Here is a 63,243-nt window from a genome sequence, read left to right as displayed (position 1 = left end):
TCACCTCGTCCATTTCCCCTCAGTCCTCCTGGCCTTCTACATTAGGCAGGAGTGATATTTCCCCCCTGTCCATTGTTCTCCTAATGTCTTACTCCTAATGAGTGGAAGGAACTGTATGTGTGAAATATACGAATCGGAAATTCACTATCACTCATAGTCAACAAATGGACTAAATTAAAGGAGTACTCCCCAGCAACAGGTTCACAATTGTCTGTAAAAACGTCACACTTGCACACTTATTACTTGTAGTTCATGGCAGCTGTAGATGGAATTTTGGAGGCAGGCTATATATATATATATATATATATATATATATATATATATATATATATATATATATATATATATATATATATATATATATATATATATATACACACACATATGCATTGCACAGTATACACTATCACTGAATTTCCCAGTGGCATAGCACTGTCAGGGCATATTTTCTGCACGTTTCTCCTGTGCCCAAACAAATAGGGCCACATCTTTACCCAGGATGACCTGTTTATTGTTTATCTCTAATATATTAACATGTCGTAAAGGTCCCTTTGGGTGACAGCTGCCATCCTTGAAATAAGCCCTGCCACCTCAACTGCCTTCTGACCTCAAACCACAGATCTCAGAGATCTCGAGAAACTATGAAGTATGTTATGTAATAATAATAATAATAATAATAATAATAATAATAATAATAATAATAATAATAATAATAAATTGTTCTCGTAAAGGGTCAGTGTGGATGTTTGTATAGAAATTAGCGGCATCTGCTTTTTTCAAGTAGAACTGCACCCTAGCTCCAGATAAAGAAGTCGAATAACCAGTGGGTCAAGTGACTCGTTCATTTTACGACCAGGTTTACGTAGGTTACAACGTTAATTACGGAGTGTGTCAGAAAACTCTCGTTAATTAAAGAATACGGAATAAGTAATTGTGCCCTGTGATGGATTGGCACCCTGTCCAGGGTGTACCCCGCCTTGTGCCCCTTGCTCCCTGGGATAGGCTCCAGGTTCCCGGTGACCCTGAAAAGGAGTAAGCGGTATAGAAGATGGATGGATGGATGGAATAAGTAATAAATTAATAATAAGCCCTTTTCAGATAACGAAGTAGCTATTTAGAGTTACTAACATTTCTGGAAACCCACCCGTATTGTGTTCAAAGATGTGCGCACGTACCATCCCTTTCTCAGAGAGGTTACAAGCCTTTTAGAGCAATTCTGGGCTGTGAGTTCACATAAGGCTAGCAGTATGGAGTACAGCTACATAGATTCAAGCTAAAAAACTGTTTGACAAAATCTTTAAAGCTAGCCTATATAGATGACAGTAGGCTTGTTCTGAAGGGAACTCACTGGTAAGATCATTGCTGAAGAAGTCGCATCTGACTCTAATGTCAGTTTATATAGGCCTACTGAATCTTCAATTTATTTCATAGTCCATATTTAATTTAATGATTTTATTTTAAATACTACATATTCATTAGAATTGACAAGAGAGATGTATCTAAACAGAAATATAGCTGATTAAAGATCGAAAACTAGCTAATATCTGATAATGAATATAAGAGACTTGTTTTTAAAAATGGAAGAAGTAATTAGACCTATCTGAAGTGAAGCCCGGAATTCGTTTCGGAAAAGGTTTGCTGCTAAATTTTGAAAGAGGCCAGTGATATGTCATGTACAGAAACACTCAGCTGCTCCGACACGACAAAGACACACTACACTACATTAACATTAGAATACAGTACATTAGAATAAACCTTTAATATTGTTAGAACGAATAACAATAGCATATAATAAGCCTGATGTGTTTTCAGATGTAATTGCAACCATTGTTAAGTGATTGTTTGTATCTTATCTACTAGGAATCTGGCGAACATTTTATTGAGAAGAGTTGTAGAAATCTATTAATAGACTAATTAAGCGTTTAGATATTTGGCGCTGGCGCCAGGGTTATCAGGGTACACTGATGACGCAATGAATCCCCAACTCAGTCCTTTCACGGCCTGTGTGTATGAAGCCTACTGAATGCATCACTGAAGTGTGTGCTCAGTGATGGAAAAGTTGGGCCAGGGTTAGGGTTAGTTCAACACCACAGTATCTCTCTACAGGCCATAAAACTTCCAAGGTGTCTCGGCACGAAGTCAGACAGGAGCGGTGGAGTCAGAGACTTCGGGTTAGTCTTAATGTTCACACAGACGGTCGCTGCACAGTCCAGACTTCCAGCAGCACAGGCTGTACAAAGGGCAAAACACGATTGTGCACTGTTGGAAATAAAGACGCGCGTGCAGCAGGAAGAACCTAGTAAAATCATGCTGAATTACCTGAAGTAGGAGCTCGGTCTGGCTTCGAGATCGGTCAGGATTTATAAACTGCAGCGCGAGACAAGAGAGACAGCGAAAGGTGGAACACAGGTGTGTGTGTGTGTGTGTGTGTGTGTGTGTGTGAAAGAGTGTGTGTGTGTGTGTGAGAGAGAGAGAGAGAAAGAGAGAGAGAGAGAGTGTGTGTGTGTGTGTGTGTGTGTGTGTGTGTGAGTGAGTGAGTGAGTGAGATAGAGAGCGCGTGAGAGAGCGAGAGAGAGAGGGCTGGGCATCTTTGAAGTCATGGAACTTAGTATGGAGAATATCGGGAACCTTCACAGGGTTTCACATTCTCATCAAACGGACAATTTGATGAACTCTCCTCACACGAGACAATCGGTGTCGCACCGGAACCTGGTGCACGGCCGATCATCCACCATGGTCTCTAGCATGGCCTCGATACTGGACGGGGCTGGGGAATATCGCAGTGACCACTCGCTGTCCGCTACTTTTCCCACAGCTATGACTATGTCCTGCGATTCTGGCATGGGCATCAGTAGCACGTACACCACCCTGTCACCGCTACAGCACTTACCTTCGATATCTACAGTATCGGAAAAATTCGCTCATCACCATCATCCACACCCGCATCACTCGCATCATCATCCCGCGCACCAGCGCCTGACCCATGGAAACGTCAGCGGCAGCTTCACGCTAATGCGCGACGACCGCGGCTTGGCCTCCATGGGCAACCTGTACGCGCATTATCCCAAAGACATTTCCTGCATGGCACAGCCGCTCTCACCGCTGTCCAACGGCTTAGGTTCTTTGCACAACGCGCAGCAGCCTCTTGGCGCCTACGGTCCTGGTGCTCACCTCTCCAACGACAAGATGATCTCTCCAGGAGGCTTCGAGACTCACGCGGCGATGTTAGGTCGGGGTGATTTTGGGGGCCATGGTACCGGAATCCTGTCCAGTCTGAACGGTCTGCACCACCCAGGTCACTCGCAGTTGCACTCTAGTGGATCTATGCTGTCGGAACGCGACAGGCACGAAGCCGGGGACACCCATGCAGGCGGATGCAGCCAAGCAGAGGAGATCAACACGAAAGAGGTGGCCCAGAGAATAACTGCCGAACTGAAAAGGTACAGCATTCCGCAGGCTATCTTCGCTCAGCGCATATTGTCTCGGTCCCAAGGCACACTCTCTGACCTCCTGCGGAATCCTAAACCGTGGAGTAAACTAAAATCAGGACGGGAGACGTTCAGGAGGATGTGGACGTGGCTGCAGGAGCCCGAGTTCCAGCGCATGTCCTCCCTTAGACTCGCAGGTGTGTAAAGGTGCTCGTGATGACACGTTCATATCTGTAAGGCGATGTAGGAGAAACACTGTAATACAGAAAATATGTAACCAATCGACACAAACCTGTATGCCCATTATACAAAATAGATTTATTTCATAATGGCGTTCCTTTATATTCAAGTCTGTATTCTGCTGTGTCGATTTAAAATGCTCTAGATTGATACAGTGTTACAGATACAGCCTATAAAAAGGAATGTATGAGCAAAATGATTTGGGAGACTGCTTGTTGCATTCTACTCACTAGAATAATGGGGGAGATGGCCCTGTAAATGGCACAGTCCTTCTCCCACTCCTTAAATCAATTTGAAATAGCTAGATTCATTTATTTCTTATTTACTGACACACACACACACACACACACACACACACACACACACACACACACACACACACACACACACTAACAACCAATGTGAGTTGCGTTTAAGAGCAATGCAATGGCCTATATGGTTGTGCAAATTAGGCTGTCAGGCTTTGATTTTTTTGCGCATTACAATATGCGCATGTGCGCAGGTCCTGAGTCTTCCATCAATCAATGCATTTAAATTAGATCACTATTCCAGATTCATCACAGTCACACAAACCAGTGGTGTTGTTTTGCTTCTTTAATGCAAAAGTGTGAAAGTCCAGTTTGTCGGTGCTGCAGCCAAAGCGTTTAATTATATTTTAAATTCGTTAACATTCTATTTATTAAAGAGTGAGAAAAAATTAATTATTTCATCCAGTCAAAGTTAGTGATGAATATCGAAAGTAAGTGATGAATATAACGTACCGATGCCAGTAATGTTTTGCCGTGGCATTAAATTCAACTCAATCACCTGGGTCTTTGATGCTCAAGACAACGAGAAATTAATGTATCCCAGAAATAGACAGCAGGACCAAGACCGACATTTAGAAATCTATTAACTCTGAAAAACAGATCGTATCAGCAGAACTCTACGCCTGTCCACGTGTATTTGCTCCGATCAATACAGCGATCGATAAAGATAGCCAGCCTATCTATCAATTATTCCAGTTCAGTACTCCCCCCATGGTGGCTCTCTCTGGATATAAATCTTTTAAATAAAAGAGGGCGAAATTGATTGTGTTGTGTGGCGTCTGTTCTAATAAAACCCATGGAAAAAATGCGTTGTAATTTGCCAAACGGGGAATTTAGGCTAAATGGAGCAGATGGAAAAAAATAAATAAATAAATATATATATATATATATATATATATATATATATATATATATATATATATATATATATATATATATATATATATATATATATATATTATATATATATATATATATATATATATATATATATATATATATATATATATATATATATATATATATATATAATGGTAACTGGTACAAGCTTCAACACTTGAATAAAATAAATTTAAAAAAAGAAATAGTACAGACATAGTGCCTATTTACCCAAAACTATACTTCCTCACCTTCCAGTCTGATTGATTTAAGAGTTAGAATCCAGATATGTTTCGTGAAGATAGCTTTAGGTAAGAGTTGAAAATGGTCAATATGTGTCTAAATAATTGATACATGATGTTATATATGGTAATGGTGTATTGGAAACGCAAGTGGATGCTGGCTGTAAGCAATAACACAAGCGTACACAGTAACATTTCCCTCAATTACAGTGTTTACTAAAACGCCTGGGGCTGTCCAGGATACAGGCGCATTCTTCTAGAATCTTTGTTGGTGTTGGGTTTTTTGTTGTTGTTGTTGTTGTTGTTGTTTGTGTGTGTGTGTGTGTGTGTGTGTGTGTGTGTGTGTGTGTGTGTGTGTGTGTGTTTTAATTATTATTATAGATTTAGTCGTGAACGAGATGCCAGGTAGGACTATTTTACACACACACACACACACACACACACACACACACACACACACACACACACACACACACCTAAAACAAATTTAGCATATTATGTTTTGTGCCTTATCATTTACACTGAATCCGACATGTCTGATTGATACAGTGCTGGAGATCTGTGGTTGGTACTCTGCGTCCTAAGCGCTGCGTATTTCAACGTCAACACAAACAAGATCCACGTGATAGGGTGGTTTAAAAAAAAAAAAAAAACATCTCCAAGGTCCAACGGTGATGCCTCTGCAAGCCTTAAAATACTGTCCGTTCGGGGTGGATGTGATCAATCCCTGCGCGCCATTCGCAGTTCGCGTGCCAAACCGATCGATAGGAGAGACTGACCTTTAAATATGATTGTAAAGAAGTCAGCCGGCAGCAAGCGGCGCATCAGAGGATTACATTGTACTTGTCATCTGCCTTCTAACAAAGGAAGATGTTATACAATATGTAATAATATATTAAAGTCGAATTTATGACTAATGACCCGACTCATAAGCTGTGTGTAACGACTTACAAACCTGAGATGAACTGAATTTCTCTTTGAAATCTTTCTTGCTCAGTACAGTCTTTGCACTGATTGATGTGTTGCACCATGATTAAAAAAAAATAATAATAAATAAAACAAATAAAAATTAAGCACTGACACTGATAAACAAAATAGTTGATCTTAAATGTCAAAAGCGTGATGAACATTTAGGTGGGAAACAATTTGTAATATTAGGCCACAAAATAGTCAACCTTTATAAAACAAAACAAAACAAAAAAAACAGGCCAATTATCTTCAGGTAGAGGGTTGGGTAATAACGAAAATATATCCACAGTACACAAAATGTATCCACATCACATTAATTATATCGATGATATGTAACACAAATATAGCCTGCAAACTAGGAGTGTTGCATTCAAAATCTGTGAAGTTTGATGATACATTTACTTAATGTCTACACAAATAAATACTTAAAATGTAAGGAGGCTATAAAGGAATGTTATATTATTCAATTGTAATTCCAAACTAATTCTTAGAAAAATAATAATTATTAAAACATAATAAATACTTTTAAAGTGATGAGTAATCATGCTAGCAAGGTGAATTGCTCATAACTCTGATAATTAAAATAGTCCTTCGCTATGTCGTCATCATTCATGAATTAACAACAGCCTAAGTTTACCCAAAGTTGGCCACATGTTAACTGAACGCTACTAAAGCGAACTGTATCACATCTTAGCAGATTCAGTGTCGTCAAATATTGAATCATTGCCTTAAAAATCAAAACAATTTCCTGTTTTGTGGAAGCCTGAGTACACCTACTAAGAAGGAAATTTGAAATGTATGTCCTGTAAAAACATGAAATATCATCCATGTTGTGAGTCAGGATGAGCACAAAGAACAGTTTCATGTAGTTCCTAACAGACAAAGAACAACTCTAATATACTCGAGTCAGGTAATCCAGTGGAAAAAAATCTGGACATGAAACCAATTAGAACTGCTATTAGGTGTTTCTACACATCAGGTAACTTGGAATCACAAATCACTCCTAAACTGTTCATTATCGATCTCCAAAATGTCAGCAAGTGCATCTGCAGTCGAACCCATATTTGGTGCTTTTTGTCCTTCATCAAACATGTGGTGAGTCAGTTCTGCATAGTATTTGTTGGGCAAGCTTTTATTTTGTGATCCTCTGGATCTCTGCACTTTCAGTTTGACAAAACTTGACAATGACATACAAATATATACATCATAAAACAGATACTATTTCCATATGCAGCGCAGAACACTGTTCGAGGGACTGTACCCGTGGTGGGATGGGGATCAGTTGGTAGAGCGGGTTGTCCACTAATCGTAGGGTTGGCAGTTCGATTCCCGGCCCACAGGACTCCACGTGCCGAAGTGTTCTTGGGCAAGACACTGAACCCCAAGTTACTCCTGATAGCTAGTTAGTGCCTTGCATGGCAGCTCTGCTACCATTGGTGTGTGAGTGTGTGTGTGAATGGGTGAATGAGACACAGTGTAAAGCGCTTTGGATTAAAACGCTATATAAGTACAGACCATTTGGTATCTGCCATTGTACTACAAAGATGATCTGCCTCATTTTAATGAGAGTTGCATTTTTTAATCTATTCAGCAATTGATGTTAAGGGTTTCAAGGCTTGATTGCTCATATGCCTGGGGAAAAGTCTTTGGTCTCTTTATGTTTGATGTGTGATAGTTCATTTTCAGGATTGCTTTGACTTCTTTGTCTGACATTGTTAGACACCTCCAGACATTCTGTTCCCCAAAGTTTGGTCCTGTATTTCTTGAAGATTTAGAAAAAGGCTGTTGAAAGTGCAAAAAGTGCTTCTCAAAAGAAATTTGTACCTAACTCTGACCTGCAGAAATGGATCACACGGTACACAGTCCAAATAAGATCTCCAGTTTCAAAATGACAATGTCACATGACAATGGAAATTAAGTTTTATTACGTCACTGAAACACCGTTCAGGTCTCAAATATAAGCTTGCCACAGTGGCTCTAATCCAGCAACTCCAGTTCAACAATATTCTACCTCGTATTTATTTGAGACAACTATCCGTTTCTTTACATCTTACTCTTTTATACAAATAAAAACATAGGCTATAATACTAGTTATTTGGCCAAAGGTGAATAAATCAAACATGTTGGCATTGCATCCTGAATAATAGTAATTCTCGCCCATCATAAGTAGCTTCTATTTATTTTGTATACTCATTGAAACTGAGCTTTGTATAGTAATCTTACTATTTCTTACAGTGGTTCACATTTAAGAATATTATGCCAAATTTACATTCTATTCTAGGTAAAAAAGATGTTTCATACAGCAGTTAATAATAATGTGCATCATTAGTGATGGGTGAAACAAAGCTTTCAAAGAGTAACACATTTGAAGCGAAAATAATTTGGAGTATCAATGCTCTGACAGTCAGCTTTATACTGACATCTGCTGGACAATAAGCGTTATTAAACCAATCTCAGTGTCAACTCAGGGTATCGTTGAGTCGATTCTATATCTATCTATCTATCTATCTATCTATCTATCTATCTATCTATCTATATATATATATATATATATATATATATATATATATATATATATATATATTCTAAAATGTTGACGCTACAGAACAATGAAAAAAGATAAAGAAAAGAAAAACAAAACACTGCTGGAAAGCTGCTTTATTTTGATTGGATCTCAAAATGTAATTATTAAAAATTTGCACATACTGTCTTTTAATTTTACTCGGTAATGCTGATCAAAAATACATGTAGCAAAAATTCATATTTTATTATTTTTAAAAAAATGAAGTAAAAGTGATTGAATTAATTGAACGATTTAATTGAATTAATTAGTGATATCATTAATTGAATTATAACTTAATTATACTCCAAAAATGTACCATTGCAGTGACCCATGTATTCAAGTACTGTAAGGAGAGTATATTTACTGTAGCTCATTACAACTGAATTAATTAATTCATTGATTTATTTGATTAATTAAATGATTTGTTTGTTTGTTTACCTGTTAAATTGCTAAAGATAATCGATATGCTAAATTTAGTGTAACCGAATATTTTTTACACTCGACCCAATTGATGAATTTCAGTGGGTTTACAGTGTACCATTAAAACATTAATGCTGTTAATCTTTCTGATTAATACTATATTGATCAGATCAGTCTTTTGCAACAGACCTGCACTTAGCCTATTATAAACAAAGAGGACGATGGTCTGTAATACAGTGTAAATATAGACTGAACAGTTCTGTTTATGAATTGCTGAACAGCTGCTTGCACATTTGCCTTTTAATTCTCTGCTCTAGCCCTGTCAGTGGACTAACCTTTCGATAATTAGAATTTCACTGATGACATACAATTAACTGAGACAGAAACCGAGTGATAAACAGAGTGTACATTATTAGTCAAAGTAAATGTAGGCCATCTATACTGTCAAAATACGGTTATAGTCTACAACAGTTTGAGCTAGTATTTAGGTAAAGTACTGTAGGCGGGATGCCAAAGAGGCATGTTTCCAAAAAGAAACATGATTTGGAAAATTAGGATCTCTGGGGAATAGAGGAAAGAGCTCATAATTACTCATTCATCTTTCTAATCAGGGTCACAGTTCACCCAGAAAGGCTGGAATTGGATTTGGATGCCAGCTCATCACAGAGTCAATCTTTCTCTCTCTCTCTCTCTCTCTCTCTCTCACACACACACACACACACACACACACACACACACACACATTTATCTTAGTATCCTTGTGAGGATCTTATGCTGATATAATTATTTATGTAGCTAATTGATGCTATGGTACGACTAAATATAACCTCACCCATGATCTCAGTAACCATAAAGAAACCTTGTGGTTCTTTTATTAGGTCTTTTGGCTCTTCTGGACAACTTCTGCTTAATGTTAGATAGCTAGGCCCATCTTTGTTTCATGGCAGACAACAAATTTTGGTTATACAGCTGTTTACAGAAACCTCAATATTTCAGCCCAGGATGGACCTAGTTCCTTGAAACAAAAACTGATCTCTAGAGCACGTTACAAGGTACTTGGGCATGTATAAACACTTTGCACAGAACTTAAGTCCAATGTAATGCTCAAGATTGCTCACAGTTTTACTTTTAGGGTCTATTTATAATGGGAAGGGAAGTCTCAGTCTTAATTTTTAGGGGGTACCTGAGTAAATATAGTGTGCATGCAGAACATTTCAGGTTTTAGACTTCTCTTTTCTTATGGAGGCGAGAAAGTGCAATTTTCCCTCAGTTTCTGGTTGAATACCTCTGGTGGGGGAGCAGATATGAAACTGAAATTTTCACAGAAATAAGTCTGCTGTTGTAAATATTGTAGGACAGATTGTAATCTGCAGGACAGTCGACCTTGAAGAACCAGCCTGATCTATCATGTTGGTACAGGTGTACGGTTGGTATGTGTGAATCGATTATATCCAAATATGGAAGTGCAGGGTTCAGTCGGGTGTTTTTACAAATGAACAGTGTTATAAACAGAGATGTGGTCTTGTTTCTCCTGAGATAAATGCGGTAAGTGTCTACAGCTCAGAAGTTACAAAACTTTGATATCTTTGCTATCCAGAAATTAACCTCAACTGAAAAAAAAAGTTTCAGGTTGATATTTGTCAGAGTGAATCACCATAAGGCAAAGAAAACCCTATATTTAATTCTTTCTATTTTATATTATATTAAGGTGTATTACACACAGTTCTATCCTTTCTTAATTATATTAAAATGTAATGAGTAGAGTACTTTGTGACAGATATTACAGAATAGCCTTCAAGCACATGGCTTCTAATGCAGTCATATTAGATGATTTCACACATTCATATGCTCATGAAGGCTGAATCATTGAATCAGGTATTCAGCTTTTTGTGCAGTGTAGGTATTGCCATACTGCACAACATCACTGGGCTACTCTCATTTGCTAGTGCAATTCATAAACATGTATTTGGTCACAATTTTCAATTAACTAACAAGACTGAACATTAGTTAAGGTCAGAAGTACATTATAACACTGATGATGAGACTGAATGTGGAGCACAGTGAGTTCATGGTGCTGTAGATGTTTTGGGTCAATGACAGACCCTCACTCATGATTCCATCTTCCTTTTCCTTTCATTCTGTTATTTCTGCAGCTTGTAAGCGAAAAGAGCAAGAGCAGCTGAAGGAACGCAGCACAGTCCCTAAAAAGCAACGTCTTGTGTTCACCGACCTGCAGCGACGCACACTTATTGCCATCTTCAAGGAGAACAAGCGGCCCAGCAAAGAAATGCAGCTGACCATTGCACAACAGCTGGGTCTAGAGCTCAGCACAGTGAGCAACTTCTTCATGAATGCCCGACGTCGTTGTCCTAACCGTTTGCATGATGAGCACCAGCAAGGCCATGGAAGCAGCCCTGGGCAGTCTGGCACCTCCACTGCCAATTTCTCCAAAGCCTGAGGAGAACGGTTTCCTCCCAGGTGTACTCAGCTGTGCTAATTCCTTCAGACATCATATACAATGTGCCATGCAATCCCACTTGCTACCAACAATCAGCAACACTTCTCATCAATGCAGTCTTTAAGCAGGACAACAAGCAAAAATCAGACACGTGTGCGCCTGAAGTCAGTTGGAGTCTTCAAAAGAGCCATTTGGACCCTCAGTATCCACCTTACAGCAGCAGTGGACCACAAGTAACACACGGGTGTGTACACAAACAGGCCAAAGTAAAACATGTAACAGGGCAGCAATACACACGTCAACAGTTGCCTCATTGTCTATCCAAGACTTCACTCTTCTTCTCCCATTTACTACTGCAGTTATGTAATGGCTGTTTAATGGCACTTCTCAGATCATACTCAGTACTAATGAAAGTGAGGAACTGAAGCAGATGTCTTGATCTCCACCAAAGGTGAAGCATACTTCATTTACCCTTCCCAGCAATGAAATTGCAGACATGCTATTTCGATTTATTATGCACAGAGATGGCAGCATGCTCAGGGGACTTTTAACCCCTCTTGTCAATAGCAAAAATAATTACTATCATGCCTGTGTAGTACAGGAAAGCACAGTCTCTGTAATTACAATCAGCACATGACAACCAAATCCTCCTGGCTTCACTGTCGTTATCCAGAATCTATAGGATTACACTGCCACCTACTGATGATAGCAGTGCATTGCTGTCAAAATCAGTAAATTACTACTGAAATCCTAGGAATAAAATGAAGCAATGTGCCAGCCATCAGCCTCCCTATTTGGTAGCTGTCTTTTGATAGAGGGAGCTGGCTGGTGGGTGGGAATTGCCAGGTGACCAAATTGTGGAGAAAATGGTGGAGGTAAAAACAACAGTGTAAAGTAGGAAGGCTGTAAAACCTATTGAAATCTTGGTAACAAAGCAAACCTCCAGTCGAGTTGACTATAAAAATATAATGAATGGTAAAGTACAACATCAAATGTTACAAAAATAGAGTGCCAATAATATTTGCCTTAATGTACACTGACTTGCTATGCCTACACAACAATAAATATATCTACTCCTATGATTGGCAAAAAATAAATAAAAATGCCAGAAGAAAACAAACAAAAAAACCCAATCAGACTTAGACTTTGCTATTTTTCCTTTAAAAACAACAAAATGAAAAAAATATAAATTTTAAGGCATTTGATACATAACCAAAGCAGAAAAACCTACTGATTCATTTTTGTTTTTGTACCTCACTTTTCATGCTCTATTCCACATAATCCACCTCTCTTTAACTTTGTAATACTGATGCGGGTAATTGAGACGTAACATTTCTATTTCTTCTTATTGTTGTGATATGGTATGCATACGTAAGAGACTTTGTCGATGAAGAGACTTTATGTAGGATAAAGTAAAATCAATTGACAACGCTATGAGGAATTTTTAAATTGTTTTAAAAGTGAACCTTTGGGAGAAAGTCCTCTCTAATGATTGGGCAGAAAAAGAAGAAGAGGAAGAAGGTCTTTTTCACACCCTCAGCTTTCATCTCCACTATGTGATTTCAGACAGTAACCGAAATCACCACACCCACAAGGTTCATAACTTGTGAAGAGGTACTGCACAGTTTCAAAACAAACAAGATGCAACTGTTTAGCATTTCTGAACTCATTGCTGGGTAAAGGTACAATAATGCAAAGGGATTCATTTTGTTCTAAGTTGCAAGCCTTAGAGGTGGCATTCATGACACAAATCAGGCGCAATTTCATGTGTACATAAAATAACTTTTCTTTGTGAGGGAACCTTCCTCACTGTTCTGGGTGGTTTATTAACCAGCCACTGATACCAAAGATTTTTCTGCTTGCCAGTCCAGTCCAGTGTTATCAAGGGAGGATTACAGCACACCACAGAACAACCATAGACACCAGAGTCAAAACTTTTCTTTGACACACACATTTACAGTCTGTGCAGTTAGACTGCAAAGTGCCACACTGCAAAGTGGGAGGTGGCAGCTATGCAGACAGCTGAGTGCCTTTTACCTTCAACTGCAGCTAGACCTTTTAGAATATTATTCTAATATTTCTCATTATGAGATGATGACAAGACTATTAAGCATAGTTCTAGACATGTTTACTAATTTCTAATAAGACATTTTCTTATTCTCTTGACAGATAATTTTGTGGATTTTAAGCATTTATTTCTAGAAAGAATTAAAAAAAAATATCACCAATACAACAAGACAATGTCAAAATAGAAATGGACTTAATTTTCATATATATGCTTCATATATATCTCAAGATCTCATAATGAGAAATATTCATTTTACTTCATTTTGTTCTGGACCTCATTTAAATGATGCTTCAACTAGTCCCAGAGGAAAGTGACCTGTCCTCCACACAGTAATATAACCATGATTTCATTTATAACCTTCCAATTAATTTAACTACAGTGGGGTCCAAAAATCTGAGACCACATAAAAATCTGGGACTTTTAAACTTTGGCTTAAAACTGAAAAATGATTTGTTTGAAAATTCAATAAATTGAATTTATTGAATTTGATAAACTGAAAATTATAAACTGAAAATATGAAAATGTTAGAAAATTCTAAAACAAAATGTGCAACATCTTGACTATTCAATACTATTTCTAGGTCACAATTTAAATGTGAGTAAATTTGTGATATGGACCATGGTCAAAATGTCAGTCTTAACCCTTCCATTGAAGCACATGTGCAGATGTCACGCCAACGTAGTTGATCTAACATGGATCGTCAGATCAAGTGCACACTGTCATTAAGGCGAAAAGTGGATTCTACTTTTCAGGCAAGTTATTACAGATAATATCATTTATAATGACAACATTTTCATTAAAAAAATGCAAATAAAATAAATAAATAAATAAACATTTAAACAGCCAAACAAAAGCCAAACAGAATAATTTTCACTAGTGGTCTCAGACTATTGGGTATATTCAGAATATTTTTGTTTTTAATAGAAGTTTTTTGCAGCGTATAGAACACACAGTACGCACTATATATGCAGACGCATGCACACGTGAGAAAACACAGAACCAGGATGAAGGAAGCATACGCAAAATGTATCAAAACCATCATTATCTAGTTTAAACCACTAGTTTAAACACAAAAATAATTAAGGGATGTGGACAAATCAGTATATTTGCTCATACTGATTTGTCCACATCCCTTAATTATTTTTATATAATATAGTTTGTTACAAGTTTGTGCAAAAATTGTGACTATAAGTAACTACATTATATCTCTAAAAATTGTCTTCTTAAGATAAAATATGAACAAACTGATACCTGAATCGCATAAATCAGAACATTAATTACCCCAATCTAACAAATAGCCCTTATTGTCATGACTTGATATTATTATTACAAAATCATAAAACATTTTAATAAACCAAGAAGACTTGATCTGGTTAGGTTTCAATAATATTGATGAATGGTGTAACTGACACTCTGTGGCCTTCAGAAGTTGGTTGAGAAGTCCATTTGTTTGCTGTCCCAAAACAAATGCACTGGTGAATGCAACAGTTGGGCGGCCTTGAGAGGAGAAATATGAAAAGACAGAGCTATGCGGCTGGGACTGGGTAGGTCTAATTTGTAAGTGACTTTGTTGTTTAGCCTGAGAACTTTAAATGGGTCTATATACCTGGGGCTGATTTTTTTTTTTGCAGGTGTGAGGCTGTCGTAGGTCCCTAGAGGCAAGCCATACCCGGTATCCTGGTTGGTAGCGGGGTTGGTCACTGTGTCGTGTGACAGCTTTGGCTTTGTAGGTTATGGCGGCCTGATCGAGTCATTGGTGGCTAGTATCCAAGACTTGTTCACGCCGACGAAATTTTGTCAATGGCTGGTGAATCTGTGGTGATAGCATTCCAGGGGTATCCCAACACACACTGAAAAGGGGTGAGTTAATTGTTGTGTTTCAGGGAGTTTTGGGGGTTTTGAGTTAATTGTTGTGTTTCAGGGAGTTTTGGGGCTAATAATAATGGTGATTCACTAACAGATGATACATAAAATTGACATTTTGCAGTAATTTTCAAAAAACAAAAAACAGATCAGTCACATGGAAAAAGTAAGTACACCCCTACATTTATCACACTTTCAAATCCATGTAATTAGAATCAAGTGTTCAAGATTGGGTGCCAATGATTAGAGCCTGCTTAGGGAGTGCAGGTGGAACCGGTCTTATTTACACCCCTCTCATATCTAGTGTCTGGTGTTCCCTTTGCTATTGAGGTGTGTGGTGTCATCATGTCAAGATCTAAAAAGTTCTGTAAGGCCTTCAAATACAAGATTGTGGATGCCTATGAGTCAGGCAAGGGATAAAAAAAGTTTAATTGATTAAAGATTAAAAGAAAATTGTTTGAAATACATTATTCCACTCTAAGGAAAATAATCTACAAATGGCGCATATTTCAAACGACTGCCAATTTGTTCAGGACTGGCCATACAGCAAATTCCGCCCAAGAGCAAAAATCTCCAAGAACCCCAAAATTTCATCACAGGAACTGCTAGTAAGTCTTGCAAATGTTGGTGTCAAAGTGCATGCTTCTACAATCAGAAAGAGATTGCACAAATTTGACCTGCATAGGGGGCGTGCCAGAAAAAAAATCCTTTGCAAGACTACAGTTTGCCATTGGAGGGTCATGGAACGGCCTAGACAAAGTCTGCATTTGAATCCCACTGAAATGTTGTGGGGGGATTTGAAATGGGCAGTACATGCAAGAAAACCTTCAAAGATCTTCCAACTGAAAGAATATTGTATGGAAGAGTGGTCAAAAACTCCAGCAAGCCGATGTCAGAGACTGGTGGACAATTATGCAAAACGCCTACAGGAAGTTATTCCTGCTAAAGGGGGCAATACTAGCTTCTGAGGCCAAGGGTGTACTTACTTTTTGCAGAGAAGAATATCACATCTATAGATTTTTCTGTTGAATAAATGATTGAAAAAGCTCATTTTACTTGTGGTTTTGTTCAAGTATATCAACTTCATTAATAGACACTGTTTCAAACATGATTAAATGTTGCTTGTCCAAATACTTCAAAAAAGCCAACAATTTCCATGGGGTGTACTTATTTTTTTCACACGACTGTATGCACTGTGATGGTCCAGCTTAGTGAAAAACTGAGCAGATCTGAGCTGTTCTAGGGCTGTAGAGACTAGTGGTAGAGGATATTGGTACTTCACAGTGCATTGGTTGTGATCTTGATACATAGCCTAAGACAGCTCCTGCTCGCGGCAGGACTGGTTTTGGGGGTTTGACCGGATATTGTCCTATGAGATGGTCAGGTTGCCCATAGTAGAAACACCTGTGTTCTTTGCGCCTTTTCTCTCGTTCCTCCTCACTCACTTGCGTATGCCCCAGCTGCATGGGTTCTGCAATGTCCCTGTACTTGGATGTACTCTGTATGGAGTGAACAATGGAGAACAATGAACAAAAATCAATAATAATATCAATAATAGATTTTCTAAAAGTAGATCATGTGTGAGAATTGTTGGTCCATGATTAGGCTATTTTCAATTTTAGGCTTCTACTTAAATAAGATACAGTAATAACCGCACTTTAACATTAAAAAACCTACAGCAGTACAAAAAAAATCAGTAAACATCAAACAGAATATTGTCAAACATTCCTACGGAGCACTTCTAATGATATCCCTATTTAAAAATATTTTTTTTAAATACATGGTCACGAGCTCATTAAATTGGGAGAGCAAAATAATGACGTCATGGCCATGACTGAGCAATGCAAAGAAATGAGAAAACTAAGTGCAACCGCATAAAACTGCAGCTCATCTGTTTTAATTAGGATATACAGGGAATAGTAGTTTACATGCACAATTTAGTATTAATTACGGTACATAATTAAATACTGTAAGTCATGGCCATGACTTAATTATCACGTTCCCATGCCTACTAAGTTGTGGACACACATTATTATTATTATTATTATTATTATTATTATTATTATTATTATTATTATTTTATTGTTAATTTTTTGTAGGAATGTCACCAGCAAGTCCATCCATACATTTTTCAACTGTATTAAGAAACTGATAGAAAGCAAAAATCATTTCGAATCATTTTCAGAATTAAACATTTTGATCATTTTAGTCTATTCACTTCATCTTGGTTTATTTATTCAGCTGGCATTGTGGAGGGAGAAAACATTTTTTTATGAATTAAAACTCAGTCCTGGATTAAAACCTGTTCACAAAACTAAGAATTAATTTAATATGGATTTGATATAAATATGCCTGATTATTGAATACATTTTTTAACTGTATTATCTATACATGTAAAAAAATATATATATTGGTCTATTTGTTCAGATGGCATTGTGTTTGGTTGCCTTCCACTACCTCTTTTGTACTAACACATTCACCAGCCCTTCACAGATTTGACACTCTTTTTCTTATACACATTCAGTTCTACTTTTACATTTCTCACCAATCACCAGTCCAGAATCTGATTATAAAATGAAATCAGAACTGTATATAATCTTTTGGCTATTTTAAACTGGACTTGTTTCAGATCCTTTCTTCACTTCTCATCAGTAAAATGTAGAGGAGTCCAAATGATGTAATGCACATGCTTTTTGCTTCTTATGTCCTACCCTATGGTAAACACAAGGACCTGGCAAGCTCGTGCTGACAATTAATTCTGAAATACCTCAATTTATTTTCCCAGTTTATGTAATCTAGGTGAAATTAACAATAATTATGATTAGTCCAGCAACTTGTGACTTTATAATGTTTTTTCATAGTCTATGTTCTTTTTTATCTTGTTTGTATGTGACGACGTTAACATTGCTTAACAACATGAAGACATTTTGAATGTTCCCGTGGAAGACATAAAGCAATGTTTGACCAGGTTAAAAACAGAGAAGGAAAACAATGGATCAATTTGACTGCATACTTTTTAGGATTGTTAACGTGAATATCAACCAAAGCAAGTTTGTTCTATGGATTTTAGCATTTAATCTTTTTTTTTTTTTTTTTTCATTTTAATGTCATTCAAGTGCCCTAAAGAATGTAAATGATGGCAGGCTGACGTATATCTGCATGAATGTAGTCGAGACTAAAGCAGGAACAGCTTGCATTTTAAACCAGGCTTACACTACCAGTTTGGAGTGACGTAGACAGCACAAAATTTAGGTCTCGACAACATCGCAAACACCTCATTTGCTAACTGGGAAGATGTTGGTACAAAGTCATCTGCCTTTTTTCTTTCATCAGTGCCTTAGCACCAGTTCTAAGTGATTCTCCGTTCTTGTGATTAACAATTTCACTTCTCACTTGCCTTTATGTAACTTTCCATCCAACATTAATCAACAAAACTAAATCATCAATTGACAGGCTAGATGGAATGTCTGATTAATCTGTCTAAAGCTATAAATGTAGAATATTAACTTTCAGTGATCACAGTAACAATGATGTAAAACAATATTGGCTGACATTTTCCCATTTAGCAAACAAGCTGAGTGACATAATTTGCACACAGAGCAATCTTTTTTTCAATCTTTTAGCAAATTTGTGTGTAAATGTTTGCATTTGTCAAAATGAACTCAAATATTCCAGTGGATTTAGAAATGTTTCGGAAACACTGATTGTCTTCGCACTGGTGTGTGAATGTTGATCACCCGTAAAGTGCAAAGCGTGTTCCGGACACAGCTCCTTCGCATTTTAGTGACTCTCACAAAGCTTCATAAAAGGTCAAGTGCGCAGAAGGCTGAAAACACAAAATGACATCTAAAATGAATCATTTCTATGCCAAGAAAAAAAAAATGAGCAGGACAAAATGAGCAGCACATGAAAAGGTCAGAATCTAGAGAGAAAGGACTGAAAAGTTGAATTAGGTGTGAATTAAGTGAGGAGAAAAGAAAATGGTATGACATCCAAGCAGGTCACACACGGAAACTGCGAGTTTTAAACAGTTTTAAGTGTCTCGGCTGATGTGCTGGAAGTGTTGCATGACATTAAAAGGATTATACCAGTCTTTAAACATCCTTTCCCTCATACAGTAAGTAACTGTTTTAAATTGTCTAAAAATTTGCTGAATCATTCATCAGCTAAGGCATTTGTTTACAGTTTACAGCTATGTGCAGCTGACCGTCCCATCCTCCGTTTATAAAACGGCATTTCTTTTGTCATAATTAAATGGTCATTTTTATTCTGTTAGCTTGCTTTTTTCATATTCTTTAATCAGTGTCAATAATATAAAACAACTGGTTTTCAAAAAATGTTCTTGATGGTACTCTTAATCCCTGACCTAATGAACTAACATGAGGATATGTTTTTGATAGGCACTCCAAAGCACTTCCTTAAGTCTCTCTGGATAAGGGCATCTGCTAAATGCTGTAAATGTAATAAAAAAATAAGAAAATTAAACTTGACAGTAAATTCCATATATAATCCATGAAAATGATGAGTTGAGATTTACATTACTCTCCTCATGTGTAAGTTCTCACACACTCAGGAGCACGACTAGGATACAAATGTTCCTCTGAAATTACAGGATTTTCATGAATACCAAATTTCTTGTGTAAATGTCCCCAAGAATGATTTACGAATAAATCTGTTCTTATTAATGCTTAATAAATGATAAAAGGCCCATTGTGCTGAAGTTGGCTAGATGTCCTACAACCCCAATGCCGAAAAAGTTGGGACAGCATGGAAAATGCTAATAAAAACAAAGAGGAATGATTTTGTAAATGTACTTTGACTTGTATTTAAATTTTAAAAAATGATAAAGACATATTTGATGTTTTACCTAATCAACTGCATAGTTTTTTGAAGGTAAACTTTTATTTTGAAATTGATGCATGCAACACGTTCCAAAAAAAGTTGTGATGGGGCAATTTAGGACTAATAGCGGTGTGGGAAGTTGAAATAAGAAGGTGATGTGAAACAGGTGAGGCAATCGTATAATCATAGTATATAAGGAGCCTCCAAAAAGTCCTAGTCCTTCAAGAGCAAGGATGGGTCGAGGCTCAGCGATCTGACAACAGATGCGTCAGTGAATAATCCAACACATTGAGAAGAACATTCCTCAAAGACAAATTGGAGGATTTTGGGCATTTCATCTTCTATAGTGCACAATATAATTAAAAGTTTCAAGGACTCTAGTCAAGTCTCTGTACATAAACGGTGAGGCCGAAAACCACTTCTGAATGCACGTGATCTCTGATCTCTCAGACGTCACTGTTTTAAAAACTGTCATGAGTCTGTAATGGAGATCCTGACATGGGCTCGGGAATACTTTGGTAAACCATTGTCAGTCGACACCATTCACCGCTGCATCCACAGAAGATAGTTAAGGCTTTACTCTGCAATGCAGAAGCCGTACATCAACACTGTCCTGAAGCACCGCCGACTTCTCTGGGCTCGGTCTCATCTGAGATGGACAGTAGCACAGTGGAATCTTGTTTTGTGGTGCGATGAGTCAACATTTCAAAGAGTTTTTGGACAAAACAGCCGTTGTGTTCTCCGGCCCAAAGAGAAAAAGCTGTTATCAGCGTCAGGTCCAAAAGCCAGTATCTGTCATGATATGGGGGTGTGTCAGTGCCCATGGCATGGGTAACTTGCACATCTTTGAGGGCACCATTAATGCAGAAAAATATGTACACATTTTGGAGCAACATACACTGCCGTCCGGAATAGGACAACGCCAAAACACATTCAGCCCAGATTACAAGTGCACAGTTGTGTAAGCAGAGAGTGCGGGTGCTAGCATGGCCTGCTGCAGTCCTGAGCTGTCTCTGATGGAGAATGTGTGGTGCATTATGAAGCGCAAAATAAGGCGACGATGGCCATGTACAGTTGTGTCACTGAAGAAATGCATAATGGATGACTGGGGGAAAATTCCACTTGCTAAACTTAAACAACTGGTGTCTTCCCTCAGCGTCCAAACTCTTAATAAGTGTTATTAAAAGAACAGGTGATGTTACACAATGGTAAACAGTCGACAGTCCCAACTTGAACTGTGTTGCAGTCATCAGATTTGAAATGAGTCTATATTTTCAAGTAAAACATCAAATAATGTGTTTTCAATATAGTACAGGGTCAATTGAATTTTCAAAGTGACTTTTTTTTTCTTTTGCATATTCCATACTGTCCCAACTTTTTCAGAATTGGGGTTGTAATATGGGACGATTTTGCTGTCAGTGGCAATCGGATGGTAAATCTCATAGGAGAGGAAAAGTGTGAGAGGGAAAACAGTGCACAAATAATACAATCCACTGAGATGTCATTGATCACCACACATTTCTGATATGTCAGAAAATTTAACTGTACAATGTGTAATGTGAGCAGTGTCTTGATCCTACGTGGAGATCAGAACCCTAGTTAGCATGGACCACTAATGTCTTGGTTATCATCAGTATGTTGTGGTTATTTCGTTTGTTCATTTTTAAAGTTTAAGTAAATAAATCTGTACCTCCTCATCAAAATTTTAGCACCATTGTGATGTGATTTTCCTTATTGCATTGATTTATGCAGCGTGAGCAGTAGTCAGATGATAAGATTTCTCCTGACATCAGCGTAAGCCTGACCTAGGAAGGGCAAGGGCTTGAAATGACAGGATGGGAAGGTTTGGGCTGGGTGGGATTAAAATGTTATTGGAGGGGTCTTTGTTTCTATTTTCTACCAGTGTTGTTTTAAATTGATTGTGTAAATTGATTGTGTGTATGTACTGTTGCAAAAATTGTTTTACACTTTTACATGTCTATTGTTTCCTTAAAGTATGTTGATAATGCAATTTGATCTCTCAGCTGCAAATTTGTCAGAATTCACATGAACCAAAGTACAAAAAGGGTAACAAGTAACTAACAAATGGGTAACACTGTCACAGTAGTAGGGTAATGTTTATAGATTTTCTTGTTGTTTCATTTTTATTAAACAAAATTGCTCTTGCTTGTCAGAATTCCTCGAAACTATTGCTGGTTTCATCTGGGTTTATTTATGTACCAACCTCTTATGAATTGTAATTACTGGTTATTGTTTATTCATATGTGGCACTTTTCATTTTGGTTGCAAAGCAATCAATACAAAAATACCACCAACGAGCCTGTAACAATTGCAAGCAAGCATAAATGCTCTTTTATCTACACATATGCAGGCTGAATCACTGAGTTGCACTGTGGTCTTCCTCGACTATAACCCATCAATCTATCATGAATTAAGTGATGGTAGAAGACAGCTAGTTTCAGTATAAAGAAAGATAGAGGGAACGGTCTAAGCATAGAAGAAACAAAAGGAAAAGAGGTGACATTTCATTTAATAATGCACTGCTGAGGATCAGTGTTCCAGTGATATACTCTAGAGCAGGGGTGTCCAATCTTATCCGGTGTGGGTGCAGGTTTTCATTCCAATCAAGCAGAAGACACAACAGAGTCTACTGAAACCCAAGCTCAACTGATTAAACAGGTGGAATCAGGTGTGGTTCCTGCTTGGTTGGAATGAAAATTGAAAATCTGCACCCACACCGGCCCTTTGTGGATAACATTGGACCCCCCCCAACCCAAATCCCTAGAGGATTAAGAGTCATTATGTAGTTTGCCATTTATAAAGACTAGGAACTAGGACTCAATTTTTTGACACGGGTTACAACTTTAGCCCTGTAAAAACCATCACACATCCTAGACAGCAAGCGAAAAGCTGATTAAACTTTTTGAACTGTAGAGCATTTTAGAAAAGCAATATTCAGCTTTACCCTATACAAATACGCGAAATACAAACACACAAAATACAACGTCTTGTGCTACACATCAATGAAGGACATACACATCCCTGGGAACACTGTACGTGGGGGAGAAACACACCCTGAATGGGATACCAGTCTATCAAAGGGCACATTCATATATTATTTTAGTGTTGCCAATCCACCTAATGGCAGTCAGCGGAAACCAGAGAACCCACATGGACATGACGAGAACATGCAAGACTCTACACAGACACTAACCTGAACTCAGAATTGAACCATTTACCCTGGAGCTGTGAAGCAGCAGCACTACCCATCTTCACCACTGTGCCACCCATATAGTTGAAATATGCATTCATAAAACCTAGCTAATCAAATATACCTAGTTTGAATGAGCTATTTTGTCAACATTATGAAGGATAGCACCTGTGTTTGCAGGTGCTCACAATAAGTGACTCATGTGAAGTCAGCTATTTACAGCAAGTGATTTACATCTGGTCTGGGTAAACATCATGTACATGTTTTCCTTTCATAATATTTTACTCTAGTTTTTAAATAAGGTTTAACCCAAAACATATTTTTGTAAAAATTAGTATCTTGTTGTTACATATTTTGTTCTCATTGTGATTAATATCTACTGCATTCAAGCATAACTCTCAAACCATAATGGGCTGTTGTGTTATTGCTGTAGCTAAAACACTCAACACATCTAATGTGAGAAGTCACCTCTTTCATTTATACTTTAAATGGATTTATATTTAGCCGGCATATGGCAAAATACCGTACATAAATTAGTTCAAAGGTGGAATTTACAAAGAATTATGCTGCATTTTTTATGTGAGAGCCAACAACCCAGATAAAAAAAAAAATCACATATGAGACCATTTTAATGCCATTATTTTATGAATTCATAGAATTTATACTTATTAAATAAAAAAAAAAAAGTGAACCTGTAAAAAAAATTTGTACTTGTGAAACATAAATATAGGCATTTGTAATAAATAAATAAATAAATAAATAGTCTGTGGAATTGAAAAGCATTACAAATAATTATAAGTACAAAAGCATTACACCTACAAACCTGATACACACACAAATACATTTACATACAAACAGTGTCTACAATTACATTTCATTGTACAGCTCATGTTCATATTCAACGCATGTGCTAATGCATGTTCAAAAAAGTTGCTAGATAAATCACCAGATGGAAGGATGTTAAAATCTAATGTGGGTGTCAAAGGATAATTTCTTTTTTAAGGTAATGATATTTATTTCTCCATATACATTCTAAAAGTTTAGAGTCAATTTTCCTAATAACTAAAGGGATATCCAGAAGTAATGAAGCATTACCAAAGCTAGATAAGGCTTCAGATTTAGACAATGTATTCATTCATTTAAAGAATGATAGTCTCGTTTTTTTCCCCTCAAGTGAATATATAGTAGGGAAAAAGTTTACATCACATGTTTAAGAAGAACATTGCATATGGAAAAATACACCACCTTTCCAAGAGCAGTTCACTGTTCACATTTCACATTTTCTATATTTTTTAAGACCGGATACAGAGTACGACAACATATAATTGTATTCTTAACAGCTTTATGGCTCAATAAAAGATGGGTATCATCAGCTAATTGGGAATATCTGATTTCTTTATCCTTTATTTGAAAAGCCTTGAACACATCCCTGTTTATTACCATAACATAATAGCAGGAATATGTTGAATGGGCATGTTGAAGGATTTTATAAAATCAATTGTTCAACGTGTTTGTACAGTATAATGTCCCAAATTTCCATTTAAAAAATATTTTTAAGTTTCCAGTAAATTTACAAATTTAAAAATAATAAAGTCGAGCGAATGTTTGATATACTGTACATCTTGTACATCTTGTTCATGTGACAGAACATTGACATACAGTGTATACAATCAGTGGTGGAAATGGCCGAGATACATTGGGGGACTCTAGATGGGGTTTTTTTTGTTGTTGTTCTTTTGTGTGGGGGGATAAATATGATATAAATATAAACATATAAGTACAAATGGCTCTATAGTATATAATAACATTACCCTTATTTCATGTTTTCTACAAACAATATGCTTTCTTGGGTATCAACAAAGGCACCTGAAAGTGCATGAATGAATGAAGAACAACATTCATGAATTATGTGTGGCACAAAACAAACACCATTCATTCATCCTTATCTTCCATATCACGACTCATGATCCATATTTTATTTTCATGCTGCCCAAATGAGTGTCGCTCTCCCTTTTAAACTATTCTCTCTCTTTCTTGCCTTTTTTTGACTATCAACAAAAATGTGAGTGACCGCCCGTGTCAGTGCAATAAAAAATGAACGTGTTACAGTAAAAGCCCACAGTGGCTTGAGAGTCTGCATAAATGACAGCTTAAACACTTTGTAAACATTACATATCTCTCTATGTAACTATTGCCCATATTTCTATTTGTAACTAACATGTGGTCTAATCTAACTGTGGATAAAATACTCAGCAAGCTATGAAAATAAATTAAGATGAATAATGCCATTCAAAATAGATTAAACCTGGATCTTTTCATGTATGTGCACACAGCTTCAATATCAATATCAAAGATATACATTTAATTAAAGTGGCCTAGTGTCTTACACAAAATAGAAACTGAAAAATTGTGTTTAGTCTGTTTTATAGAAAAGCAATCCATCAATCTATTTAGTCCTGTCTAAGATAATATCATGCTAATGTTCTTGGAGTGTATTTTTATTGTGTTTTCCATACAGTATGTTTAGTGGGGAAACCATCCTTCCTGTCTCATCCACAGTGGGCTCAATAGGGCCTCGAGGACTTTACCTAGGACAAATGGTGATGAGGAGATTCTTTCCTGATCCATGACTGTAGCTCAACTGGCTCCTTTAATGAATGGATCTAAAAGAAATGTACAAAATTGTTATATTGTATGTTAAAGATTTTTGACAGACATAGTCCCTATTGCTGTAAGCCTAATAAAGAGTCCCCTCACCTTGTGTTTGTTGGGGTTCACCAGGATCACTTTTAGAGCTTGTCTTGTAATCGAGGGCAAGACAGCAGTGCAGCTAGTTAGAAATGATGCCAACCATACAACAGGATTGGCGAAGGCGTTTAATGAAGCTCCTGCCAAAATAATGAGGATAGTCTGTTTGAGACCATCTGAGAGCACAGATCATACTGTACCACTGAATGCCTGTGTGTAATCAATGGGTTTCTGCCTCCTTATTTTAATTCTTTCCTACTAGACTCTTTCCTAAGATCTTAACAAAAAAAAAAAGAAGCTAAAAGCTGTAGTTTAGCTGGCAAAGGACATCAAACCAATCCTTTTTTTTCTGATACAGGTCACATTGCTACAATGCTAAATAGCTATATACTGTAATGCTTTCAATGTATGATAACCAATGTTTTATATTAACTACATGGATTATTTCATTTAATTGCAAAATCATATTGCAGTTAAGTTTTTATGGTTTACGTTACATTACATAACTTTTTTGACATCACTGAAGCATTAATTTCTAATTCACTGCAATTTATGCAGTGAAGTAGGACTAAGATAAAGTATGACTAAATAAATTATGACTGAGATAAAATTATATATATTTTTATAACATTTTAGAAGACTAAGCAGTAAACTAAATCCTTTGACATGCAGTGTTATTTTTAACAAAGACACATTTAAAAATAATAATAATAAAATACTAACTCCTTAATATTACATGATTATGCCTTCTTTGTCTAGGATGTCCAGACTTGCAATACTTTGGATGTGAAACAATAGTCTGGAGAGTTTACACAGAATCGTGCGATAAGTAAAAAAAACATACAGAGAACAGACAGTTGAAGATTGGGAAAAATTGTTTGGTCTTTTTCCAGTCTTCAACTGTGTAGGTTTTCTGTAAGTCTGTGTGCACTATAGCCTCAAATTTCTGTTCTTAGCTGACAGGAGTGGAACTCAATATGGTCTTCTGCTGTTGTAGCCCATCTGCCTCAAGGTTTGATGTGTTGTGCATTAGAAAATGCTTTTCTACACACCACAACTGTATATACTGGTTATTTTAGTTACTGTAGCCTTCCAGTCAACCTGAACCAGTCTGGCCATTTAAGACAAAAGTTATCATTATACACAAGTAACCATGTAAGAAATACTTGTTTATGCCCTCTCTCATCAACAAGGCGTTTCAGCAGCAGAACTGAATGTTTATAATTTCTTCCACACTATTCTATGTAAACTTTAGAGACTGTTGGGTGTGAAAATCCCAGGAGATCAGCAATTTCTGAAATACTCAAATCAGCCCATTTGGCACCAATAACCATGGTCGAAGTCATCAAGATCACATTTTTCCCCCATTCTGATGTTTGAACATTAACTGAAGCTCTTGACTATCTGCATGATTTTATGAACAGGTTTTCCTGTTAAGGTGGATGGAAAGTGCAAATTAAAATTGGATCCTGGATTAATAATATATTAATGGATAAATAAATAATTTAATATGGACTTGATATAAGTAGGTCTGAGTATTTAATGCATTTCTTGTCTATATTATCACTACATCCAAAAAAAAACAACAACAAAAAAAAAAAAACAGTTTACCTGGCACCTAGTGTATGTCTCTCTGAAAATACTTAGACATGCTAGTACATCTGAAATAAAACGTATACATTGCCATACCTGTAGTAGGCTTGGATAAAATTTATATATATATATATATATATATATATATATATATATATATATATATATATATATATATATATATATATATAATTATTAGTAATATGTTTCTTTTTTATTTTATTTTATTATATCATAACATAAGCATAGTCATGCTATCTTCAGTAACATACCGAAGACTGCTGATCAAATACTGGTTTGTTGACCAATGATACGATTTTTAAAATGATTTTTACCCATTGTCGCCAAATTGTTCTACACCACATGTGCATTTATGTTAATGTTCATGGATATGAAGATATGAATATGAATGAATGAATGGATATAAAGAGAATACCAAAGAAATTGTAGTCTTTGGGGGAAGATGTAAACAGACGAGGGCTATGAAGGATAATGGTGCTCAGGAAAAACAGAACCAGACTGAGGAACACTGCAGCAAAATTGTACTTAGTCCAGTATTTAGTCTGTAGACTGATCTAAGAGACACAAGTAAAAACGACAATTAAAATAGATTAAATATATTTTCCAAATTCAAAGCAGAAAATTCACATTCAAATTCTTCTGAAAGAAGGAGCAACATTTTACACAGTTTTGAGAATAAACATACCTCAACAGTAGCTGAGAAAACAGCTGACATTTCCACAGTAACAGCCAAAGTCTGATAGTCTAAGTCTGAGTCCTGAAATACCCCAAAGGGCAAGAAGAAGAGGATGATGGAGGTATAGATGGCGTAGATCAATGTCACAAAGATGGTGATGGGGTTGAAAAGCTCCTGCCTCTGTCCAACCATATAGTGCTCTGGCCAGCGAATACAGCTCTCAGCACTCATGTTCTGCACCAGTACCCAGATTTATGTGAATCATTCAGCAAATGAAAATCACTGTAAAGTTCTGATTAGGCCAACTGCCAATCTACTCACCTGGTCAAATAAACCCAAGCACTGAACAGGCAGGGATGTGTACAAAATGGAGTAAAGGGAAATAAACCAGCTCTCATACATAACCTGGATAATACACAATAGATGGTAAGTCTTAGTTCAAATATTGCCCATAAAAGTAAAATCTCATATTACTTGAAACCCAAAAATAATTTTCAATTGCAAAATACTTTACATACAGTGTAAGTTGTGTATATGATATCAGACAAACTAGTAGAAGAGAGAGGGGTACATTGTTACATGGGTAAGTGTTCATACGTCCAACACCAGAAGCACTAACCTAACAAGAAATAGTTGTTTTGTGTGGCTTCATGTTCTGAGGTCAATTCCCTGTTCACATGTGGTCAGTAGCACTCTGATCTGAGGTGAGCACAATTTTTCACTGAATATTCCGAATTGTATTTTTCAGTGGGGAGAGAATAAAGTGTCTTCTGAAACTTTAGCTGCAGTTTTTTGTTAAGTTAGTCTTAAGATATATGGCCATAATTAGTACACATATGCTTGAGGGAAGTTGTCGCAAAGGCTTTGGGGGCAACATGTCAGATGTGAAAGAATGCTCTGGTATATAAACTGACATTGCTCAAAAGTCATTATGATATTATATAATCAGCTACTTGGTTTCCGATCTTTTCTTTCCTAAACAGAAAATAGCAGAACTGCATTAAACTCCCCAAGACTATGAGAGTAAACTTTAATATGCATTGTGCATAACATTTTGATTGGTGTAGTGTTTATTTCACTTGCGCCATAGCAATAAATACCCAATTGAAAAAGCGTTATTAACAGATTTTTTTTTTCTTTCAGACAATAAAGTGTTATTACAGTATCTAAACAAATACATTTTTGGGTGTTTGGCACAACCACTGAGGACACAGGAACAGAATATGTCTATCTTATTTCTTCACTCTTGTTATTATTGTCTGACAGTCAAATGCAGTTGCAGATGCAGTTCTAACGAGTGCTAATTTGTCTCTTGTTATTTATTTAACTTCTCATTAAGCCGCATTAGGGCTAGAATATGTGACACAAACGCAGTAAAATAACTGATCAAACTGAGCAAGAATTGTCTAATTTATATATTTATATAATTCCTCATAAGCACATACATCTGGAAGATGTCTGGAAAAGAATTGGACCTCTGGAATACATCGGATTTAAGTATGTAATTTCAGTTGTCTAAGCACTGCCTGCATCACTTACTGACTCAAAAATAAATGTGCATTCACCGTCCTGAATGTTAGCAGCTTGTTTACTTAATTAGTTACGGCAGTGACAGGCACAGACTTGGAAGTTCAGCAGTGTAAATCATTTCTGGTTAGCAAAGATTCAGCTGGTGGTGTTAAGTGACGGAAGGAAGGCACTTTTGGCTTATTAGCTCTGGAGGCTCGGGCTCCTTTCTCCATTTAACTTGACTTGAAGTGAGTTCAATGCATTAGCTTATCTTTTAAGCAGAAAGCATTTTCTGACCTTGACAGATATTGGAGGAAAGCGAAGCCTTTTGGCTTATATTTGAGTAATAACTCGTAGCAGCATTTGCCAGTGTTAAAATGCAGATTCTCTACGCAAAATGGATGTAGACTGACAGGTCTGGATAAACACTTGGGCACAGTCATTGACTCAAAACTCACTTTTGATAAGAACTGTGAATTGTGTGTAAAGGCAAAAATGAAAGATACAGACATAGTTTTGTACCATCAGCTATTTCACTATTAAATAATTTAAAAAATTACAGGTTAAATTTTTAGATCCAAGTAATGGGATTTTCTATAGACAGCATTTAGAACCAACTCCCAGAAAAGTTCAACTTCAGTCAATCAGTAGCTGTTCTGAGGAGTCTGTAGGTTTACCTGGGCACTGAAGCCATTGTACAAGCTGAACCAGATGTTCACCAGAGCGAAGGAAGTTGTTTTATACAGGAAGTAATTCAGAAAGCTGCAGATGCGGTGGTAAGACCAGTGACCATGGACCAGCAGCAGTCTGCGCAAGAAGCGAAACTGTGCCAGTGCAAAGTCTGCATTCTGTACAGCCTGACCATCTTCTACACCACGTACACCAACCCCTATATGTGCCACTATGTTGACATGTGGGAAAGAGAGAGAGCTGTAGTCACTTTTTAAGATCTGGACACTATGTAGTTTATGATAATATTGGATTGACATATCTGCAATATCTATTTTGAAAAATCTTGTCTTTTTCTCTTGATACTCTCAATTTAGTCTTTCTCTACTGCTTACTCTTAATCATATTCACATCGTTGGCACCATCTCCTATTGCCATTGTGATGGAGGAAGCAAACTTCTTTACCAACTCTACAATTTCAGCCTTCTGCCCTGGGGTCACACGACAACACAGCACTGACTGGCACTGGTTGCACAAATACACAAACCTGGCACCCAACTCAGGTGTCTTGATCAGATTTTCCTATAAAAAACAAACAGAATGAGTTTTGGGGTGGATATGATGTAATACTGTAATCAGACATTTACAAACTATGGAACTTGAGTAGAATACTTTGGACAAACAATTGATTCCATAGTCATCTATAGAGTAAAATACAATTTTCCCATAAGCTTTGAAGTTCCACCTCCTTTAATTTTTATAAACTTTTTTTTTTTTGCTGTGTCCACACTGGAAAACAAGCTGCCTCGCATTTATTAGAAAAGTTAAGATGAATACTGGGATAAATGGGACTGTCAGAAAATGTGCAGCATATTCCTTGTTATCTTAGAACAGTGTTTGTGAAGTGGCTCTGTTTCTTCTGACATTACTTGACAAAATGCTCAGTAAAGATTGATGTATACATGATACTCACAAGTTCAAATCCATCAACAACAACGGCAGATTTTCTCCATTGAGACATTTTGTGTGTGCTCCAAACATGAGACACTTTATTTTTATTGAAACACAATTCTTTACATGGAGACTGAAGAATCTCTCTTAAAAAAAAAAAAAAAAAAAAGAGACATATTTAGATATTCATGACTACACTGGTGCATTAGTCAATTAAAAAAGTGTTTGTATATACAAATGTCTGTGTGTGGATGCATCCATACACCTTACCTGAGCTCCTCGCCTTGAAACAGTTTTGTTTCTGGATCAATCAACTTGCAGGCATAACCCACATTCACAGCTGTTTCTGTTCATTTGGAGATAGAGAAATGAGTCACTCTCTGTTAGTCGCATGTCTTACAGTGTAACTTGCTGTAACTCTGAGCTGTTTGTTAGTGTGAATGGTGAAATGTATGTTTGACAGTGAGCTGTGACAGTGAAGCAGAAATATGTGAAGGATCCACTGGGAGTCTATGGCAACCCAAAGCCCAGCACCTTGTAAGCTTTTTGTGTAAAACTCTTTGAGTAATTGGTCATAAATACGGCGATGGAAAAAGTAAGCAAACTTTGCGCATGTAGAAATCATAAAAATGACCTGAGCATGGAGATCATGGAGCCGCACTCAGTGCATTACTATATAAGTATAGAAATTGCTGATTTAAAACATTGTGTATCATGTCCATGTTTATTTTCTCTTTTTGTTAATCAGTCCCAATCTCATGTCACGTCAAATTTCTATAACACTTCAGCACCATTCCTCTGGCTCATTTGGCACCTTGTGGCTCACATTAAGAGGTCACACCTACAGAAACATTTCATCAAATCATGGGCTGTGTCTGAAATCGCGTACTGCGACAATACCTACTGCATTCAATTCAGTACCTACTGTTGATATAGTACATACTGATCAGTATAAGTGGTAAGCATGAATACAATCCAGACATACATCTTATGCATCAGTTCCATTGCCTTATGGGATACCGCAGTATCCACACTGTCCAATGGTTCTATACTGTAGAATCTCGGCAGAAGAAGTAGGTCAACCAGGTATTTCTTGCCTACTGTTCCATGAATAGTGAGAATTTGGACATACAACTCCTGTGGTGTACTGCTTTTCGGCTACTATGTAGTAGGGTAGTAGGGATAGTCGGACGCAACCATGTTTCTTGTTTTGTTAGGAATTTGTGATGTGCCAAACAGTAAGTCAGCCATTTTGTGTTTTAACAAACCTTAAAACAAAAATATTTTTCCGCATCTTGTCCTTCAAAATTTGGATTATAGCAAATTCTGAGACATCATATTGTGAGAACAACCTGCATTACAATTTGCCCATAATGCACACAAATTTAATAATGAAGTGAGGACATATCTCAGGAACCCTTTCATGTATTGACACCAAGCTAAGCACATATAGTTAGCAACATGAACCGATGTTAATAAACAAGCTTAAAGTTCAAGTACTGTGATTAGGAACCTTTGTAGAAATCACAGTACCAGTCTTATCTCCGGTCAGCATCCACACTTTCACTCCTGCCTGCCGGAGGCTGACAATGGTCTCTGGGACGCCTTCTTGTAGACGGTCTTCAATAGCTGCCACCCCAAGGATCTTTAAAAAATAAAATACATGTAAGCAAAATAAAATCGATTCAGTGTTGTCACCTGGTGGGATCATTGAAACCTGCCAGTACCTCTATAAAGAAACCTTTTTTTTTAATAGCTTGAAATATATTAAATCACTATTTCAGCTTGAAATTAAATCACCAGCTCTCGTATTTCTTCATTAAGTCTTTAGAGTATTTTTTTTAACAGTTTGGGACTAGTCTGGTATGTGTGGTAGGGGAGATAAAAATTCCCAAACCGGGATGAACTAGATTTCTGCTTTTGGTAAAACAAAGCATGAGCAGAATTGTTTGGCACGTGTTGTAGAAAGAAGTTTGCACTATAGTTTGCAGTTTGCAGAAGTTTGCACTATAAAAGGACTGAGTGTTTGTCCTGGTGGGTGAATTAGATACAGGCAGCCTTGCTTACTGCTAGGTAGCATGTTCTCATTCATTCCTTTTATGGCATATAGTAGTAAATGACATAATTTTTGTAGATTGGTTGACTGGCATGAAGCCATGTTGTCATATTGCATCCATCCTGAGAATGTGATATATACTTGGGACAGATATTGTGTTTGGATGTATTTTGCAGCCAACTTCGCTGTCCTGCCATTGCTTCACATTGACTGCAACAGTGTATTGATTAGGTATGTGCTGTTATTTAACCATGAAGGTGATTTGAGGAGTCTTCCTTTTTTTAAACAATGTTTTTAGGCCTAGCTGCCTTCAGGCCACTGTTTTGCTCTCTTTTTTTGTATTTCTTTTGTTGCTGAGCCACGTACATATGATAGGAGTTTGTTTGTTTAGAGAGTGTGCAGGGGTGTTTTCTGCCTTTGAAGTTCAGTAATATCCAGAAGTCATTGATTATCTGGCTTTTGACGTGGCAATAGTATTGTGAAGTTACTTGTAATTTTGAAGTTCTGTGTATCATCTGTGTAATTTTGCCTCTTATGCCACCACAATGGATTTGAAATGAAGCAAGCAAGATGTGAGAGAGTGTAGACATTCAGGTTCATTTCAGGTATGTTAACAAATATATTGCATTGACCATTTAGGACCATTTAGGACCATTACAGCCATTTTTTACATAGTCCCTCCATTTTCCCAGGCTCACAAGTAATTGGACCGATAAGCAGTTCCATGGCCAGGTGCGGTCTATTTCCTCTGGATTTCATGACAAAATAAGGAGATAAAAAGTGTTGAATTTGGCAGGTGTTCATGGGAATTCTCCATATGCGGTCCAAAGAGGTGTTGCTGCAAATGAAGGAGGCCATCATTAGGCTGAAAATACAAAATAGATCTATCAGAGAGACAGTAGAAACTTTAGGCATGGCCAAATAAACAATTTGATACATTCTTAAGAAGAAGCAATGCGCTAGCATGCTCAGCAACACTAAAAGGACTGGAAGACCACAGAAGACAACTAAGTGGATAATCGCAAAATTCTTTCCTTGTTGAGGAAAAGCTCCTTCACAACATTTAGCCAAGTTAAGAACACTCTCAAGGAGTTAGTAATATCAATGTCAAAGTCTACAATCAAGAGATGCCTTTATGAATGTAAATACCTCAAGATGCAAACCACTGGTAACACTCAAAAACAGAAAGGCCAGATTAGACTTTGCTAGAAAACATTTACAAGAGCCTGCCTAGTTTTGGGACAAGATTCCTTCGACAAACATGGTGGAGAAAGTGATATGGCATGGGTATATATGGCTGCCAATGGAACTGGGTCACTGGTGTTTATTGATGATGTGACTGCTGATAGAAGTAACAGGATGAATTCTGAAGTGTATAAAGCTATACTTTCCTTTCAGATTCAGTCAAACACTGAAAAATTGATAAGACAGCACTTCACAGTACAGATGACACAAAACATACCAAGAAAGCAAACCAAGTGCTTATAAGGCAAAGAAAAGGAATGTTCTTAAATGTCGTAAATGAGCCAGTCACCTTACCTCAACCCCACTGAGCATGCTTTTCACTTACTGAAGACAAAACTGAAGGCAGAAAGACCGACAAGCAAGCAGCAACTGAAAGACCTGACAAAGCATCTCAAGGGAGGAAACTCCGCATTTAGTCCATGGGTTCCAGACGTCAGGCAGTCATTGACTGCAAAGGATTTGCATCCAAGTATTAAAACCTTTGGGCCTGTGAAAATGGAGGGACTGTGTAAAAATGGCGATAATTCCTTAACAGATCATTCAATTATTTTGTTTAACCCCTTGAATTAATGCTGAAACTCTACACTTTCACAATCACATCTTGATTGCTTCATTTAAAATCCATTGTGTACGGAGGCAAAATTATGAAAATTGTGTCATTGTCCACATGCTAATGGACCTGACTGTATATTGATCATACTTTGGGTTTTATGCAATTAGATGTGAAATTTGCAGTGTGTTGTCTTTTTTCTTTATATATATTTTTTCTCTGTGTTTATTTTTATAATAATAGCAGATGAAAATATAGCAGAGCACCTTAAGACCCTTAGCGAATTGCTTTAGCAATGTCGGGCAGAAAATAGTTGGCTTAGTGCATGCATCAATAGATAATCCAGGAAATATGCGCACACATGTTGCAGTATTAGACCATAAGCAAATCATAATGAAACTAAAGCCGAATCCCAGGCATTTTCTCAAATTTAGATGCCTTTTTAAGGTCCGAAAAATAGGACATTTCCAGGAAAAAGAGGACGTCTGGTCACCCTAACAAAAGCATTTGAGCAATTCCCGCATTATGGAAGTGACATTTACAGTCAAAACTTGAAATATAAATTCTCAGAGAATGTATTTATTATCAGTATACTGAACCATCTTTTTATATTTTCCTAAACCCCTGATGAGTCCAGACATCAGAAAAATATCAGTCTATATAAATCTTTTTTATTTTAGACGAGGGAAATGTTCTGGATGTGACAAAAAAAGGACACAAGTTTTTGGGAGACAAGATACTTTGTAGGAATTCTGTGAAATAAAATGCACATACCAGAAGTATTAATACAGATTGAATGGAGATGGGTTGGCTTCTGCATAGAACATAAAATATTTATTTTATTTTAATTTTCGTTTTCGTATTTATGAGGAAGACCCATCGTTACGTACGTGACATCTCTCCGTTACGGATGTGACGGTTCTGAAAGCAGCACTTACCTGACTATGGATAAGCATTAAAAATGCTTTAAAAACTTCAACAGAGACCTCTAGTACCAAATTTTGACCTCTGAGGCAGCACAATTAGTCAACTTTAAACTGAAATCACAGTACCGCAAGTGGTTATGGATTATTTAAATCTGAGTTCACAGCATCTCTGATGTCGTTAAGGCATTGTTCAGGACTCAGTTTAGAGACCATGGATTTGGTGTGTGCACGAGACCATGAAAGGTACAGAATTGCAAGCTAGATCAGCAGATATATTAAATATTTATCATATCGGAATTGAAATCACCGGTTTCCCCCCACAATCCAAAGACATGCAGGTCAGGTGAATTTGAGACACTAAACTGCCTGTAGGTGTGAGTGCAAGTGTGAATGAATGTTTGTTTGTAGTGTGTAACTGTAACGGATTAAACTTTTTTGTATCCTGATTACATAACGCTGTTACATGTATTCCATTACTCCCTAAGCCTGAATATACATAAAGTACAATCTGCAATTTTTTCTGCATGGCTAACTTTGAGCTTGTTGAGTTTGTGGAGTTTAGCTATCCTGCTTCCATTGGTAATGGTTTTACTCATGAGAAATGTAGACTAGATTAAATTCTGAAGAAGTTTGTGGCATTAGATATGGACGTCTAAATGCTAAAGAGGACTAGGAATAGAGAGAGCAGTTGTTTTTTTTTTTTTTTTTTTTCTCGGAGTGTGGTTTGGGTAGGCAGAATTGAGACTCTCACTGTTGTGTGAATATGTAGTGTCTTGTAGATCAAATGTCATAGCTTGCCCATGAGAGCACCCCTTCACTCGTTCACGTGTTTCTCTTCAGACAGGCACTCACTGAGAAGCCTGTTAAAGGTGCTCTGGTTATAGGAGACTATTCTATGGCACAATAACTAGCCTTTAGGGGCCCCAGTGGCTGTAGTTAGCGTATAGGGTGCCTGGGTGTCGGACACTGCAGGTAATCTAAAGGTCTTAGCAAAGCACATGTTTTTCAAGATAAATATTTATCCATGTTTGACAGTGAAGGGTCACTAAGAGTAATATTGTAAAGGTATAAATTGGGAAAAACATTGTCCAATGCAGTAATATACTTTGGTCCCATCCCAATGCATCTTAACACTGTAGCTTAAAGCAGTTTACAGGAGTTTATTCATAATTGGAGTACTTTTGTGGGCAAAAATGGGCTGTGTTAACATTTTAGAGGGTTACATCGCCATAGTAATGTATGCTGCTCACCTACCTGGGGCCATCGCTCATATGATTTTATAGGAAAGTTTTCTTTCATTAATGATGGTGAACATTAATTTAAGAATGACATAAAGCATGCACATTGAACATACAAGTTTATGCCTCTGGCATGAAATGTGAAGGTTTTGGACTGTCCGTCTGGCCACCTGTGTTTGCGTCCATATGAGATCAAGAAAGGTCAAATGTCTGAATTAGTCTTTCTTCAATAGGAAAAGTTAAATAGTAAATGGCCAAATTTCTGCATGGTTTAAAATCATGCATAAGTGTGCAAATGTTTCTATTTTGGTTGGGAACTTCATTATCAATCAATGTTAATAACAATAGTTTTTATGAATATTAATAACTAACAGAAATGTCAGTAAAATTAGGCTGTGAATTGGAGAAAAAAAAATGTAAAAATGTCAAAAAAAATTTAAACCGAAAAAAGGGTTTAAATTTTTTTTTTTACAATTATAAATTAGGCTTCCTAAAAGCCCTTTTGTAAATACCCTACTTCATTTAAAACACAAGTGTTTTAGGGTTCTTTACTTCTTATTCTCATAAAAGTACATGAATACAAATATCAATATTCAAATGTGAAATACAGACACAGAAAATTTAATTCCCTCTCAGATAGGACAAACAACAAATATAATTTTTATTTTAAACCTTTTAAAGTTTAGCTAAGTCAGTTTGCCACCATGCATGCTTTTGGACAATGAGAGGAAGCCTAGAGAACCCACAGGAAAACCACATGAACAAAGCAAAACAAGCGACACAAGAAAATGTCTGGATTATGCATGTAACCCTGTTCCCTGAGAAGGGAACAAGACATTCCGTGAGCTTCACACTGTGGGAAGCGCCCTCATGCGCATGTATTTGAAGTCTGTGTAAAATCATGCCTGTTTATATGCCTGCTGTGGTCAGGTGACGTGGCATTTCGCACAATGCGTGACTACAAAACAGCACCTCTAAACCATGTCATCAGCTTCTCTTTGTCTAGCATATTTACAGGCATACCAAGTGACAACGCTATACAACATCTCAGGGAACAGGTTTACATGCGTAACCTAGACATTCCCTTTGAAAGGGAACTCAACATTGCATGAGCTTCATGCTGTGGGAACGAGTATACCCACTCCATCATACTGAGGGTATGGCCTGTCCAAAAAAGTCTGGGCCTGAGGGTCCTTGCCCAAATTGTAATACCGAATGAATGTGTGCAGTGTAGACCACCCCACCACAGCACACACATCCTGTAATTGTACTCCTTAGATAAAGCCTTTGAGGGGGCGACCCCCCAAGTGGAATGAGCCCCTATGCCCAAAGGTGTAGCGAGACCGCATGCCTCCTAAGCAATAGAGATTGCTTCCACTATCCAAATAGAGATGTACTGCTTTGACACAGCATCAACTCTACTGTCACTGCCAAGCAGACCAGCAACTGCGCCAACTTACGCTACTGTCCGGAGCAGTGGACGTAAGTACAAAGAGCTGGACACAGTAGGTGCAATCTTCCTCATTCTAGTGTAAGAAATGGCAGCCACATAGACCCTAATTGTAGGAGGAAACAACTTTGCTGAGAAATGTTCCTGTAAGAACTCCAGTACTGTTGCTATTGCACAGTTTACTGGGTCTCACCGACATTTCTCACACTACAATAAAAAAGTTGCCACTTGAATGGATATAGTTTTCTTGGGGATGGTGCTCTAGCATTTAATATGGTCTCTAAAACCTTGGTAGAGAGACTGGAATCTATGATCTGGTGCCCCTCAGGGGCCAGACTCACAGTTTCCATAGAGTAGTTCTGGCCGCGAGTGATAAATCAACCCTCTGGCTTGAGAAATACATCCCTGTGAACTGGAATCTCTCAGGGAATGCCATCCAGCAAAGATATTATCTCCAAGAACCATAGTTTAGCTGGCCAATCAGGTGCTACTAGCAGCAGATGTAGCTCGGGCTTGGCGAACTGTCACTAGAGCCTGTGGGAGCTGAGCAAATGGGGGAACGGTGTACAGATGTGACCTCGGCCACGTGTGTACCATGGCGTCCAGTCTTGACCTTTTTTCTTTGGTGCAGGAGAAGTGAGGGCAAATCACAGCGGGCAGTGGGTTGTCTCCTCAGAGACAAAGACATCCACTTCCGTTTGGCCGAACCTCTGATATATGGACTCCACCACTTGTGTATGGAGCCATCAATCCCTGGGTCTCAGCCTCTGCCTCAACATGATGTCTGCCCTCACATTCCAGTTGCCTGGAATGTACAAAACATTCACTTTGAAGGGAAGAATTAGTTGAAGAATTAGTTGCGCCTGCCTGAATAGGGGATGTGAACATATTCCTCCCTGGTGGTTGATATATGAGATCATCGCTGTGTTGACTGTCACAACTAACACATGGTGTCCTCTCAATTGAGGTAGAAAGAATTTCAGTGCAAGAAACACGGCCCGCATTTACAGGGAATTTATATGCCACTCCTAAGCTCCCAAAGCTGTCTAAGACTGCACCCCAGCCCGTGAGGGAGGTGTTTGTCATTACCATCTTGTGATAAGGAGACACCCCTAGAGTGTGACCCTAGGCTAGAAACGGGGTACACTTTCAAATTCTCAGAGCACGTAGACAGCGCCACGCCACACTGATTACTCTCAGAAGTTTCGTCCTCGGACAAAACCCCCAACTTTTCAGCCACCACTGATATGGTCTCCTGTGCAATAGGCCCAACGGTATGACATTGGCTGTTGCCATAACGCCCAACAGTCTCTCATAGAGACTGGAGGGGATGCTGAGATCCAGCTTTATCGTGCTCATTGTTGATAGGATTGACCCTATGCATGTTGGGGATTGATACGCCCTCATCGCAGTAGAATCCTTATAACCTCTAGAGAGGTTGTCCTCTGCACTAGAGGACAATTCTTTTCTGAGGTTCAACCTGAGCCCCAAGCTCTCCATGTGGGCAAGAACAAAATCTTGATGTTGAATCGCCAGTTCCCTGGATTGTGCTAGAATTAAACAGTCATCCAGGTAGTTCAGTACACGGATGCCCTGGAGTGCTCGTCTTGGTTTCCCCCTCCAGATCCATACGGGACCCCCAGGACCAGAGTCCTGAGGTTCCACACCCCATCTCGCTTCACACAAAAAATGTGTCCATCCCTCTCTGTAATAAAACGAGAGCAAGGAGTAACACACTTTCTGAACTCTCTATGGCTCAGTCTGTTTGCACAGGATAGTGACAGAAGAGAAGAGAAAGAAGACCTTTGAGGTGGCCTGAAAAATTTTCAACCTACTGTAATAAATTGGATGCCTTTTAGATGACGCCATTGTTCTAATTTTAGATGTACCTTAACCTTAAAAATTATGTATTTTCAATATTGGCATAGAAAAAAAAAGCCTTTTAAGCTGTTATTTTGAACTGAAAAAAATCGAATTAAATGCCAGACCATGACTTTGATTTGGCCCGGACTATGGTGATGACTGATTTGCAAATAGTAATGGTGACAACTGACTTGTAAATAAAAATTATAAAACGCACAATTCAAGTGTGACATTTGGTAAAACTGTGTGTTAACATACCGTCAGTTCTCTTTCCATTCGGTCATGTAGCTCCTCCAGCATACTCTCTTGGCAAGTGGTTGCAATGGCAACCTGCCGGAGAGCATGACTCCACTCCACCCACTGAGCTTCACATACAGAGCGCACAGCTACACAAAATGTCCGTAGACAGCTCTGAGCAAAAACCTGCCAGCACAAACAAAGTCTACATAACCATTCATTATTTTCACGTCATCTTCAACAAGGTCATGGTAAAGAAACATACTACAGAAGTTCAAAAATATGTATTACATGGTCAAAAAAGTTCAAAAGATTGAAAATTTGTAAGTAAACAGTGAATGGCCCATCAGCACTAACCTCAAGTGCTTGCTTTGTGTTTTCTTCATGCATATTGCTTTTTTGTAAACGCTCTAGAACCACAGCATCCGCACCTTTGCAGTAGAGTTTTATTGCTCCCTCTGATGTTCTCACTACACGCCCACACACACACACACACACACACACACACACACACACACACTCGCACAGACACATGCACACACACACACACGCACACATACACACACACATACACACACACATAACACACTTCTGTCAGTTTCTCCGTATTTTAGTTTAAAGCTAAAATTAGGTTTTAGCTAATTTAAGCACGTATGATGTGGGCAAATCATTAATCTATAAGTTTCTATAAGCACAGTGTATGCTTCTATGGTGGCTCTTAAATGCCTGCCATATGCTATTCAAGTAACAAAACATCAAGAAGGCTACTGGCCCAGACCCTGGCCCATCTCATCTGTCACACTCAAACTCTCTGATGTCCTGACATACAGTCATTGAGCACTTTATTAGGAACACTATACTAAAACTGGGTAATTCTTCATTGCATGGATTCAATGCAAGATGTTGGAAACATTCCTTTGAGATTCTGGTTCACGATTTTTAAGGTGCACTTTCAGGCTACAAATCTACAACATCCCAGAGGTGCTCTAGTGGTTTCAGATCTGGTGACTGTGAAGGCCACTGAAGAACATTGAACTCATTGTCATGATAATGAATCCAGTTTGAGACAACTTTTGCTTTGTAGCCTGGCACATTATCAATATTTTACTGGAAGTACTGTAGCCATTAGAAGGTGGGTAGATTGTGACAATGAAGGGATGCACCTGGTCAGCAATAATATTCAAATAGGCTGTGGCATTGAAGCAACGATTAATTAGTATTAACGGGCCCAGAATATGCCAACAAAACATTCCCCACACCATTACACCATGTGTACGGGTGTTCCTAATAAAGTGCTCAGTGAGTGTATATAAATGGTCACCTCTTTAATCATGAAAACCTTGTTATGGGATTTCTCAAATCCACAATTCAGGACCTGGATACGCCGCAAATTTCTAACAGATCAAACGTTTTTTGGATGATGTAGTCAACGTTAAACTTCATGTTCTATTAGAGCATCACCAAACTACACATAAGCAGTAATTATCTTGATGGAGAAAGCCAGTTGAATAGCCAGTTCTGCCTTTTATTGTACCTCGGTTACTTCATGAGAAACATTTACAGGCTAAATGTCTCTGTGTTCCATCTGCATGTGTATCACACACCCAATGTGGTCTTCTGCTGTTGTGACCCATCCACCACAAGCTTAGATTTTTTTTGTACCTGCTGAGATTCTTTTCTGCTCACCATGGTTGTAAACCATGTATTATATGAGTTACTATATCCTTCCTGGCAGCTTGAACCAATCTGACCTGTTTTCCTCTGACCTCTCTTATCAATAAGGCGTTTCCACCCACAGAACTGTCGCTCGCGCGATGTTTTTTGTTTTTCGCACCATTCATAAACACTAGAGACTGCTCTGAAAACTCATGGTGATCAGCAGTTTCTGAAATACTCAAACCAGCCCTTCTGTTACCAACATCCATGCCACGATTAAAATCACAGAGATTAGCCTGTATCTGCATTATTATTTACATCGTCTTGTTGGCTGATTAGATATCTGAATGAATGTGCAGGTGTACAGGTTTTCCTAATAAAGTGGACAGTGATTGTGTGTAGCATTTAGAATCCTACGAAATTATTCATTATTATATTTATTTTTGTATGCCCTTTTTGCTATGGGGTTAGGGTAGGATATGGTGTCACAGAAAATCTGAAGAAGCAGGTATCCTCACACGAATAGTGGTGACTGGTGACTAGGTTTATGCATGCACAGTAACCCTTGTAAAAATGTTTTCTACAAAATTAGAACAATTTTCTACGCTGTTATTTGCTGGACCTCTATTAACACAAATCTCACAGTCATTGGGTAATATTCATTTAAAAGGGACTGACATGAAATGTGATTGTGTGCCAATGGTTGCTAGCATTGTTTAGAAGATCTATAGACTAGCAGGTCAGTTTTGTGCTAGGGCATGCAGCACACACAAATCATGGACTTGTGGACACAAATCATGGACATAAATAGAGTATATCATTTAAATTTTATATTGAGTGAAATTCTTCAATAACTTCAATAACCACTTTATCCTGGTCCGAGCTGTGGTGGCTACAGTGTTTATGGAGGCAATTTTGTCTCATCTGACCACAGAATCTGGTCACAATCAAACTTCCAATAACGTCTAACAAACTCCAGGGACATAAAATTAATAACTCACCCAGCACTGACATGCACCTCCTCTTGCTGGTGAACTCCAGCAGGGCCAGCAATTGGTACTGACGTGTGATTCCCAGCTCGCTCACCATGAGGGAATCGCGTGTGCGAGACAGGAACACCCAGCCCAGCTCTCGAGCTGCACACACCAGAGCCTGCTCATCTGGAGACGCTGCCTGGTAATGAGGAAACCCTGGATAAAACACAGGATTATCATGCTACAGTGTATAAAGACCTGGGAAATAGTGCTTTTTTTTTAACCCTATAAAGCCTGAAAAAAAACCCACCTGTTTAAAAAAATCTCTTTTTAAACATTTAATTCGTCCCAGCGTGTAATGAAATAAATTACAGTGTGTAATAAAATATAAATTTACCATTTTCCCATAACCAGTCTTGTTTTTTCCAGAGCATTTTAAAACTATTTCTTTCTCATGCAGCATTTTAGTCAGTTCATTTCTCTTTCACATCATTAATTGTTTGCCACAAAATATTGAAATTACTTAAGCAAGTGGTTTTATCTATTAGTAACTTTATTTTAATTTATACCATGTGTTTATATGTTTCTGTAAAGCTGCTTTGAGACAGTGTCCATTGTTAAACGCGCTATACAAATAAAATTTAATTGAATTGAACTTACATGTATAGGTTGTACCAAACCTAGTAAGCAGAAAAATAGCTAACCTTCTGGTGTTTGGAAATTGGACATATTTAAGTTTAATCCAAAATTGCTCACATCCCACAGATTTAAACATCTGTTTTAAATCAGATGTTGCTTGCATGTCTATCAGTTCTAATCGGGGGGGGTCTCAAACCTTTGAGAAAATTTGCATTAAAGCTGGTGTGGTGAGTGAGGGAGTGTCTTCTCAGGATGTACTCTTTTGCCACCACGACCGACTCAGTGCAGAGTTGACAAATTGACTGCGCCACATTATGTCTAAAAATGTATTTTTCAGTCCACTCACTTTTGAACTGGTGGTTCTCAGTGTTGACTTTTCACTTTTCTTTTTATGTAGACAGTGACATTTTGTACACAAGAGCACATAGGTGAGGGTGAGAGTATGAGAGCAAGATCGGCTTTCCTATTGGAGGAAACTCCAATATGGTGCTTTTTCTTTGGGGAAATGAATAAAAAAAAAAAATTATCATTTGCCACCAGCTGAATAGGCCTGTTCTAGACAGACTACAAAATTTTGTAACTAAAGTATTGTCTCTTTCCAGGCTCAGGTCTAATTTGAGTATACAAAAGCAAAAAACTATTTAGACTATTCTGATACAAAAGTGTAAAAGCACTATACAAAGAAAAATCTTTTTGCATTTTCACAATGGAGAGCCCTGAAAAAATGACTGGACTGCATAACTGAACTCTGAATATGCATAAATTTCCCATGCAAATACTAATGTAACATTTGGACTTAAGTCACTCTACACATTACCCTTTCAGAACATTCATGTTTAACTTGATACTGCTTGCATTGTTTCAATATTTATTCATTCAGAATCACTGTTTTTGGTTGTCTTACTCCTGTTGTTGGCTTGGTTTTCTTAACCTTAGCCTTTATTATTTTACTGAATTTTACATTGTCTTGACATGGAAAATGAGAGAAGTAACAGGGTGGGACTGACCATCTCTCCACTCACACATGACAGTGTGACACAGTGCCAGGGCAGTGAAGAATTCTCTGCTCTCGGGGCAGCTCTGTCCCCGCAAACGATCCACCAGCCGCTGGTCAGAGAAGGGCAGCCCGCCACATGAAAAGCAGTTCCAGCTCAGGTCCAGTGGCTGCACAGGAGAGTAGATGGATTTATGTACAGTCAGCTTCAGTATTATAGGTAAAAACAGATTAAGAATATATTTCTTAGTGGTTTAAATTAATCTTGAGAGAAACCTAAGCTTTAATTAAAGTATATACTTTTTTAAAAAAAATTTTTATCTTAATCAGAACTATATTTTTACCAAACAAAGTCTTACAAACATTGGCAACCCAGTACCTGTGTTCAGGTACTGGGTTGCATTCATTTTTTTGCATTAATTTGGAAGTACTAGGAGATTTTTTTAATGAAAACTACACTGACTTTTTCAGGAAGCTTCAAATGGCTTGTGGTTAGCTCTTCCAGCTAGACAGTGATCCAAATCTAGACTCTCCACTGTCTAGTGTAGTTTTAATTTAAAAATCTCCTAGTACTTCATGTAGTCCTTGAAAAGCTCTATTTTTGTTTCACCACAGAACCCTGTTACTGTCAAAATGTACATAGCAGATAGTGAACTCCAGGAACTAATATGTGGTTAGATGAAAGAAAACACTTTCTTCTGCCATGCCTACCAAATAATTTGCTGTTATGGACATAGCATTTAATTATAGTTTGGAGATTTGGTGACTTGGTGAATGCTTCTACAAATCTCTGACCATGATCACTGAAGAAACCCTTGCCTCTTTAAACATCCATGTGTGGGGGGAAATACTTTTGTGTCTGCCTTCAGGAAGGTTAATTACAGCTCTGGTTGTTGAAAACTCCTTAATTATTGTCCTATTAATGGATAATACATAGTCATTTTTATATCCAGTGCCTTATTTTTTAAGGTAAACACACCTTTATCCCATTTCATGAGACTCTCTTTTTGAGAATTCTCTAATCTTTACCATGTTGATGAATGATTAAGGGAGTATGGCCTTTGTGTCAAAGTATATTTATACTAATGATACAGGAAGTCATGGATGACTGCTTAAGAATTCCTAAATACTCAGGTGAACTTTAACATGTATAATATAAATGGGAACAATTTATTTTTCTTTTTTTACATTTTATCCATTAGGATTTATAGGCATGCTAATCACTGAAACACATGGTTTTGTTTAAAAAATATTATAATGATTAAGGTGTTTGTTTGTTTGTTTTTTTGCTTCAGTAAATTATTGTTAAAGACATTTTAAAATAACCCTTTACCTATCTTTATCAAGGTTGCCAGTATTTCAGGAGCTGAATGTAGATTATGCACAGTAAAAAAAAAAACACTGTACACTGTTGTTTTCATGAAATTTTGAATCTTACCTTTGAATTTGCTGCCAAATCTCCTGTGTCACAAACAAAATACATGCATCTTTAATAAATCATAAATAAATCATACGGGATAACTGAAATAAATATGCTGCCTACATTTCAGACATTCCACACATCACTGCAAAATGCAAAACCTATATCAACTTTACTTCACATTAACAGAACTACTCATAATCTTTAAATATTCCATTAAATGGTAATGAGATGATAATTGGAAAAAAAAAAAAATAGTAGTGTACAGACCGTAAATCTGCCCAGCAATGCAGCACTGGCGAAACAGGAGGTGGTTCTGTGTGAGAGTACCCGTCTTATCAGTGAGCAGGTGGCCCACCTGACCCAGTTCCTCAGACAAAGACTTTGTTTGGACCTGTGCAGGGCTGTTGCTCTCCTCACAGTACATTTCAATGTCCCAATCGATCAGGACGCATTGCACCACATGGATCAGCTCAAACCTCAACAGGGCAAAGCATCATAAATCAACCACAGGTTAAATACTTCATACAAGTTAAGTAACTTCAAAATCACTTATTAGATTAAATCAGTTTAATGAAACACATATATTCTCAGCAAAAAAGGAAACATCCCTTTTTCAGGAGACTGTATTTTAAAGATAATTTCATAAATCCAAATAAGCTTTACAGTTCTCTATCGGAAAGGGTTTAAACGATGTTTTTCATGCTTGTTCAATGAACCATTAATAATTATTGCACATGCACCTGTGGAACAGTCCTTAAGACACGAACAGTTTACAGGCGGTAGGCAATTAAGGTCACAATTACAGTAAGTTAGGACACTAAAGAGACCTTTCTACTGACTCCGAAAATCACCAGAAGAAAGATGTCTAGGGTTCCTGCTCTCCTGCGTGAACATGCCATAGACCTGCTGCAGGGAGGCATGAGGACTGCAGATGTGTCCAGAGTAGTAAACTGCAATGTCTGTAATGTAAGACGGCTAAGACGGTGCTACAGGGAGACAGGAAGGACGGCTGACCATCCTTGCAGTGGGAAATTACATGTAACCATGTGTCCCCACAGACATGATCGAGAAGCTGCAAATGCCTTGGGGAAGAGTGGAGTAACATCTCACAGCAAGAACTGACCAATCTGGTGCACTGAGGTGCACTGCACTACTTAAAGCAGCTGCAGGTTACACCAGATACTGACTGTTACTTTTAATATTGACCCCCCCTTTGCTCAGGGACTCATTATTCCATGTCTGTTCCTCAAATGTCTGTGAAACTTGTTCAGTTTATCTCTCAATTGTTGAATCTGTTCATGTTAATACAAATATTTACACATGCTAAGAAATTTTGCTGGAAATAAAAGCAGTTGAATGTGAGAGGATATTTCTTTTTTTGCTGAGTATATGTATTGAGAGTCTTTACGAGATGTAGAGGGATAGGGGCATTGCAGGGCTTAGCAGGACAATATAGCCCCAAAAGGTCAGGAATCCCCAGTAGGCAGCCTTGAAATTGCCATCTATGGCAGCGAGAACTTCGATATTTGGGGAAATCAAATGCTCAAAGAGTGCACATCCCACAGCCAAGAGTAGAGCGATAATCAGCATTGAGAGGACAATCTAAAAAAACAAGACATACAAAACTTTTCTTAGAGAGATTTGTATGGTAATAATTACAAATTTTGTGTGGCATGATCCATCAATACAAAATTGTAAGATCAGTTACAAATCAAGGCCTTGGAGCTAAAATGATCTTTCTGATATTTTTGGCAAAAAAAATAAAATAAAATAATAATAAAAAAAATTTGGCACAATATAAACATATTATATACCACTGAATATACTTTATGCAAGACATTATATACCAGAATATAGTTTGGAAGTACAGTGCATCCGGAAAGTATTCACAGCGCTTCACTTTTCCCACATTTTGTTATGTTACAGCCTTATTCCAAAATGGATTAAATTCGTTATTTTCCTGAAAATTCTACAAACAATACCCCATAATGACAACGTGAAAGAAGTTTGTTCGAAATCTTTGCAAATTTATTAAAAATAAAAAACAAACAAAAAAAAGCACAAGTACATAAGTGTTCACAGCCTTTTAGAATTAGGCTGTAACATAACAAAATGTGGAAAAAGTGAAGCGCTGTGAATACTTTCCGGATGCACTGTACATAGTATAAAGTATAAAGTTTTTCACCTCACTGAGGTTCATAACTTCATGGTTCAATATCTTGAAAAATCACAGAATTGTCACATTGAACTATAATTACAAGTTTCAGAAGGTGTTTTGCTAGCCACAAATATGTTTCTGAGCTTGCTTTTTGTAATTGTTATGTAAATGATGTACAAAGACTTAACATATACAAAAATAACATACTGTATTTGGAAATACATGGCTTCTCAAGGTCACAAAGGCTTTCTGCTTGCTATTGACACAGGAAATTGTGCAACTGTGTCTTCATTTGGTGGAGTAAGGTTTGTGGGATTTTTAAGTCATCATACCTGCCATCATAAAAATTATCACTGAAATCATGGTGTGTATAGTTTATAACTGTACACCTACAAGACTAAAAATGTAGGTAATAATAACTTATAACTTTGCCAGTAAGTTTAAAATGTCATTAAGCCCTAACTATGCTGCTCAGCATACACTCATACCAGCACAACACACACTACTATGTCAGTATCACTGTTGTGATAAGAATGAACCACTTCCTATCATCTGGTAAATGGTAGTCCATTCCATAACTGTGCATAACAACACCTGGGCGAGAGTCAGTAAATAAAGTCAATAAAAACCTTTAAGGTGAACTGGTTGGTTGTCCATTGTGTGTATATAATAAACCTTTGAAAAATAATAGCCATAGTCCACTCTTACCATCCCTACTACTTTGTTAAGAAACTTCTCCACCTGGGTCTTCTTCATTTTCAGGTTTCCACTGTTCCTGAGAATCTTACTGTCAGAGCCTGCGATATAATTAAAGGGAATGTTGTTGTTTTTTAATCCTAATGTTCTCTTTCATATGATATGTTATAATCTTCTGGGTCCATGCTTGTATGACTGTTAAGAAATTTTGCACAAATCTAATTAATAATGCATACGAGTATCTGGACTGCATTTGATCTATTAAATAGGTGCGTATACCTGTGTAAATTGCAAGGCCATATGCAGTGTCAGTGTTGCGCAGTACAGTTTGCCTGAGCAGTATGTGATCATTGTCCAGCAGATAACACTGTCCCTGCCAGTGTAACTCCCCTTTGAAAGAATACAGGCGACTGTTTGGCTCCTCACACCAAACAACCCCTGCGAAAAAGAGAAACATGTTTTACAGATGTTCACATTTTACTTAAAAACAGCACTGGATTCAGTTTGGAAAATGTATTACTTTTTTTTTTTCTTCAGTTTATTACAAAGTGAAAAGTGGTATAGGAGTTAAAAGATATGATATAATCAAATCAATGTACACAATCAACAAGTGCAGTATTAAACTTGCCAACAAATGGACCGAATTCTTTCATCCTATTTACATTACACAATTGGCCTCCATCTTAGAGCAGCCTGCAGCCCCTGGTCTCATGCAAACGAAGAAAGTGCAGACGAGCTGGTCCTAATGCCCCCCAGTGCTCAGGGTCTGCAATAGAACCTGAACCTGTTGCAGCAGTACTTTCAGACCCGGGCCCTGACAGTAAGCCTCAAAAAAAAAAAAAAAAAAAAAAAAAAAAAAACCCTCCAGAAAAGAGCCAAATCTCACCACTTTTTATATACACAGGGACACAGAAAATAGAAATGTGGAGATATATTATTACTTAGGACTAAAATTATGTCTACTGGATGTTTCACTCCAGCAGTCAAAAAACTTACAGTGAAAGCATGCGGGGCTTATTATTATTATTATTATTATTATTATTATTATTATTATTATTATTATTATTTTATCACACAACCTCTGTAAGCACTTTCTTTGAATACAAAGAAACACAATGCACAATGGCTACAGAGCTGAATTAGGCCAATTTCCACTGTTACTCAAAATTCAAATAAGAAGCATTAAATACTGCCTCTACTTAAAGAACAATGAGCTGCACCCGTACCACTTCATCATCCTGCAGTGTGAAGAGCCTTACACATCAAGTTTCACTTGTTACCTGTGAGACTTTTTATGCCACTTTGTTGCAGTCTCATGCAAATGAATTCAAATCTCAAAGTTGTTGTTGTTGTTTTGTTTTGTTTTTTTGTTTGTTTTTTTTTACACTCAATGCATACCAACAAAAAAATTTGTTTTACAAAATACTGGCATGTTGGAAAGTGCCATTACAGTATCACTGGCTACACAGATACAGGACAGATCTTCAGTTTGACTGCACACAGATGTCAAAACTAGATAAACACTATGTATTTTGTAACACGAGTGGGCATGATAAGATCACAGTGTCAGGGGCATCAGTGTTAAAATTAAAATAAAGGAAATGAAAAGGTGTCAGCCAGTGTTACAGTTTAACTCTGCAAATGCTTAAGACTGGAAAGCAAGCTACCCACCTGAGAAATTCACATTGTATCAGCTGACTGGACAAAAAAAGGTATTATTTATCTTTTCTTTAAATCAGACTTTACAGGTTTTCCATCACCCATCTCCATATTTCCTTTACAGTTAGGTTGACAGATATGAAGAAGCTGAACATGGAACAGAGCTGGTACTGAACCTCAGTACAGTAAAGCACCCACACTGCATTAACACACACTGACAATTCACTAACAAACCCTCACACTGCAATGCATCAGGACCAGCCTCAGAACATTCAGAACAGAACAGAACAGTCTGAGTAATCCAAAACAGATCTAGATGAGGCGATGGATAAGCCAAACTTGAGTAAAGCAGTGCTATCTGGCCCTAAAGCCATGTAATAAACACAGAGAGAGAGAGAGAGAGAGAGAGAGAGAGAGAGAGAGAGAGAGAGAGAGAGAGAGAGAGAGAGAGAGCGAGCGCAAGCAAAGCAGACAGGCAGAGGAACAAGGAAAATAAATATATTTATTTGTTCTGAAAGTTAATAGTACATTTGTTTCATAGAAACATAATGACTGATGATCTAACCATCAAAAAACTGGAGAAGCTCTTCTACTGGACCACTTGTCAATTCATTGTGGGTGATACTCAGAGCCTGGCGAAATTTCAGGTTGGTTTCTCTGCAAACAAATTAAGAGACATGAGTCAAGTATTAACACCATAAGTAAAAATAAGCTGTAAGTAAAAATTCAAGTTTTCTTTCATTCCTTCTAATCGGCAGGGGCGATGTTTACCACCTTGATACCTTCTTACATGTGCACACACATTGAAACCTTGCCACAAAATCATGTGGTGACCATATGATGTAGTATGATGTAGTATATGCTACAAAATACCATCATCAATGGCTATCTCTGTAATAGTTTCTGTGTCCACAAAGGTGCTGACAGAAAAAGTCTACACACCCCTGTTAAAATGTCAGATAAATCATGTCAGAACCTTTTCTACCTTTGTTCTACCTGTGTGAAATTTTAAGCTGTAAATTAAAGTGAAAAACAATAAGAAGCATTTATTAAGAGGGGGAAGAAAAATGAAAAATTTTACAATAACCTGGTTGCGTAACGTTTTATAACTGGGAATGTGGCAGTGTTCAGACTCAACCCATTACATTCAAACTCATGTCTAATACTGATTATTATACACCTTTTTGTGTGACTTACATGAACATGATAGGAAAAGTGCATAAGGAAAGATAATGTACTTTGCATGGCACTGTAGCAGCTAAACTAAGTGGGAGTGGCATGATCATATTTGCCACCATTTTTTTTTTTAGAAATTTACCTGCAGCATTTTGAACCAGGTGAAGTCAAGATACCTGTGACTTAGAAATACTGCAGAAAAGAGAATTACAGTAATCCAAACACAAGGTTATAAAGGCATGAATGGCTATCTCAAGGGACTTTTCAGAAAATGTTTTATTTTGGAGAGCAAGCGAAGCTGAAAAAAGCGAGAGGCAACGACAGAGGACACATGTTTGTCTAATGTTAACCGACTGTCTAGGAAAACACCAAGGTTCCATATAAAATAAGAATTAAAAAACAGACAAATTTCCCCGAGCAGTATTATTAAACTCAAATTTGTCGGATGAACCAAAAACTATAACCTCGGTCTTGGACTCGTTTAGAGTCAAAAAGTTACTGGCTAACCAGAGTTTAACCTCATAGAGACAGGATAAAAGAGTTTCTAATGCTGAAGGGTCGTTTCTTTTTAACAACAGGTAGATCTGAGTATCATCCGTATAAAAGTGGAAGGATACTCCATACTGTCTCAGAATCGAACCTAAGGGGAGCATGTACAGGGAGAAGAGTGAAGGTGCCAGAAAAGAACCCTGGGGAACTCCAGATTCATGGGAAGCAGAAGAGGAGGTAAAATTGCCAATCCTGACAGAAAAATATCAATTGGATAGATAGGATTTAAACCAATTAAGTACAGAACCTTTTAGCTCACATGGGATTCTAATGTAGATAGAAACAATGTGTAATCAACAGTGTCGAAGGCTGCAGAAGTCTAAGAGAACTAAAATCACAGAGTACTGGCATCAGAAGCAAACCCTGACTGTGACTGGAAGAAACCCTGACTGGTAAACTTCAGAAATTTGGTTATTATTTAAAAATGACTGAAATTGGCACATCACAACTTTTTCCAGTACCTTGGAGATAAAAGGAACCACAGAGATAGGGTGATAATTATTTAAGACAGATGTGTCTAAAGAAGGCTTCTTAAGTAGGGGAGTAACAGTGGCCACTTTCAGGCATGCAGGAACAGAACTGGTTGGTAAACATTTCTTCAAAAAGGATAACAGACCTGGGCCAATAGACTCTATTAGCAGTTTAAAATACCAGGGATGAATCTCATCATGAGGACACACAGATGTTTTGAGGGTGGCAATAATTTCTGTGAAAGATTGTAGAGAAATGGGAACAAAAACCTCCCATAGCGGCTGACAAGATGCAAAAGGAGCCTTATATGAAAGTATCGCCTGCTGTCTTAAATTTGAAATTTTATCAATGAAAAAACTCAAGAAGGATTCACAGAGTGCATTGGAAGGATTAGGTATATGATTAACAGTTGGGTTTAAAACAGCGTTTATGACCAAGAACAAGACATTTGGTCTATGGCAACTGTTTGAGATTAAAATAGAGAAAAAGACAGCTTTTGCAGCCTTGGTAGCATTCTGGAAAGCCAGAAAGTAGTCCTTGAACAGCTCATATGAAGATTGAAGACAGCCCTTTTGCCATTTCCAGTCTGCTTTTCTGCAAGCTTGTCTGAGCAAGTGAGTGTCGGAAGTTTGCCAACGATCTGTTTTGGGTTTTGGTTTAAACACTTTAAAAGGAGTAGTCACATTCAAAAAAATATCCAGCCATGCAGCATTTAGCAACTCGAGATCTTGATCAGCATCCAGATCAGGAAGTGACGAATCCAGAGATAGATTTGAACACAAATCATTGAACAGCAGATTAAAAGTCAAATGAAATTGAGATAAATACTGCCGAGACTTAAGTGTGGCCAATTATCTGACTAGGATCTTTTATCCACTGAACCAGGTTAAAAGACTCGTTGAGGGTTAAGAACTCCTTTGATAATGAATTTAACGGGCAGCATACACGAACATTAAAATCACCAACTAATAAAAATCGATCAGAAATTGTGACCAAAATTGTAACCTGTGACCAGGTTATAAACATAAAATCCAACTTGTTCAAAGAGAAAAAAATCCTTCGGCAGAATGGTCTTATTAGCTACATAGTGATCATTGATCAAGGCCATTCTGTGTAGAGTGATGACGCTAGGAGAGACTGAAGCTCTTCTCAGGAGATGAAGATTAGCATGATTCACTCCTTCTCATCGAGCGCAGAAGCCGTGAACCGGGCAGTGCTGAACCGAGGGCCAGGAGACGAGCAGGCAAGAAGGATAGGACAAAGCCAGTGGGAGGAAAAATCCAGCAAATGGCAGGCCACAGGCATGTCGTGTGCCTATGCCTACTTCCAAGCAAGGACAGAAAGGTTGGATTCAAAGCTGGCCCGCAGGTGAGTTTTCCGTCGGGTAGAGACCCCTAGCCCGTTTCTCACGTTCCCTCCTGTGCTTTCTCCATGTAAGGTCGAGAGGCCATCGCCATATACAGCCCAGTGTAGTCGAAGGAAGAAAAAGACCTAAAAGTTTCATTTATAAAACACTCCACATTGGCCATACTGTAAGCAAGAAAGGAGGTTTGAATGTCCAGCAATGTTTGTTGTTCGGGTCGTGCATAACAATTCGGGAGTAAAAGAAACAACACGGGGAGCGAGCAGAGTAACAGCAACAAATGGCAAGTCAACCACACCGGCGCCATCTTGCCCTCCCAAGAACAACTTGTGTGTGCTCCAATTAAGGAGCAGGTCCTTCGGGACACATCCGCCATCCTTCCCACACATTACTTTGCATACATTACATATTACACACTGACATTAGCCTCATGGTGGACTGGTAAAAAAATTCCTCTAGTACCAAAATAGACTGCACAGTTCAGTGGTTTGAAGCTAGACTGACTGAGAATGCTATCCACTCTGCTGTATACAAATTCACGCTGGTCAGTATGTGCAGTTCCAGCTCCTGCTAAGGATGCTTGGACTGTTAACTATAGCTGCGGCAGTTGTCCACTTAGGGCTATTAGAATTAACACATAGTGGGCATGTAAAGCCCCAGTGTGAGGACAGAACATAACCAACTAGAACTAAGAACTGACACCCAAATTTTTCTTGTTGGTTCTGAGACACTGCCACATGTTGGTCCATTTGGACAGTGTCTGGATGGTCAAATACATCAGTCACCAGGGTGGCATGAGATGTCTAGTCCATATCTACTCCAAAGAATGCCAGCTCTCCCTGCCAGGACATCATGTGTGATTGCCCTACTTTACGTTGCATTGCTTTTAATTTGTTGTTTTCAACCTGTTGAGACAGTAAATGGCTTCATCCGTGCAAACGGTGGCACCAAGCTGCTATTTTACCCATAACCGTGGCAGTGATTGACAAGGTGGCAGGGTATATCCATACACTGATGGGCCTGCGCACCACATGTCTAGGGTCCACTGCTGCTCCAAGATCCCCTGAAGTTCAGCCTGCCAAGTTACCATGTGTTGCAGAGAGGAGGCACTGCGGGAGTTTTGGCAGCGGAGCGGCTATGTACTGGCAAGGGAAGACATACACACTCGGCTCCCATTTTTCACCTCCGGATGGTGTTAGGGCAAGTCAGCGGCAGCAGCTGAAAACAGTTAGTGTTTTCATCCCTACTAGTTACATTTGTAACTGTGTTTCTATGAACACCAAATAAAAGTCATCGAGAAGGTCTCAGGGATTGAGATGTGTATTTCATAGCAAATACGTTTCATAGCAAATTCATTTCATCACTTTGTGGTAAAGTCTGTGTGCTCACATGCACAATAAGGTATCCAGGTGTTCAAAGAATCACAAATACATAACGTTTTCACAACTAAAGCACAAAAACAGAATAACTGTCTGCATACAGTGGGGGAAATAAGAATTGAATGCGGCAAAGTTTTTTTCAGTAAATATATTTCCAATGAGGTTATTCACATGAAATTTTCACCAGACTTTGGTATTAACTCAAGAAATCCGGAAATATAAAGAATTCACAACATTAAAGTCCATAAATGAAGTTATGTGTAATAAAGTGGAATGACACGGGAAAAAAGTATTGAACACACTATCTGAAATGTATTTAATACTTAGTTGAGAAGCCTTTATTTGTAATGACAGCTTCAAGAAATACGTCTGTATCCGATTGTATCAATATGTTTTGCAACAATAAGGGTGCGAAGGTCTTGGGAGCGCTCTTTGCTTTTACCCATCATGAGATGTTTCTTGTGTGACACCTTGGTAACGAAAAGCCTTTGAATAGACCATCAATTTACTAACCCAGCTGATATTAATTTGCACAGATAGGGGGTATAATTAATTACAGATTTCAGCTGGTTCTTTGCCTTGGAGAACTGCTTTTTCTAAGCGTGTTCAATACTTTTATCTTGTGTCATTCCACTGTATTACACATAACTTTATTTATGGACTTTAATGTTGTGAATTCTTTATATTTCCGGATTTCATGAGTTAATTCTGATGTCTGGTGAAAATGTCATGTGAATAGCCTCATTGGAAATATATTTACTGAAAAAAAATGTTGACACATTCAATACTTATTTCCCCCACTGTACTGTATGTATCTTCATTGATTCTGGGAGCAAGCAGTACAGTAGAACTAGTTGCATTCCTACCCATCTATGTCAGCTGTCTCGATATAGCATAAGCTGTGGGGTTCAGTGCTGCATAAGAGGAACAGGTCTGCCTGTGGAACACAGAAAGGTCAGAACAACACTTCTCAGTACTTCTCTCTCATACACACACACACACACACACACACACACACACACACACACACACACACATACCGGTATCACCTGGTCCCTATGAATTCTCAGTACATCTCCAACACATACATCTTTCCACTGTGCTGCTGTGAAGCTGCAAGTAAAAAATATTGCAAAAATATTGCAGTCATAATGCAGAATTTAGCTTTTTACATGTGCAGTGTATACATATACATTAACAGATATCCCTAATACTAACCCCTGTGTAGTAAGGATGTCACATTGCCTTTTGTTAACATTGGCATCACTGCGACGCCGACCCTTAAAAAAAAAAAAAGAAAGAAAAAAAGAAATGGACCAACTTTATTCTACTCAAGTGTTTGAAATATACAAAAGTTCAAACTTTCTGGAACTGAGGCAGAAAAGCTAACCGTGGACAACATTTTGAAAGCATTCGGAAGATATTGCATGTGGTGTTTAAGAGACATATTTTTTAGACATATGCAATGCCACAGCCGAGGCACATCAATAAATCAAACAAATTACAAACAATATGACTTAAGAGAAACGGTGGCTGCAAGTTTGGGCCAGCTGAGAGTAAAATTCTAAGAGACAAAATTATATAAATTAAATTAAAATATACATTATATATAATATAATTTATATATATTATAAATTAAAATGAATTGTTGCTGAGAACATTCTAACCTGACAGTGACCAATGCCATTCATATTTGTATTTCTATGAGGAACAAATAAGCATAATGGCAACAACAAAAAATGACAATGCTATGTACTAAATAAAACAAAATTATTAAAACCTCAATTTTAGCAGAGAGAAATAATACTCTTGGTTTCTGAAGGATCAGTCTAAATAGTTTGGCTTTTTGCAGTATCATAATAATGACCAAGAAAAGAAGAGAGAGAGAGAGAGAGAGAGAGAGAGGTGGTGGGTATAAGAGAGAGAGAATGAGTGGAGAAAGAAAGAACTCTGTGGATGATCGTGCGCTCCACCAAAGAGCTTGTGTGCCTGTATGTTTGGACTGAGCTTATGAACCTGTGTTCCCACATGAGATAGGTGGCCACACAACCTGATATGTAAAACTCTTTATTTTGAGGTTGATAAAAAGCTACTTTTCAGTAAGATTTTAATATGGCTTAAAACGTTAACTGAAGCTCTTGACCTGTGTCTGCATGAGTTTATGTATTGCACTGTGGGAACAAAACTGTCTGATTGAGTAATTGCATGAATGAGCACGTGCTCATCTTTTTGAATTTTGAACATGCTGCTGAACAATAAAATAAAATATTTTTTTAAAAATGCGATGATAGATTGAATCTCTGCTTTTCTGATTAGCTGAAAGAAGATTTGTGGGTGTTGTGCTGTTTGTAATGGCATCAATAAATGCTGATTAATAAAATTATTTTTCCAAAAAAAAAGCATGATATTTGAAACATTCTTACACATATTACATATTTGTAAGGGGAACATATTATTATTATTATTATTATTATTATTATTATTATTGTTGTTGTTGTTGTTGTTGTTGTTGTTGTTTTGCCCCATCGTCTAAAATGTCTGCTTGACACATATGCAATGAAAACTGTAAATGGGTAAAGATGGATTAAAGGGAGCAAAACTGGCTTTCTTGGTGAAAGAGATGGCATTGCTTTCTCTTACCTGTCCATCAGAGACATTAGCCAATCATGTGCGTCATGCATGCACAGAGCGCTTTCCTCCGAGTGTGTTAAGCTGCTCTGTGATGAGTATCAGCATGAGCATCACTTTGAAAACATGTGGATGGATGACTTCATATGTCTCAGAGGATGTATGACAGGAGATAGTTGGCAATTAACTCAGTATGCTCAATATAATTAAAAACAGTGTAAAAGTATTTATTTTATCATATATGTATGTATGTATATATATATATATATATATATATATATATATATATATATATATATATATATATATATATGTATGTATGTATGTATATGTGTGTGTGTGTGTGTGTGTGTGTGTGTGTGTGTGTGTGTGTGTGTGTTTGATATGTAGATATTAATGTACAGTACTTGTGACAGCATGTTGATTTTCTATAGAAAGTGCGTGCTATATAATAAGCCCAAGAAAAAAAGAAAAAAGATATTCATATGGCCTTCCTGATGCTAAGGACCTAAGCACCTGCTAATACGCTTATGGAACAAATCCTGGTGCAGTCTTCCAGTTGCCAAGGCCAAGCTCAAGCTAAAATACCCAACAAACGTTAAACAAAACTGGCAAAGACACAATGGCAACAAGGAGAATAACCAATGTACAAGACCTTTCTCTGCACTTAAACAAGGAACCCTAGTCAACCTCTCAAGAAGAAACTGAAAGCTCATATGAGATGAGTCATGTTCCGCCAACTTCTGACCCCATGATCAGGGAGGCAAGAGAAGTCTCACATTGAGTTAAACTGTTCATTAAGCACATTTTTTACATGACTACAGTGATTTATTTGACATAACCGATCTCCTCACCAGGTCTGTGAGCAGGTCCTTTGTCCCACGAATTGTCAGTACAGTCACCAGAGGCAGCATGATGATGTACCACGAAAGAGTAGCAATAGCAGGAATACACTGGAGAACAGACAATAACACACTGAACCAGATATTTACACAATGTTGTGTATCAAATAAAGCACAGTTCCAAAATATTAGTGACAGCTTATCAATAAACCCTTATGGACACAAATTAGGTGAAAACATTACAAATATGATTTATACAATGGGTATTATGGGTATTGCTGATAATCCCAGACATCCCCAATAAGGTTTTATTTTATTTTATTTTATTTTATTTTATTTTATTTTAAAATGTAAAAAATATATCACCATATTCACAATATCTCAGAAAAGCATATTGTCATATCAATATTTCTCACAATAGCGACATTATATCTTCATATTGCCCAGCACTAGTGTATAACATAATATCTTCCTTTTTTTTTTAATGATATACAAAAAGTCTCCATAATATTTCATGTTAAATTAAACATTAAGGATCCCTTATCTATAACATATTAAATTAATAAACCAACTACATTAGCATTATTAAACCATGAGTAATATTAACAAAGCAAGTTAATATTTATTCTAATTGATGTTTAATTTTGTCAGTTAACAAATGTTAATTAAAGTATTCATTAAAATTGCTCAATATGATCTAATTTTTTTCTAATCGTATAAACATTGGTTTTAATATTGGTTTATATGTTAGTTGCACTATTAAACCAAGTGTATTATGTGTCTGAGAAAACCCATTTGGAAAACTTCCTTACAGTCCAGCGTGCTTGTTTGTGTTTGTGGTCCTGTCAGTCATTATATAGACATTCTCCAGTGACCCTTCACTCCATGCAATCTCAGTCTGAAATTGGTTGCTCCTGGACTGGTACAGTATGTACATCAAAATGTAGAAAGCTGTGAATTGTTTCCATTACAAAGACAAATGGACAGACAAGGGGATCTTGACCGTTCTTGTAAATCAACTTGACTTTCAAGCAGCTGTATGGCCTATTGCATAGCTTTAATGCTTATGATACTATTGATGCTTATACCAAAGCTTAAAAAACCTCATTACCAAGAAAAACAGTATGCAGAAGTCTTGACCATTCTTGTATGCCAGTGTGAGCAGAATATCACATGTTTATAATAATAAAAAATTTCAGGTCACAGGTTTTCATGCAGATGAATCGTGTAACCTAAAACACTAATGATAATAAAGCTGATCATACCAGAGCTTAAAACCTCAAAACCTTATTACAAAGAACAACAGAACAGCAAATGGCCCCTTGCCCATTCTCATAATTCTTTATGGGCCAAATTTCACATGTTTGCAGTGTTATTACTTGGTTTTCAAGCAGAGGAATGTCACTTGAAAGTGAGTTCATGACAGTCCTTGATAATCCACTGAAGGTTCTGAGGGCAGATTAAAAAAATCGTTCAAATCTTATTCAACTCGTATTTGACTGTTAGAGACCTAATCTTGACCACTTTTGACAAATGTTGCCTAATGCTCCTTCAGAGGAACCTAAGTATTGCAATAAACACACACACACACATGCACACACACACACACACACACACACACAAAGAGTAACGAAGAGTAATGCTCCAAGGTTATTTTTTATTTAAGCAAATAAATAAATACAACCACATACCTGCATGATTACAACGAGCAGGAAGAAGAAGTTTGCTGCACGCTGGAACTGCTCATACAGGTTACGGGGCAGGAAGGTCAAGGGAGTGTACTTATAGCTGCGCACTACATTGTCCTGGTCCATTAGAGAAACATTTCCAAAAGAACAGCACATCAGAAGGTGAGGGTTGATTATGTGCGGTCACAAATCATTTCCATCATGGTAGTAGTTATTTGAGCAAACATTTAATACAAACATTTTTAAAAGATTTTTATTTCTACTTACTGCATAACGTTTCCTGTGACAGCCCAAGACAGTCTTGTGTTGCATGTGTTCATGAAAATAACGGCATTTGGCTTGTACCTGCCAGGTCATACCTGAAACATGAAGAGAGCAGACTTCTGTATAATTGAAACAATTTCTAAAAAGAAGGTCAATCCAGCACCAGACTCCCATATTTAAGAGGCGATGCCACAGACCGTACACCAGGGGCTCCCATTCTAAGCATAACAACCCCACGTTTCACTCCCTTGATTTACAGATGAAGTTGTGAAACTCCCAGTCTCCTCTTTTGTTTTATTCATGTATTTTACGAATTAATATTAGAAATATTGCTTAAAAGGTATATTGTGTTTTGAAATGTTACTGGGAGTGACATTCAATCAAGCCACATTTAAATGGAGTGTGAATGCTATGTTAGTCTTTTCACTATTGTGATACACTGCACTAGTGAAGGAATAGAAAAAGAGACAAGTTTTCCTGTCCATCTATTTCTTCTAGCACTATTGTAGATCGTAGAGTACTAACACTAACTGGCTTTCCTATTACGATTTGAATTAGTGTTTGAATTTTTTTTAAAAAACACTCAAACCCATCAAAAGCTCTGGTTTGCATATCACATTTCTGGATTTTCTAAATTAGTAAATAGTTTTAAATGTAATGTAAGGTCAGACTTTGACACGGGAAAGCACAGTCAAGCCAATGGAAGACAGTTTTAAAGATTAACAAAGCTTGTCGGTGTGCATGAAATCACTAAACATTTTCAGTTTAATCTGAAAACCTGAAGGACAGGGATGTTTTGGTTCTGACATTCCATCTGTAAATAGATAGTACCTATCCATCTGTAAATAGTATACTGATTTTAGTCACTTACGTTTCACATTTGTTACTGTCATAATGTTTCAATGTTACAGTAGTCCTAAATGATAAATCTGGAATTTAAAAAATCGAGGTTTCAGAAAATTCATACTACTCATTTGGGATCATTTGCCCAAAAGTTTTTGAAACCCTTCCATTACACAGTAAATCACTGCAAATAATGCCACCTACTGTGAACTTCTGTAGATTCACATGCATAATTAGCTAAATGACTTGCTAGCAGATGATCACTGGGGAGATCTGCTGATAAACACCTTACCTAGCAATTGTTCATAGCTGCCACATCTCAGGAGGAGAATTTTTCCTCATTGCTGTCTCCAGTGTCTCACCCAGATCACTTAAACGCTTGAACTGATACAGCAACAAGTTTTCTTGAAAAAATAATGATCTTGCCCAAAGCAGTATACTTACATTTATGCCATTCCGTTTGTTCCTCCTCTGTCTTCCCCATCTCTCTTAAAATAATTTAGAAAATTGTTTCTGCAAGTGGAAAAGGGATGGGCTTGAAACATTATAGGAAGTTAGAAAGAGGAGGAGCATGGAGACAATCCGTGGTGCACACAAGATCACAACAAAAGTATGAAC

General features: G+C 37.5%; 2 protein-coding genes across 2 annotated transcripts; one reads left to right on the top strand and one right to left on the bottom strand.

Annotated features, from left to right (window-relative positions):
• The first annotated feature begins 2,598 nt into the window (after positions 1 to 2,598).
• On the top strand, positions 2,599 to 11,507 carry onecut3a (one cut homeobox 3a). The gene is made up of 2 exons (XM_017477717.3): positions 2,599 to 3,625; positions 11,203 to 11,507. Exons 1-2 carry the CDS (start codon positions 2,599 to 2,601, stop codon positions 11,505 to 11,507), a joined length of 1,332 nt encoding a protein of 443 aa, XP_017333206.1.
• A 12,572-nt stretch (positions 11,508 to 24,079) lies between these two features.
• Positions 24,080 to 61,644, bottom strand: atp8b3 (ATPase phospholipid transporting 8B3). Its single transcript, XM_053683359.1, has 25 exons — positions 61,522 to 61,644; positions 59,843 to 59,941; positions 59,001 to 59,077; positions 57,401 to 57,473; positions 57,227 to 57,297; positions 51,988 to 52,079; positions 50,043 to 50,201; positions 49,776 to 49,864; positions 48,318 to 48,511; positions 47,102 to 47,385; positions 46,925 to 46,947; positions 45,500 to 45,656; positions 43,881 to 44,069; positions 41,581 to 41,693; positions 41,245 to 41,409; positions 33,192 to 33,303; positions 31,929 to 32,004; positions 31,681 to 31,804; positions 31,103 to 31,289; positions 30,716 to 30,939; positions 28,851 to 28,934; positions 28,539 to 28,763; positions 28,269 to 28,407; positions 26,249 to 26,379; positions 24,080 to 26,154 (listed from the first exon to the last, which is right to left on the bottom strand). Exons 1-25 carry the CDS (start codon positions 61,642 to 61,644, stop codon positions 26,080 to 26,082), a joined length of 3,285 nt encoding a protein of 1,094 aa, XP_053539334.1. The 3' UTR covers positions 24,080 to 26,079.
• Positions 61,645 to 63,243: the final 1,599 nt, after the last annotated feature.

Source organism: Ictalurus punctatus, chromosome 10 (genome assembly GCF_001660625.3).
Source record: "Ictalurus punctatus breed USDA103 chromosome 10, Coco_2.0, whole genome shotgun sequence".
Classification (NCBI taxonomy): Eukaryota; Metazoa; Chordata; class Actinopteri; order Siluriformes; family Ictaluridae; genus Ictalurus; species Ictalurus punctatus.
This window is presented reverse-complemented; position numbering and strand designations above follow the sequence as displayed.

Bases quoted from the DNA above. Each gene is read 5' to 3' on its own strand.
- onecut3a (XM_017477717.3), top strand. From the start codon at position 2,599: ATGGAACTTAGTATGGAGAATATCGGGAACCTTCACAGGGTTTCACAT. The intron at 3,626-11,202 runs GTGTGTAAAGGT...TTATTTCTGCAG, and splicing joins GTCCTCCCTTAGACTCGCAG to CTTGTAAGCGAAAAGAGCAA.
- atp8b3 (XM_053683359.1), bottom strand. From the start codon at position 61,644: ATGGACCAGGACAATGTAGTGCGCAGCTATAAGTACACTCCCTTGACC. The intron at 59,942-61,521 runs GTATGTGGTTGT...TCTGTTCTCCAG, and splicing joins TGCTCGTTGTAATCATGCAG to TGTATTCCTGCTATTGCTAC. The intron at 50,202-51,987 runs GTTAGATCATCA...TCTTTTTCGCAG, and splicing joins GCTTCTCCAGTTTTTTGATG to GGGTTGTTTGGTGTGAGGAG.